We start from the raw sequence: 72,089 nt of genomic DNA, 5'->3' as shown, positions 1-72,089 counted from the left end.
ACTATATCGATATAAGAGCACTTCAACTTCTTGCATATCAAGATGAAATTGGGTGGATAGGCAGTATCATCTCCTTCTCAGTGTGATTTTAACACAACCTACACAATCACCCTTGTGAGACAGCATATCTTTCTGTCACACTGTCCTTCAGAAAGGTTTTTTTTTTTTTTAAGAAATGTTCTCAGAAATGAGACTCTGACGTCCCGCTGCAGAGTCTCCTGGTATCATTTGTCCAAGGTTAGGACTGAGAACAGGAGACTGGGGTTTTGGCAAAGACTTTCATAGGAAAATAAAACCTTCAGTTTTGCAGTTAGTGTGAAACAACCTTGTATTGTGAGCACAGGTAAAATGTGTCTGTGTATGTGAAATACATAAATATGTGAGTGTACCATGGAGTATGTGTGTGTACATGAAAAAAAGGGTCAGTTACGTTTGATTAAATGTGCTTTAAAAAGATGCAGGGCAGTTTAAATGCATTTGGATTCTCCTGTTAATGTCACATCACTACAAAACATATTTTATTTCTAGAGGGTTGTCTGTGAAAAAGGTTTTTTGGTCCATTTAATTTCGACTTGCTTGCAATAATTCTTAACATTTTGTCAAGTAATTCAAGTCTCTGTATTTCTAAAGCAATATGACAGTTTTTTGGAGGCATGAAATGTTGGAAAATAATTTTAGACGTAGACGTTCTCTCACAGACCTCTGAAACAGCGCTGCAATGAGCCAGATAGAGAACTATCAGGCCCAGGATATAGGGAAGTCTAAGTAGAAAACACATTTATTATGAACCCATGAGTAAAAGCCTATGAAACATATTTCTTAAGAAAAAAAGTATGTGTGAGTGTGTGTGTGTGTGAGAGAAGGGATTAGTTGGAAAGTCTCAAGAGTTTCTGACAAATCTTGGGTCTGTCCCAACTGATCTGAAAGGCGGAAAACTCTGAAAAAAGTGGGAGAAAAGCAGGCACACAATTGCTTCAGATGTCTGCACCCACTGTGAAAAAAGAGGGGAAAAATACAATGGAAGTATGAATAATTTAATCGTTTCTCAGCGATCAGTTATTTCAGAAGATGCCACAAAAATAATATTGAAGAATGTAACTTCCTGACCCATATAAAATGTTTTCTGTTTTTCTCCGAATTCAAAGAAATGCAAAATAAATATGTTTTCAGGATGTAATTATTTATAATGAGGTTTTTATAATGTCACTATTGCAAGCTTGGAAAACATTGACTGATGTTTTTCAGTAACTGTTTGCTTCCTTTTCTTGCAAAAGGTAAAAGACACAAGACCCCAGTGGATCTTTAACAATGAAAAAAACCCAGCTCATTAATCCAAACTATGACAACAGGAAAAAAACTGTATTTGGGCTCAATTTGTGGCATTGCAGCTCAGTCCTGCTCTGTTTTGGCCTGTGTTGTTGTTGCAGTTGTCAAGGAAGACCGTTTAACAAAAGAAACAGATGCAGCCTGAGACCAAACTCACCTCACTGGAAAGCTACCCAGGGACTATAGATCAAATAACAACCACATTTGCAACAACATAGTAACTGTTAAGCTTCAAGGAGAGGAGCTCATCTCACAAGAGATGATAAACGCACAGTAAAATATTCAATAAGTGGATGATTTACGGGAGATTAATGTGTGTGTGTGATGTATGGAGTTACATACAGTAACATTACCTGTGCTTATGCCCCAAATTGGATCAAGTGTTTGTAATCAAACCCAGATAATGCTGTAATTAACATCATATGATATCATTTAAATAAGATTTCAGTGGAAAGACTTATACACCACTTAAGACTTGAGGTGACTGTATTATACAGCCACCTAGTGGCCACATAAAGTAATGCCACTATCTGTGAAATGATATCTATACTTAAAACATATATTTAGATTGTATTTTCTGCTACTATAGCTTCAAATCTGATTTTTATTTCCACCACAAAAATACATGGATGATTAGGACCATAAATGAAATGTAATGTTTGCATTTAGTGTTTTTAAATTGTATGTTTTTTTAATGTATTGCAGTGTGTTTTTAAAAAGTGTCCTGTATACAACTTCATTATTCATTCTATTAAAGTCATTTAACATAAATGATTATTATTATTATTATTAGTTTGTTTTTATTGAGCTCTGAACGACATGCAAATACTTATGTGGTGACCACAGAGCGGCCAGCACAGCATGTGTGGAGGATGTTGAGGTGTCAGACTGTTCATCATGTTAGACTTCTGTGTGCTGCAGGACTTTGGCTTTCTTCATGTTTTTTGGCCACTGTTGAGAGAGAGAGAGGACACATATGAACAAAGAATACAGTTAAATGATATTTTGATCTATCACTAAGCCCTTCAGTGGGTATCAGGCTGTGCCATTATTAATCTGACACAATTCTTCAGCCCTGACCTGACCTGACATACCATTGAACCACCACAGAGCAGATACTCGGTGGCTCGACTCGGCCTTATATCTATATATAGGCATCTGAATGTCAAGGCTCGCTCAGTAGTCCAGCCACCATCTGCTAATCTAGTTCCACTTATCTTACTAATAGCCTCTAATTAGTAACCCTTCCGGCATGAGAACGTTTCGTGATTCCTGTCCTTTGACCTGTTTTACCCAATAAAGGAGCATAGTTTCAATATGAACTTGTGCGTGTGAGTAAGAGTGCAGGCAAATCTGCAGGGTCATCAGATGGGCTCCTCACAACGTAGAGAAGGCTCAACATTGTGTTTCAGTGTCTAATTTAAGCTAGTTAGGGGTGTTGGAACCGTATTATTTTTGCTGGATTCTTCTCTGTATCGTTATTATTATTTTCCAACAGATTTCACATCGAAGTGGTTCCACAGCGTGAACTGTTCAAATTGCAAAAGTGAAGTTAGGAAGCATAGATAGTTAGGAAGCATACATAGTGAGGGAGCTGATCTAGTTTAGTTCATTATCCTTTCTAAAAAATTCCTTTTGTGCTTGTGGCAATCAGAGAAAACTAAAATCAAGGACAAATATTTAATTTTTAACTATCTATCTCTAAACCCTGCAGTGGGTATCAGGCTGTGCAATTATAAAACTAAAACCATTCTCTACCCCTGACCTAACATACCATTGAACTACCTTAAAATCCTCTCCTGACTCAAGCAAAGAGCAGATACTCGGCAGCACAGCCCACCCTCATATCTATATATAGTCATCTGAATGTCATGGCCTGCTCAGTAGTCAAGCCACGTTAATGCAGTTCCACTTATCTTACCAATAGCCTCTAATTAGTGACCGCTTTAGCTTGAGAACTTTTCATGATTCCTGTCCTTTGACCTATCTTACCCAATAAAGGAACATGGTTTCAATATGAATTTGTGCAAGAGAGTAAGAGTGCAGGCAAATCTGCAGGTGGGCATCCTGAGTTGAGCCCAAGACTCAGAGAAGTCTGAACATTGTGTTCCAGCATCTAAGTCGAGCCAGTTAGGGGTCCGAGCATGTTGGAGTCACACTGTTTCTGATGTTTATTCTAGAGTATTTTCCATAGCACATTTTTCCACCAGATTTCACATGAAATGAGATAGACAGATAGATAGATAGATAAATAGATAGACAGACAGACAGACAGACAGACAGACAGACAGACAGACAGACAGACAGATAGATAGATAGACTTGTACTATACTATTTATTCAGCTATAGCTATCCTATTTCATTACAATGTCAATTATATCCTTAATTACTGCTATTTATCATATGTTATTTCCATGTTATCGGGTCTCTGAGCATGAGCAATCTGCAAAGGTGTCTTCATTCATATAGTACCAGCTCATATTTATCATAGATAAAACAACACAACCCTCCAATGTAAGTTGTAATCACTTCTGTCTATAACAACAACCAGCTAACAACATGTTAAGATAACTTGTATGCTCCCATCACCGTGAGTGCTGCTCATTTACCCCAACAAAAAAACATAATTGAGCAACACTATATTTTCAATTATAGTGAGTTGACAATTATAAAATCCAGGAGTTTTCATTGATCTATCAAGAATGAAAACAATTCACATTTATGTGGCCAAGAATATCACATATTGGAGCTTTGAAAGAAAAGTTTGGTTCAGTTTTCAAGACAAAATCATACTTATAGTAAAATATAATTATTGATAATAATTATCAAGATTGTTTCTGCAGTTCTGTAACCAAAACTTATCCCATCTCCCCAGCGACCCTCCTGCTCAAACCTGACACCTGGAAAAGTCTCTTGCTATCATCCATATGTCAAACCTATTGGGGGGAGAAAAAAAAAAGTTTGTCATTTCTGTCAAAATATTGTGAGTGGAAGATGAGGATTAAAACAGTAGGGGTTCAGCCTGTCTTCAGGCTGCTGACAGGTGTCTCCCTCTTTCCCTTCCTCCCCCAAACTGTCATTAGAGTGGACAGTCACTCACAATAAGCCATGTCACTGGGCTCGTAGGTGTAGGGGCGGCTGCAGTGCTTCCCTACAATGTCTGCAAACTCAGTCAGAGATGGATCTGCAGAAAGGCTCGAAACACATAAGAGCTGAACACATTGTAATTGTTACTGTGGTTTATTGTTTTAAGCTGACTGTACTTTTGTAACAGTGAAAATATGAAACAGACAGACAGACAGAGAGAGACAGAGAGAGAGAGAGAGAGAGAGAGCAGTGAAATATAAAATGAAAAAGAGAGTGAGGAGAGAAAGAGCTACAAACAAACAAATGGCAGGTGTCAGTTACAGTGAGGAATGATGCAGTGAAGTCTTACAGTCCAGTTAGAGCCTATTTAGGACTGAGTGAAACACAAAATATGCATTCATTACTTCCCTAACACTTCCCACACAGGCATTAACATAACTACAGAAGCAATAATAGCCTTTATTCTTCTGCCAGAAAAGAAAGTTCCAAACATGCAACAAAATCAGCCTCTGGGCCAAAAAGTATTTTTCAAATGCACTCTTCTTTGGGTTTGAGTTGGTTGTCAGAGAGATTGTCAGAGGATAGTTAATAAGATTTGACTGAGTCTGATTACATCTCAAAGGACTATAAAGGAATTTGAAATTTTCATATTTTAATTAGTCTTAACATTTATTAAATTATGATGGAGGGTCTAAGTATTTACCAAAGAGGATTCTAGGAAGGTGGTAACCATCCGGGGAAAGATTATTGTCTTCTAATCTCTTGATAAAGAGAAAATCATGACAACAACCACAGCAGTCAGTCAATTAAAAGTTAATGAACAATAAAGTAAAACAAAAAAAGTGATATTTTTAGGGCATGGATCACCTTTGAAGTTTATACAGTGCTAAACAAAAAAGCCTATAAAGACTAATTACCATATAAAACATATACAATTTATCCAGCTATCCTGTTTCATTACATAGCTATTCTATCCTTAATTACTACTATTTCTTCTATGTTATTTCTATAGTTTCACACTGTATTACACTGAAGGTTTCTCTTCAGTGCCGTTGAAATACTTCTGATTAGTTTCATTACTGATTTAAATATGTTTCTATGGAGCTTGCTTCATAGCAGTGTAAGTTTCACAACAATACATTATTTCTTGCTACCTAGAGGAATTAAACGAGGAGCACAAGTGCAAGCAGGGATTGTAAAGACCATTTTCTGACACAGACACAGACTTTTGGCCCCTGCACTAAACCTTTCATAGAAACAGAAGTTTGGAACAAGTTTTCTAGTTGGGACCTACATAATATCAATGTCTAGCTCTCTTTCCATTACATAATCTAATCCGATATAAATGGCTGAAATGTAACTAATTGAAATTATCCCTAAATGCATGATTGAGAGTCAAACTGACAGGGTTTAGTCATTTTTGAAATCAAATGAAGCAATACATGTTTAAGCTTTCACTTGCAGTCTATAAGATATTAGAGCTTTTGTCCTCCAACTGAACAAAAGCCAAAAGTAAAAGCCAGACTTTGCCCTGTAGGTGATCTTTATTGTTCATGTGTTGAGAAATGCCACTTGAGACTTCTATTAAACTTACTTTCAGGAAACCAGCTGAGTGATAAATGAATATAATTGTAGCCTGTCATTGCATACTTGGCAGGTACTGCAGTATGTGCCCATTGTGTCTGTGTGAGAAAGGCGATATGAGATGTGAGAGCCTATATTTTTACATTCAACATTTTTTCAGCAGGAATAATAATAAGAGTTTCTCCAGTACTTTGAGTGTACGGGCAGCCCACTTGATGATGGATGGCCATCAGAGGCTTCTGACTGTGCGAACAAAACCACAGAGAAACAGCTCAACACATTCCTCAACACAATAAGCACAGCGATGGGTGTGAATGCAGTCTTGCACAACATAATCCCTGACAGATCGAAATGCCTTCAGATATTTAAAGAGTAATGACAATAAAATGCTTTTTATTTTTGCTTTTATGGGACAGTAAAGGAGCTGTTTTCTATAAGAGGAACACACTGTTGGAACAGATATAGCTCTCTATTATACTTGAACTTGAACTAGCAAACTATATTATCAGATTATATTATCTATCTATCTATCTGTCTGTCTGTCTGTCTGTCTATCTGTCTGTCTACCTAAAATATGTAAAGTATAAAATATAAGTGCATATCAGTTTCTGTGTGTATTGTGTATTGAGCATTTGGAAGTGTTTAAAATATTAATTGCATTTGGGATTAAAGACTTATAAATATACCTGGTTGCCATTGGAACTCTGTAGTGCCACAGTATAAACTTATAAAGTTGTGCAGATTACACTTAGATAGATACATTAATTTATGGGTTTGAATTTTATTGAGGTATTTGGGATATAGGGGGAATTTAGAGGGGGAATTTATAGGGAGAATTTAGAGTGTCCAATTAGCCTAATCTGCATGTATTTGGGATGTGGGAGGAAACCTGAATTCCAGGAGAAAACCCACGCAAACACGAGGAGAACATGTAAACTCCACACAGAAACAACCAGTCACACAAGTGGAGGTGAAGATGTCTCTGTGAGGCTGTCGTGCTAATCACTGAGCCAACGTGCTGCCCTAAAGACAGAGGAAAGGTTAGGAAAGGTAGAAAGTGGCAAAGGAGAGAGGGGTGAAGGTGGTGGCAAGGAGGGAGGGTGTGGGTGGGGATGATGGAGGGAAGGTGGGCTGAAGAAAAGATGGAATGAGGGACGTGGGGCTGTGGGAAGATGGGAGGCTGGGAGTTACCAAAAAGGTTGAATGAGTCAGATTGGGGAAGATGGGGGACAGGTGGAGGGGGAAAGGAGGGAGGTTGGAGAGGTGAAGGTTGGAGGGACCTACTGCTGTCCAGCTTCCGCCAAACAACCAGCAGCTTCCTCCACCTAACTGTTGCTGTTTTATTTCTTTGTCTTAAAAATCCGCCCCCACAAACCCTTATTTTTCTTCTCCCCCTTTTCTTTCTGTTTCTTCTCAGCCGCCTCCCATTCTTTAAGTTGTTTGTCAACCTTTTCCTGCATTTCTGTAACTTCTTTCTCGATCTTTTCCTGTTGTAGTTTCAATTCTTTTTCGGCCCTCTCCCGTTTTTCTTTCTGTTTTTTCTCAATCTTTTCCTGTTTTAATTTCTGTTTTTCCTCAGCCTTCACTTCTTTTTCTTTCTGTTTTTCCTCAGCCTTCACTTCTTTTTCTTTCTGTTTTTCGTTTTTGCTGAGCAGGTGTTGCATGTGTTCATCCATCTTGGTGACTTTTATCTTCCATCTCTGCTCATTTTCGGCAAGCTCACTCTGATACATCCTCTCCAGAGCGATGCACCTGGTGTGCCAGTCATGCTCCGACTGACTAGATTTAGTTTGCTCACAGAATAACTCATTAGACACATTGTCTAATGTGACTAAGAGATAGCTCCTCTCTTTCTTCAGAGCAAGTATGTCCACATCCCTGAAGTTCATTTGCTCCTCTAGCTGGTTAATTTTCTCCAGCAACTCGTCCTGCAGGTTTAGTTGTAGAGCTGGCTCTTCTTGCTCAAAGGTGGCCCTCTCTTTCTTCAGAGCAACTATGTCCACATCCCTGAAGTAGATTTGCTCCTCCAGCTGGTTAATTTTCTCCAGCAACTCGTCCTGCAGGGCCCTCTCTTTCTTCAGAGCACGTATATCCACATCCCTGAAGTGGATTTGCTCCTCTAGCTGGTTAATTTTTTCCAGCAACTCGTCCTGCAGGGACCTCTCTTTCTTTAGAGCAAGTATGTCCACATCCCTGAAGTGGATTTGCTCCTCTAGCTGGTTAATTTTTTCCAGCAACTCGTCCTGCAGGGCCCTCTCTTTCTTCAGAGCAACTATGTCCACATCCCTGAAGTGGATTTGCTCCTCTAGCTGGTTAATTTTCTCCAGCAACTCTTCCTGCAGGTTAACTTGCAAAGCTGGCTCATCTTGCTCAGAGGTGGCCCTCTCTTCCTTCAGTGCAAGTATCTCCTCTGCCTGCTTTTCCACCTGTTTCTTCAGAGAGGAGATCTCTGTGTCCCTCTCACGAATCACATTCTCGCTCTTTCTGAGACTGCTGGAGAATTTCCATTGCTGGCTCAACAGGTCTGACTCTAGATTTATTTTGTCAGCCTTTGCAGAGTCCAACAATGGCTGAAAGTAGTGGAACCACTGGTTCCACTGATCAATGATTCCCTCAGCTTCTCTGAGAGATTTCCTCAGACTTATTGTGAGGGGCGTTTCATTGGGGGCGTAGTGTACTGTACTCATTGTTTCCGCAGAGACGACGATAATACAAGATACTGGTAGAAGATACTGGTAGAAGATACTGGTACAAGATACTGTGTGCAGTTTAAGTGAGTTGTTGTTCTGTATTCTGAGGTATAAAGTATTTACCTACAACCCAAAATATTACATTATGAGGTCATCCAGTGACATCATAATGTAACCAGTGTGACAGTGTGACATTGTTTTGTCATACTTCTAATGACATCATCAGTAGGTCGTGGCCTGTCAGCAGGCACATCCAGATTTCAGAATAAAAGCACCATATTTGGAAAAAAGTGGCATTGATGTTGAACTGATCAGTTTGGTGATGCAGTTTCCGTTTTGGAACTTTTGGAACTGTTCAGCTGAAGAAAGTTGAGCTTCATCCACGCCTGTATCTCCTCCAGGCAGGTAGTCAGTGTGGATGTTGGCAGGGGAGCGGAAGATATGGGGGTTGTCTTTAGGTAGAGCTGTGTGTCATCAGCATAACATGCCTGCTAATGACATTGCCCAGGGGATTCAGGTAGAGGGTGAAGAGGGTGGGGCCCAGCACCGAGCCCTGAGGGACACCATATATATAATATATGTATGCATATTGCACATTTATACAACTGCAGATTATTTACACAGAAATAGTTTATTTTATATAGTATTATCACTTTAACTCTTTCTCGGCTACTGTTGTACTAAGGGAAATAAATAAAGATACCTTTCCGTACCTGATTATTGCTTTGCTTGTCTGGAAATAGATTTACCAACATGAATCCATTTCACATCTTGTCATCCACTAATAAAGGAAATCACAAGTAACACTTGTTTGTGTGTGGCCCTTTTCTTAACAATGTTACAAAGTGTTAGAGAAAATAAAAAATAATAAAGACAAAGAACAATGGTATCAAAACACAAGAGACTCAAGTATTAAAATAGAGAACAGTCAGCTTTACAGCTGTTTGAATGATTAAAGCCAGTTTTTATATAAAAAGAAAATAATCTACTTCCAACAGTCTTACATCAGCAAACATTCAAATCAAAATAACACCATGAGAGATTTGCAGCTAAGGCGGTTTATTGTTTCTTAAATCAGGGAAAATTCCAGAGAAATTTAGCTTGAACTCGTGAAAGCTAATAAATTAGTCAACTTCTTTCTAAAATATGCAGTTTTAAAATTTGTTTTAAATGAGGCTCAACTGCAATATTTTTTAAACTTTTCAACTTTAAAAACCAACAAGAAAAATAAGTATAGTAATACTACACACACACACACACACACGTGTAACAAACTGTGAAATGCTTCAGTTTGTTTTCCTTTTAATCTATTGCTGATGAATATATTGATTAATCAAAACTAAAAAAGTATCAATATTTGGAGAGTTGTATGGAGCTGAATAACTCTCTACTGTCTGTGTCACCAGAGGACAGTAATTCATATATGTGCCACTTGATAGACTCAAGCTCATATCCAAACAAAGATTTGGGCTGTTATCAAGGTGTAGTTTTACCTCTTGACCATCTTTGACAGGCTCCACCTTCATATACTGCTCAAACACTAATTCACCAAACAAGCTGAACAAGTCTGGGGTCCAAATAACTAAATCTGCAGCAGCAGCAGATTCTTTCACTCCATAATCAGATGTGTCAAAAAGCAACACATGTGGTTTAATAAAAAATCTAACAAAAATTAATAAAGGTTTATCCTTAATTTAATTAAGCACATGAAGCTGCATTACTACTACTACAATCTACAGTTTGCCAGTTAGCGGAGTTAGCCGCGAAGTTAGCAGCTGAGCTCTCAGACTTAAAAGTGTAGTAAGCGATAATAATCCAATACATTTTTGGTCAAAATCACCTATCTCCTCACTATCCGCTAGCTGTCCCTTCTAAGCGTGCGCTGAAAAAAAGTCTGGTCTCAATACACAGCCTGGCCAGGGAACGTTCATGCGCGTTCATGGTAAAACAGATGGGGGAGGGGAGGTGACGTAGTGTACGCAGTCAGAGCGAGAAATGTCTGATACAAACATTGTGGGTGCAGAGAGGTGACCAAGAAACATCCAGAGAGAACAAAGTTAGAAGAACAAAACATATAAAAGAATAACTTTGACCAGACAAGGACCCGCGTACACGTCAGTGTGGTTTTCAAACGACGGAGGGACCAATGGAGACCCGGCGCAGGGCCGGAGAGTGAAGGCGGGTGCTGATCTGTCGGACAGGTGAGTAACATCAGCGCTGCTTCACATAAACTGTAACGTTACCTGCTGACATTCAGCTCACTGTCTAGTTAGTCAAGATGTTGTTGTAATTTTAGCTGTAAAGTAGCAGAGTTGTTACTTCAGCTGTTTGATGCTCTGCACGTTAGCTTCGCAGTTACCGTTAGCATCGTGCTAACGTGACCTACAATGTAGCTGCTGTGTAGTTGCTCACTGTGTATCTGGTGTTTGTTCACTGCTTTCAAACTGTTTACAGTCATGAATACATATAAACACAGGTTAGCTATCACAATAAGATTATTTGGAGTGATACGCAGGCCAACATGCTATGTTATCATTAGCTTCAACTCTTGTCACTGTAGTTGTGTAAAATCAACCTGAACAGCTAACTCCTGCTAGTTTTTACTCTGTTGTGTTAACCCTAAACAGATTGATACACAGATTAACAGATTTACTTTACTGATCCAATATTTGGAAAATCTTGATTAAGAGCAGGTTATCCAGGCATTGCAGAGAAAAAGAAAACACAGTAAATCAATACTAGACAATAGAAATGTATGTCTGTATAAAGCAACAAACTGCATGTTGTTATTTAGATGATGTTTAATTTAGCTGAAAAAATCAAGGCCTGGGTTGTGTCCGAAATCACTCACTCATACTCCCTACTCACTATATAGTGAATTCAATATAGTGGACTATATAGTGGCTCGTTCCTCGGCGCCGTTAATTACGTCACAGCTGTCGCACAAATAAAACGTGATGTAAACACAACATCAAGTGGAGGAGTTATGTGTCTGTCCCTTAACTAAGAAATCTGCCTTAACTAATAAATCTGCCTTGTATTTGATATGTGTTGTCACCAAAGCTTACATCTTTACATTACGAGCACCTTGATCTGTCTTGTTGATGTATCCTATGTAAATAAACGGGTCTCCGCCATGGTCTCTGCATTGTATTGTTTTTATTAATAACTTTTTCCCGCCGCAACTCACGAATTCGTCTCGCGCACACAAAGGAAAACAAACTGCCGTTCATCTCAAACGGAAAAAAATGCCAGCCACCGTGAATTTCGTGTTGTTCATCATAACAATTATTCAACTACTGTTGATAAGGAGGAGCAACAGACTTGCCAGGCGGACTTGAATGCGTCTAGCAATGCATGATGGGATATCTTGCTCCGGTTAGTGACCATCGGATGCTCACTACATTCCGCGGTGGATTGTGGGATAGATTCAGTGCACTATATAGTGAACATTAATAATCACTAAACATTCGGACACCACTACAAAATGGCGTGGTCACTATATAGTGCACTATATAGTGGTTAGGGGGTGATTTCGGACACAGCCCTGGTGATTTTCCAAAACCCATATTTGCTCCACACAGTTGTTACAATCCAACTGTATATGAATGAACATTGCACATTACTGTAGCCATCACATCACAGTCTCCTCAGTTATCCAGTAACAATGGCATAGGACTAATTATAGGTCTGTATTTATTCTTTTTAAAGACAACCCAGATACAGATATGATGTCAGCTCCAGAAACCTCCCAGCCTCTCATCCCGTAGCCCTGCTCAGCTCCAGCTCTGCTCCCACCACCCCAGCTCGTCTTCAGCCATTTTCTCAGTTCAACATCCCATTTGTATTCCCCTTAATAAATGTCTTTTTCTTGAGTCGTGCCTCGAGTTACAAGCTTCAACTAACAACTGAGTATTGAATTATTTAAGACTTTATACAACTTACAAATATATTTGTGTACATTTTTCTTATTTCTACTGATATCGTGATTGTTCTGTTTTATACTGATAATAATACATAGATAAAGTAATTTTACTCTGCAATGATGAATTGAAAAATTTTATTACAAACACCCAATTTTCAGCAAACAATGAGGTAAAAAAATTATTTGAAACCTACAAAGTGAATAAGAAAAACTTATAAAATTAGGAAAGTACAATAAAATTGTCTGGGTGACAGATCGGCACACACAGCAGCTTGGTTTCACTTCCAACATCATGTTGGAGAGAATCTAGCAGAAACACCAGGCTGGCTGACCCTGGACAGGGTGAGCTGTGGCTTCAAGGTGTCTACAGGTGATGAAGACTGTAGGTTGAACATCATGCTTGGGTCTCTCATCAGACAGTGCTGCAACTGATGAGGCTGCTCCAAGGTCCAGGTCCTGAAATGAGAAAATTTCATAGAAGATTTTATTATGATCAGATGCAGTTTTCATATGTAGAGCCAGTGTCAATCCAGAGGTTGCTGTATGAAGTTTTCTTCTTAGATCTTTTAAAATAATCAATAAACCGCATCACTTCACGGTAGAATAGGGGTTAGTTACTGTGAAGCTAGTAACATTAGCAACGATGCTAACGTTATTTATACATAGACTAAGTTACTTCTCTGCTTTGACTTTGGTTTTAATCATATTTGGTGTCAACACCTTGTTAAATACTGCCAGGCTGATTATCACACTAACTACTAAAACATGCTGCTGTACTGTAAGAGAAATAAATGCTGCTATCAAACTGAAGCTAACTTACCGTCCCGCAGCAGACGCTTCAGACTCCGCCATGTTGGTCAGCTTGCGCAGTGGTTACTTCCGTTACCATGACAGTGTGCGTCCATGAACTTCAGGGGTGGAGACCACAAAGGGAGGGTTAAATATCAACAACATTTCTCCTCGTTTTCTCCCACATAGTTTACTATGCCTTTAAATTGTGTCCCAATTCAGGGGCTGCATCCTCCGAAGGACGCGGCCTTTGCTGCAGTGTTGCCAGATGTCGTGAGACCGTTTTTCTTTATGTGCGGTATGAGAAAAACCATCTGTGAGACTTAAAGTAGATGTTTTGTACCATCAGCTGGTAAAAGGGGCAGCAGCATACATTTTAATAAATCGAACAGCTCATTTCACTGTTGTTAAGTTTGAACCACGGATATATTCTGAGTCAGTTAGTCTGAGACTGTTTGGATGGCTGCTTTGCCTCAGTAATGTTACCGTTAGCTTCAGTAACGTTACCGATAGCTTCAGTAATGTTACCGTTAGCTTCAGTAACGTTACCAATAGCTTCAGTAGTGTTACCGTTAGCTTCAGTAACGTTACCGATAGCTTCAGTAATGTTACCGTTAGCTGTCTCAGGATGTTAACATCACAGGTGCTTTGGTGATTAACATTTTAACCGACAGTCCATGTTTGTGTGCCTTCAAGTTGATATCATTGCAAGCTGCTCTGTATATGCTAATGAGATATGTTTCAAATAGAGAGCAGCACTGGACACGCTATTGTGTAAAATTATTGTTTAAAATACTGTGTGAAATGCTTAAAGTTCACAAAGCTGTGTATTGTACAGTACTATGAAATGATTTAAACAGTAAAAAATGAATAGTTGGCACATCTACAATAGATTATGGTTCGCTGGTGTCCATGGTCATTTTTATCCAAATCAATCCCAACCTCGATCCTAGTTCATTCAATTTATTGTCTATGTCTTCTTCCAGTTCACATGACTGTGGCCAACATGAATTTACTCTCTACAGGTTTTCACATTTAAAAATAAAGGAAATTGAAATCTATACCCTTTAAAATTGTGATGATTATCTTGCGTAATTTAAAAAAAAAAAAATGTCCAGTGATTTCTAAGATTAATTTATGGAGGTGTATTAATGATGGATATCAAAGATAATGATATGCCTGGGAAGAGTATGTCACACACACGTGTTTCATGTCTGTGTGTTAAAATTTGAAGAAGGATTAGGATTATATTTGCCTCACCAATATAGGGGAGGCTTTTGGCTTTGTCGTACTGAAGGTCCATGTCTTTTACAGACCACATCCTGTCATTTCTACATGATTAAAATGCTGATCAGACACATGAGTTCAGTGACAGGAACACAGTGAATATTTCATTCTCCACTGTAATATTAATTTTGTCTGAATGGAGCTATAATTTTGTTTTAATTATAACTTAGAAACATAATATTTGTTTCCACACTATAAAGCCATACAATTGTACAGATATATTTTTACAGTGAGAGACTGACTTGACTGATTTATTTATGGGTTTAGATAGATAGATAGACAGATAGACAGATGCAAAGATCTCTGTGAGGCGGCAGTGCTAATCACCTGAACCAATGCTCACATGCTGCCCTAAAGATGGAAGAAAGATAGGATTGGGAGAAAAGAGAGGGTAGGGGTGAAGAACGTGGAGTAAAGAATTAGCAATAAGGGGGAAAGGAGAGAGGGAGTGGGAGGGGAAGATGGAGCCAGGATGGGAAAGATGGGTGGATGGGAGTTACGAAAAAGGTGGAATGAGGCGGAAAGGAGGGAGCTTACTGCTGTCCAGCTTGCACCAAATGACCAGCACTTCCTCCATCTGACTGTTGCTGTCACATTTCTTTTTATTATAAATCCACCTCTGAAAAACCTTCTTTTTTCTCCTTCTTTTCCCTCTTATTGTTGGCTTTCTTTACCATCATCTGTCTGCACAGGCAGAGCAGGAGTTTCATCTGCTCCCCCATCTTAGTGACTCAAACCTTCCACTCTTGTTCACTTTCTCTGCCAGTTGTTCTCAGACTGGAGAGACTCAGTCTGCTCGCTGATGAGTTTGTTCGAGACCTTTGCTCCTCTCTGTCTTGATTTTTTGTCAGATTTTTTTTTCTTTGTCATTCTGTGCAGAGTCCAGAAATGGTTTTATTAACTGGAACCGCCGGTTCCACTCACTCCAACCCTAAGCTTGTTTGAGTGAATTCCTCAGATTCTTGGTGAGGGGAGTTTCATGTTAGAGTCAGAAATGGAGTTCTGGCTCTTTCTTAGACTGTTGGTATATTTCCATTTCTGGCTCAACAGGTCCGACTCTAAGTTGACTTTATCAGCCCTTGCAGAGTCCAGAAATGGCTGAATGCAGTGGAGCAGTGCAGCAACTCGTCCTGCAGGTTCACTTGGAGATCTGGCTCTTCTTCCTCAGAGGTGGCCCTCTCTTTCTTCAGAGCGAGTATCTCCTCTGCCTGCATTTCCAGAACTTTCTTCAGAGAGGAGATCTCTGTGTCCCTCTCATGAATGGCATTCTGGCTCTTTCTGAGACTGTTGGACAGTTTCCATTCCTGGCTCAACAGGTCCGACTCTAAATTGACTTTATCAGCCCTTGCAGAGTCCAGAAATGTTTGAATGCAGTGGAGCAGTGCAGCAACTCGGTGCTGCAGTTTCACTTGGAGATCTGGTTCATCTTGCTCAGAGGTGGCCCTCTCTTTCTTCAGAGCGAGTATATTCTCTGCCTGCATTTCCACATGTTCCTTCAGAGAGGAGATCTCTGTGTCCCTCTCACGAATCACATTCTCGCTCTTTCTAAGACTGCTGGAGAATTTCCATTGCTGGCTCAACAGGTCTGACTCTAGGTTTATTTTATCAGCCCTTGCAGAGTCCAGCAATGGCTGGAAGTAGTGGAACCACCGGTTCCACTCATCAATGACACCCTCAGCTTCTCTGAGGGATTTCCTCAGATTTTTTGTGAGGGGCGTTTCATTGTCAGGCAGTATATTCTCTGCCTGCATTTCCACATGTTCCTTCAGAGAGGAGATCTCTGTGTCCCTCTCATGAATGGCATTCTGGCTCTTTCTGATACTGTTGGACAGTTTCCATTCCTGGCTCAACAGGTCCGACTCTAGGTTTATTTTATCAGCCCTTGCAGAGTCCAGCAATGGCTGGAAGTAGTGGAACCACCGGTTCCACTCATCAATGACACCCTCAGCTTCTCTGAGGGATTTCCTCAGATTTTTTGTGAGGGGCGTTTCATTGTCAGGCAGTATATTCTCTGCCTGCATTTCCACATGTTCCTTCAGAGAGGAGATCTCTGTGTCCCTCTCATGAATGGCATTCTGGCTCTTTCTGATACTGTTGGACAGTTTCCATTCCTGGCTCAACAGGTCCGACTCTAGGTTTATTTTATCAGCCCTTGCAGAGTCCAGCAATGGCTGGAAGTAGTGGAACCACCGGTTCCACTCATCAATGACACCCTCAGCTTCTCTGAGGGATTTCCTCAGATTTTTTGTGAGGGGCGTTTCATTGTCAGGCCCATTATTGTTGGCAAACCTTGCCTGGTGTGGGGGGTAGTGTACTCTACTCATTGTTTCTGCAGAGACGAAGATAATAAATGTTTGTTAGTCTTGTAGTTGTCTGTTAGTAGAAAAGTAGTCTGTCCCAGACACACGTAGACTGTTTGAGGGAATTCCTCGGATGCTTGGTGAGGGGCATTTCATTTTATTAAGAGAGATCTCTGCATCCCTCTTAGCAATAATGTCCTAGCTCTTTTTGAGTTCGTATGTGAATTTCCATTCCTGGCTCAACAAATGTGACTCCAACTTGCGTATGCAAAAGCATTACTGTTTTAAATGCAGTTGTTACTGTTCACTCTTTCAGCCTGTGCAGCGTCCAAAATGGGTTTCACACTTTGAAACCACTGCCTCCACTCAGCAATCACGTCTTCTGCTTGTTGGAGGGAAGTCCTCAGATAGTTGCAGAGAGGTGTTTAAGGTCCTGGTCCATAATGATATGGACTTGGCTGAGGTGCGGTGTTTGCAAATCTTGCCTTGCGTGTTGGGTATAGTGCCCTTTATTCATGGCTCCTACAAACAGATGAATGTAGTAGTAGTTTGATGGTACTGATCAGTCTGGTGATGCAAGTTTTTATCACTATTTACATTCTTCACTATTGATCACTAAACCTGCAGATTTCACATCTCGTCACCTAACTAATAAAAAAAATCACGTTACTTGTATAGCCCTTTTTTAACAATGTTACAAAGTGCTATACAGAGAAAAGAAAAATTGATAATCTAGATGAAGAACAATGGTATCATCAAACACAGTATCAGCTTTATGCCGTTATCGATTCAGCAGAATCGATAACGGCATTGATATCAATAAAATCTTATCAATTCCCAACAAGTGAACACAGTCTTCTTCCAATCGTCAGCAAACATTCAAGTCAAAATAACACCATGAGAGATATGCAGCTAAGGAGGTTTATTGTTTCTTAAATCAGGGATAATTACAGAGAAATTGGTTTGGACTCATTAAATCTAATCGTTAAGTTACTTTCTTTCTAAACTATGCAGATTTTAAAAATGAAGGGTTCAACTGCTGTTCTTTTAAAACCCAACAGGGACAAACCAGTTAAACAGAGAGTTGAATTACCAAAAAAATTATTGTTTGCCTCTTTATGTCTAAGAAAAACAACAGAGAGTGAAATACTGTGGTAATATCTAGTCTGATATTCTGTATAGCAGTACTAGCATATTGATATATAGGCTACATGATAGTTTAACATTTAGGTCAGAGGCTAGCAAATAGCGGGCCGTGGGCCAAATTCAGCCCTTATAGCAAAAACATTTGGCCCTCTGATGAAAATTCTAACTTTCATTGTTGACGTCAAAGCTTTAACATAATATTTCACAAATCTACAAGTAAAATAATAAACGCAAGGCTCCTTTAAATCCCAATTATTGTCATATATCCTTGTTACATATAATCCTGCCCCCACACCAGCAGAGGCAGTAAAAGTGTCATACTATCTTAAGTCCAATAAAACTTACAGAAATTAAAGTTTAATACATGAAATTTAACACCTTTTGGCAGTGGAAGAGAAATGCTGTGTTAATGCAATTTTCCCTTTTAGATACAATCTTTAACTGTGTTGTAAATCTGTTTTATTCTTAAATGAATTAGAGGAAATAAACATATAAACCTGCATTTTCACTGCAATGAAAAATCCTGAAAAAACAGGCCCATCATTGAACCTAACTGCCAACCCCTGATATACGCTGTGGGATGTGTCTCAGCCACCATATTGGGCAGGGGGTCTCATCACTCTCTAGTAGAGAAAACCAATACAATACAATAAGAAAAAAATGCCAAAACCAAAAAACAAGAAATAATTTCATGGACGAGTTTTCACACACAACATTCAAGAAATAGAAATAGTAAATTATACAGTATACCCCTCCATAAATGTTGCATTACCACCATTTACTGGTAATCTCTTGATCTTCCCTGCATTTGTGGATTTTCTCTGACACACAGCATGTTAGAACAGTCTGAAAATGATCCACATGAATAGGCTGATATTCATAAATAAATTGGCAAATAAGTAGTAATTTAATGTTTATTTATTTGCACACAAATAAGTAATACATGCAGAAAACAATAACTAACAAAAGCGAAATGTGCAGAAGAAGCCAATAAATCCCATAAGGGCTTGTCGGATGGCCCTCCTATGGTGACACATACAACAGAAAAACTTAAAGAGTAAAGAAATACAGACAAATACATACAAAAGCTAAACATCACATATAAAACTAATGTATAACAAGTGTAAGAAGAAAAGTGACAATTAGAGGCACAGATACAGATTTACAGATACAAACCACTCATTAATTTGTGCATTGTGCTGTATGAGACGTGACATTTGTATGAGTCAGGTGATCCTTGCCTTTTGCTGATATTGTGTGAAACCTCACATTATTAAACAATATATATATGATAGATCATTTATAAAACCTCCACTTTTAAGAAGTTGGAACCAGTGAATATTTGTCATTTTTGCTTAACCCTCACATACTGTTAAGTCATCACATTTTTAACCAAAAATGTGTTGAGTTATTCTAATCTGTCGCAGATTTTTTAATTTAAAAAAGGAAATATTCTAATATTTTAAATTGTTTTTGTGCATTTTTGTTGAGTGTTTGACAAATTTGTATTCACAAATTCAAAAACCACCATTCAAAAATACTGTTTATTCACATTTAATGTAATTCACTTGAATGGTTATGTTCTGCTGTGTTAAGTAACATTGGACCAACATATAAAGTGTGATTGAAAAGTTTTTTCTCCATCAACAAAAAACATAAAACACTAAAGAATGAACTCTGCTCTCTGAAAGTTTCATTGAGGATTAATCACCAATTTATTAAATACTGATGATGTATTCATGAACAATTTGTAGTTCAGAAATGATGTATAGAGACTACTATGAGGGGATACTATGAACATTATGTAAGAGTTTAAAAATTACTCAAACAATAAAACAATCATTGGTGATCAATTCATTGACTTATAAATTGAAGATCTATATTAACATTGATTCATCAGTATAAGTAAAATATCAGCAAAATCCATTAATCTGGAGTGCTGGATAAGATAATGTGTTTGCGTTAAATGGGAGTGAGGAAACACATCAACAGCTACAGAGAGCAGAACCACACATGCAAAATATATATAGTAATAATATATATTAAACAAATATAAGACATGTATGGATAATGGTTTAATACTCCTGTCAGTGCCCCTTACCTCTCGCACTGGTAAAAAGAACTGGAGTTGATCCCCGGACACTGCACTGCTCTTACTGTATAAGATGAGTCAAATGCAGAGGATAAAATTAATTTCATTCTGTGCTGAGAATTGTCAATAAAGGCATTTGTTGTGCATCCATTGATCCACAGTTTAATTTGTGTAAAAGTATCTGACAGTGGAAAGGGGGGTTGTAGTAAGAGCGCCTGGTGCAGTACAATCAAGTCATATTAGCCACACACCACTAGAGGGCTCAGCAATACACAGTTGCACACATCTCTCATGCACTGCTCATCATACAGCTCCACAACCCTACCCAACCCGAAACTACTACTGGCCTCCTTAATTATAGGATTGCTGACCCAAAAACCTAGTGACAAATCAGAAATGAATTTAAAGTAGTCTTACGAAAACGCTTGCGCAAGAGAGATTAACAAACAAAGTCCACTACTAAAAACTCATATAGGGCATACATTTAACTTCTGTTCTGTATACTAAAAAAGAAAGTAGACTAGTCTTTTTTCTATCTATCTATCTATCTATCTATCTATCTATCTATCTATCTATCTATCTATCTATCTATCTGTCTATCTATCCACCTATCGTCTACATTGCAGATTGTTAGCTGTTGCTATGGACACAAGCGGTGCTTAGCAACAGTAAGTCCTCGGCGCATGCGCAGTATTCATTAACGATGCACTGTGGGGATTGCAGAGTATTGACATAGCAACCAAACGACAGAGACACCCAGTGTGGGTTTTTTCACTACGTATTAAGTTTGTTTTAATTTCTCTTCTACGTTTTAACAACTAAAACGTTATTCAAGACCGCTGCCATGAATGCGGCAGTGGTGAAAAAGACCCAGGAGACGCTGGGTAAAGTGATAAAGAAACCGCCTCTCACGGAAAAACTGCTAAGCAAGCCTCCGTTTCGATACCTGCACGACATCTTCAGTGAGGTGAGACTGATCTGCTGATGCTACGATAACATTAGCAAGCTCAGCACACTGCCATAGCCTTTCTTTGTTATTCAGATTCATGAAAAGGGCCTTAACGCCATGTCATTTTTAAAAAACACAGCCAAGTTAGCTCACTAAGCTAATACGCTAATGTTAGCTTCAATTTAGCAAAAAAAAAACCAAACAAGTAAGTTATAACTCGGCTGACATTAACAGCTTATCTCAAAGCCATTAAATGCGACAGTGAATTTTCCCCGAGCAGGTTTAACACTTCACTCAATCGTCAACCAAGCAGAAAATGGCTAAGATTCAGTAGCAATTAGATGCTGATATTGCTAAATCAGCTAACAGCAGCTACATATACGTAGCGACGTCTGGTTGCTAGGCATGACCTGAGCCAGCACAGGGATCAACAAACCACATTTTATTGAAGACATAAGAGGTTTTATTGTCATTGTACTACGGAATTAAGTTGGTGAATCCCTGAGTATAAAAAAGAATAAGTGAAAACAACAACAAAGTGCCAGTCTAACACTTTGACAACTTGGGGGGAAGAAGCTGTTTTTCAGGTGTGTGGTGCGGGTGTATACAGTCTGGTATCGCCTACCAGATAGCAGGGGCCTGAAGAGGTGGTAGGAAGGGTGGGACAGGTCGTGGATGATGGCAGTAGCTCTGTTTTTGGCATTATCTAACTATAGTGAGAAGCCTGGGACTCTGTTAGTACTGCACTGAACTATACTGACTACTACTTAGTCAGCTAAATGTGTCTGGTTCTGCAAAGCCTTGAAGCTTTAGAAGCTTAAAGATAAAATAAGATATTCCTTTTATTAGTTCCACAATGGGGAAATTTGCATTGTTACAGCAGCTGACAGCAAAATAGAATATTAGAGCAACAAGAAGAAAAGAATAAAGAACCATAAATAATTTGTAAAAGTACAAAAACAATAAGAACAATAATAGTAAAAATATGTAATATCCTTACACACAAGTTTTAACACATATAAAACTACATTGCTCGGAACAATAATGTGTTTCTGATATGGTTTTTCCCCCATGAAAAACTATAATGACCACATTAAAATCCTTATTCTCCCTCATTTAAAGTTCAAGAGTCTATTAGGACTGGACAGTATAGATAAAATCAAATATCACAATGTTTTTGATCAAATACCTTTATCGAAACGATATTGTAGGGATGTAGGGGAATATTTACATAACACAATGAGATTGATGATAGATAATCATTAGTAAATTGGATATAATGACAAAATGGGTAAAGGCAAATAATTTACTCTAAAGCAGCCTTTAAAACCAGGAAAAGACAACACTTCTGCCATATCACAATATTATGATATCCAAATTCTGAGACAATATCTAGTCTCATATCATGATATCGATATAATATTGATATGTTGTCCAGCCCTAGAGTCTATACACATATAAATATATTTCATTTCAGAAGTTCAATGTAAAGCCTATTCTCAGTGTAAGTTTACTGGAGGCATCATGCTTCCACATCAAACGTACTTAAAAAATGTTATCAGATACAGTTACTGTTTACCTGTTTAAACATTTAGTCACTAACGTAATCGAAGTACTACAATATTAATGCAACTTGATTACTTTGCAATATTTTAAGATGCCTCCTCAGTAAGATGTTTGATTGTTGCGATCTGTCAGCATCTGTAATCTCACGTGAGGAGATTTCAGGTGCAGATCAGGGTCAGCTAACACCTGCTTACTTTTTTTCTCTTAGTGCACCACATGGAGGGTATTTGTAATGTGGTAAACTTACATATATTTGATTATATATGTCTTCAGAAGGATCCAGATTGTATAGTTATTAAAATGGGCCTAAGCCAAAGTTAGCTATTTCTCAAGAGAGATTTTGGATACTTTGGGGGTTTTTTAAGTGACTTCTCCTCTGTCATTGAGTTTGTCTAAAACAACCAAACAGAGCTTGCAAATTCACACAATCACCAATTTTAGGGCTGTAACCAACAATTATTTACATTACAGATCAATGTGATGATCATTTTCTCAATTTATTGTTCATTAAAATGCCATAAAATAGTGAAAATGCTCTTTAAATGTATTGTTTAGTCCAACCAAATGGGCCAAAAACAAAATATATTCATTTTATTCTTATTTATGTTATTAAAATAGTTGATTATTAATTTCCCGATCAGCTAATCGATTCATGGACTAATCAGTGCAGCTCTAACCAACCTACAGTATTAACACAAACACCGGTAGAGTGAGTCTGACACTACAGTAGCTCAGGTAACAGGTGAAATAAATGTGCAAACAAAACCAAAACCAACAACTGACTCCTTTGTCACAAGGTGTCAAGCTCAGTAAAATCTGTCTCTGGTGCGATCTCATCCATTCTCCACCTGTTGGATAGTGTCATATTTCACAGCAGATTCATGTATATTTAATAAAGGGAAGCGTGTCGGCATGTGTGACTCTTTTCCCCTGATTAGCAGGCTATCAAACAGCCAAAGTTACTCAATAGGGTTAGGGTTTAAATTTGACTAAACCACATGGACCCAAAAAAACATTGTTGACCCTTTAATAAAAATGATTCCATTAGTCTGCATTAATAATCAACCACTGTTACAGGCGATTAAATCATACAGTGTAAATCAGGCACTTTAAACCTGTTGATGGAATATTACATAGTTAATAATACAGTTTATCTGATAATTGTGGAAAGTGTTGAGTTTTTATTTCTCTTCTTTTTCAGGTAATCAGGACCACTGGTTTTATGAAAGGACTGTATGGAGAGAACGAGATGAAATCAGATAATGTAAAGGTAAGTTGTCCACCTAGTTTAACATCTGAACACTTTTTGTATTGTTTTTGCTGCGCAAAACTGATATCACTGTTCATTGCCAAATATGTGTCTTTTAATACTCGCCTGTCTCTGTTTATGTGCTTACTTGAGTGTAGAACATTTATTTACAGTATGTCCTGAAGCAGCAGTATTGATGTAACCAGTGTGTTACATCTAGAAGTCTGTGGGTGTCTGTGTGTGCCTGTGTGTGTTTGTGTGTGTGGGGGTAATCCTACACGCTGCCGGTGTGACACAGTTTGACCGAGAGGATCTGGCGGCGCTGAAAGGGCCTTTTAAAGGTGTCAGAACTCAGGTGTGATAAGAGGTAACATCAAGTCACTGCTGGGACGGTAGCTGACCACAGATTTATGTAATGTCAAAATGTAATGCCTCACAACCTAAAGGACAGTTTCCCCTACTTAAATGATTCAATAATAATTAAACAGTGTTTTCTGTATACACTTTCACAGGTGTAAGAAAGTCACCCCACATATATATCAAAAGCTTTCTTAAATATATGGATTATTCAAGCTTTGATATTATATATATATATATTTAAATGACTAAATTCAGAGTGTGTGTGTGTGTGTGTATGGGGGGGGGGGGGGGGGGGTGTATTTAAAAACTTTGATAGATATTGTATTGGCTTTTTCAATACACAGCCACACAATAATACAAAACCAAAACAAATAATGATAATAATGACAATAAAATAAAAAAAAATAGATAAACTGAAGAAATACAAGACCCAGTTATTTCTGGCCCTGTATCTATCTCATTGAGATATTAATTAAATTGATATTAATTTTACTTTGTGTTTTCTTCAGTTTATTTAATTTAGATTTTATTATCAGAAATACTAACCTTAGAAAGTAAGAAGAAGAAATTGTTACTGGTTATGGGGTGGGCTTTTTTTATATTTGAGGAAAAGAAAAACAGAATGAAAGAATTACTGTAGCCCTATAATGGTGAATAATGGTCAGTTTTGGCGACTACAAGCCCTCTTAGACACAAGTTCATATTCTCAGCTGCAAAAATGCTGAACTATGGTCATCGGGTGTGAGCTTTTGCAGTAAACCTACATATTCTTATTGTCTTGATGCATACCAGGTAAGTCACGTAAGTTGAAAGTTTAGGTATAAAAACGTCAACACATTCAAACACTCTCAGATGCTCTGGCAAGCTGCTCCAGTGGCTCAGAGCCTAAAAGATAAAAGCTGCCTCACCAAAAGGTTTTTGTCCCGCACTTCAAACAAAACAACTAAAATGGTCGTGCCAGGAGAACTGAAGGGGCTTTCCCAGTTCATACATAAAAATATATATTTCAGATAAGTACTTAATGGTATAGAAAAGCCATGTGCAAGGGCATGTTACTGAATAGAAATGTCACAGATGAAGGGATCAACGCTCCAAAGGCCATCCGACTGCTAGTTGTTACGGGCCAGATGGTTACACCAGCTACGAGTCCTTATGTTACACAGTTGGCAGACTTCTCCAAAGCAACAAGCTGATAGACTGAAGGCACTGCTTACTCAAGTCATTTATCTAGAATAAGGTCTGTTTATTTTACATGATGACTAGAAACAGCGTCCCTGTGGATCCTTAAACAGTCTTAAAATGACTTAAATTTAGTTTTTGTCTAAAGATGTCTTAAAATGTCTGGAATCATAGGAGTTAAGACGTAAAATTTGATTTGAGCGTAATTATATTTGTTCAGTTAATGTTATTGATCATTATTATCATTATTTTCTGATTATTTTACATAACCCACTACAGCAATGAAATTCTGTTTTTGCATTATTTTATGTCACATAATATATTCTATATGAGTACCACAGTCAGATGTGGTAATGCATACTGTTATTAAAGTGACGTTAGTATTTTTTACACAGTAAAGGATCTAAATACTTCTTCCTCTACTGTTTGTTACAAATGAGATTTTGGATTTCTCTTTCTTTTCTGAAGGTAGTTTTTGTTTTGAATCCAGGTTTTCTGATTCCTCTTTTCCTACTGCGTTGCCTTACAGCCGCCATCAGGTTAGTCATTGACCCGTTTAGATTCAGGATTTTCCCTTGAATCAATAAATTTGATCCTCAGAAACCATTAACAGTAAACATTACATCACGGTCAGGGTGGTGAAGCAGCAGAAAAATTGGAATTACTTTTCTGAAATGTTCATACTTTGCAAAGTTGTCCAATGGGCCAGATTGGACCCTTTGGTGGACCAGTTCTGGCCCACAGGCTGTATGTTTGACACCCCTGAGCTGGACAGTGTCAGCTATACAATCTGCCCTCTCTGCTCCAGATGGGTGGCTGCATAGAGGATTTCAGGAAGCATTAAATGTCATTTCAGTGCATTAGGAGTGACTTGTGTTGAGCTCTTAAAGGATATTTGCATCTCAAGGGTGTAAAAACTGTTCTCTGTGTTGGAAAGTAACTCCCACTGGTATTCCATTACTTTCCACAACCGCATGCTATCTATATCTCCTCTGTGCACTCTCCTGCTCATCACAGCATCTTTGTTTGTTTTTTCTCCTTTCTAGGAAAAGGACTCTAAGATAATCTTCCTCCAGAAAGCGATAGATGTCGTGATGCTGGTTAGTGGCGAGCCCCTCGCGGCCAAACCAGCACGCATTGTGGCCGGCCATGAGCCTGAGAAAACTAATGAGCTGCTGCAGGCCATGGCCAAGTGCTGCCTCAACAAGGTTTGTGTGTTGGGGAGATTATACACACACACACACACACAAACACACAAACTGAGAAATTAAAAACACTCACACTCACTCGGCAGTGCATCAAATTCCCATTGTCTCCAATTCATTTATTGATCAGTTTCATACTGGAGACAGAAATCTAGTCTTGGCACTACTTAAAAGAAGATACAATGTTTGTTGTTTTTCACATCAAAATATTATAGCCTTGGGAAAATCATCTAGCCGCCTCAGGGAGAACTTTGAAATATTTTAATTGAACCCTGGAGATGAAGTGTGAACAGATGAATTGGTGCCTGTGGGATAGATGTTCTGTATTTTGATATGTGCTTTAGAAAATTCTTGGAAATTCAAAAGTATTTCTATCAGATCTTTCAGGATACTAATCCTCTTTTCTGAAGAAATATTTGGTTATAATTATAATAAATATGTTATTTCATTTTTTAAACTTGTATAAGACAAAAGCAATGAAAACAAAACATGAGAATGTCACTAATGTGTGTCAAATGCATGTGATAATGATTATAATGGTGATTCAGACGAGGCTACTTGTCAAATATGTGCTACATGCATGCTTATAAGTCCAATAAAAATGCCAAAATTTAAATTTGTTGCTGAGCTTTTTGGATGTTTTTTGTGCCTTTTTACATTGTTGCCTCTGTAATTTTGTGCTGCACAATTAAACCCTTTTTTGCCCATTCTACAGATAAGTTAAAGTGCTGAGTCATCTACAGAGTCACACCTTATTTACTGTCACAGTGTCTTGCTTGATGATGCTTAAGAATTGCAGATGATTGCCAACATGTATTTTAAACCCAGGCCATCTGTTCAAAGACCATTCCTCAACACACTACCCCACCTTTCATGTTAAACACTAAAAAAACAGTGAACATTACCCGCTGATTTTATTGCAGTATTAAACCTAAATGCCTCTCTTGATCTGCAGATGTCTAGTGACGATGTGGTGAAGCGAGTGCTGTCAGGAGAAAAGTTGGACCTGAAGACCAAGGCCAGCACGTCCAGGTCCCAGGACAAGGAGAATAGGGAAGGACGTGAACGTCACCAGGATAGAGAGGTTAGAGTCCTCAGCCTGTTGCGTTTGCCTTTAATCTTCACAATCTGCAAGTGTACTTTTAATACATCATGAGTTTCCCAGAATGTAGTTGAGTCTGGCATTAACTCCTCACCCTTTGTGTTGGTTTGCATGATTTTAGGAGAAGAAAAAGACTATTGAGCGCAGCGGGAGCCGAGACCAGAAGGACCCAGACCAACCCAAAGAGCAGGAGAGCCGACGCAGAGACGGGGAGAAAGAGCACCACCACGACAGGGAGCGCTCGGACAAGCACCACCGCAGCGAACAAGACCACGGCAAAGAAAAAGACAAGAGTCGGGACCGGGAGCGCGACAGGGATAAAGACAAAGGACGAGCAAAAGACAGGGACAGGGAGAAGGATAGAGAGCGGGATCGAGAAAGGGAAAAAGATAAGGAGAGAGACAAAGACAGAGAAAAAACTAGAGATAGAGATTCTCACAGAGACCGGGAAAGAGACAAGGACAAACGAAGAGAAAAAGACAAAGAGCGGGGCAAAGAGAGAGAGCGACAAAAAGAGGGAGACGAGAGGAACAGAGGTGGAAATAGCAAGGTATGCTAGTTAAACCAAAGCACAGCTGAATTTTTAGCAACAAATACCGTTATTTATATTTGATGTATTTCTTTGTACGTAGGCCAGATCAGCAGAGGAACCACAGCAAAAACCTGATCCCGAAGAGTCCAACAGAAGAGCCAAACCTGTGCCAGCGGTAAGTTTTATGACAGTACATTATATGTCTATCTTTGCAGCCATTCAGTACTTTCATCTCAATTATGGTGTGTAAATGAGTGAGTTTCCTGTATGTGAAGTCAAGAAGCATTTTTTAATGTTGAAAAATGAAACATGACCATTTTATACAATACAGTAAGAAAAAAATCTAATGTATTTTTTAATGCTGTGCCCTTTTTATTCTTGGAAGGAGCCAATATCAGATGATGAGGTATTCAACCCTGCAGAAACAATCAGTAGAAAATTAGACCTATTTAAATTCAGATGTTTTAGTGCTCAAACATAGTTACTGCTGCAAATGTCTTGGGGTGGCAGGTTGCTTGGTTTAGTGCTAATTTGGGCTGTAGTGGATAACAGACATGCAAGTGCCTGTTTCTACTTATTAACTGTGTAATTAATAATGATTTAATATATAATAATGTGACTATTTAGTGTTTGGCCTAATACTTTGTTCTTTTATACAGCCTGCAGAGGCAGTTGAGAGCCAGGTAACAATTTACACTCTTTTAATTATCATAATCACTTTCACAAAGTGATGCACAATGCAGATACAATCCAGTACCTTTTTCATCTACATGCAATTTTTTGTTTTTGGCATTGTCTTGTAAATTGAAACAAATGCAGTGCATTTAATATCTCCACTTTCAGTTTACTGCCAGACTTATCAATGACTTAAAGCATATGTTTTAGCCCTGTGAGTCAAATAACTTAGGCCACTAACTTGCTTATTAAGATCAGGGATAACCATTTAAAAGATCAAAAGTTGGTTTGGCAGTGTGTAACAAATCTTGAGTTGTTCAATTTTGAATGAAACCACCATATTTTCAAACATACAAATGTTACTCAGCACAATAATCATCAGGTTTTATATTACATTTCTGGCATTAAAGCTTCCAGTGCTGATTTTGCTTTCAACAGTCACAGGAAGCTGCTCTGAACTGTGTGATACACAATAATGCTGCTACATATAAAAATTATGTTTTAATTTATTTTAGTAAACATTTCTAAAGAAGTATTGGACCCACAACTTTACTTTTCTCTTTCCTCTGGCATACAGCTTTCATTATATTTTTCATGAAGTGATCTATGTCCTTTTGCATGGTTTAAAATATAAGTTGTTAGATTTATTTGGTACCTCAGTATGTCAGACTTACCAAAAAAATGTATGGTAAGCTTATGGTTTGTATACGTGCTTCTGCAAACTATTGAAACAATTAGTGATTGATGTCTTTTTTTTTTTAAGCTTTTTATGCTGAAGTTGTTTCTTTTTCTTGTTCGTCTTTCCTCCTCTCACAGTCCAACAGTCCAGCTAGAATACCGCGGCCTTCATCTGCCAAAGGGCAAAGGCGGAGACCAAAAATTGGAGGTCAAGGTAAAGCCCCCACCTCCTCTTTCCCACACTGTTTTCATCACGTTTACGAATGAAGCACATCTCACATAGTTAATTTATGTTTCTAATATAATGTTCTTGACTGCACTCTGAACACTTGACAGAGGGCTTTTTAGTGGATCCAAATTGATTTTAGAGTTGGCAGCTGTCTATTTGCTCTTCACTCTAATAAAATCGTTGACTGGCTCCCTTTGTGGGAGATAGGAATGAGTCATCATGGTCTCTGTTGGACAAAGTAATAAAAGCTTCATAGGACTCACAATTAAAAGGAAATCTCTATAAAAACGTCCTAAAAAATGTCACGACACATGTTCTGCTGATTCATCTGTTTTTATGGGATCATACTTCGTTTGTCACAGGGCTTCATAACCATCATCACAGTTGTGTTAGAGTTGAAACTAATTGTACCTTCTCTGTTGTCTACAGATGAGTCTGACAGTGATGGAGGTAAGTGGTCTCTGCCTCTCTTTTTAACATTTACCCAACAGTTTAGTATGTGGAAAGAAGAATATTGTACGGATTACTGCCACAAATAAATGGAATTACTCATATTCAGGAATGCTTTTAAACTTGGCTTCCTGAAAAAAGGCTCAATAAGTTCTGGAATTGCTTTACCTCAGTACTGAAAGCATGAATGTCCCTAAAAGTTTTGGGTTCAGGCTTCATATTGAGTCAGTGGGTGAGTCCAATCACTCATTAAGTGACTGACTGAGTGAGTCAGTTACTTAAAGAGACATTTCAGAGACGGCTCAGTCTGCTAGGGTTTATTTTTGTTTGTTTTTTTATTCGTGGAGACAGTGACGTGGCCTGCCTGAAACACATTAAGGAATGTACTGAATTTTAACAGGAGTACTCAAAAATCAGCCTTAGCATTGGTTGGGAATCAATACAAGAAAACTTGTAATTTAAGCCAGAGAAAAGAACACTGTTACATATTTGTTACTTGTCATTGTTATTATTGTCCTCTCAAAGATGGAGATGCTCAGTTAGCCCAGAGACCTGTCCCCCTGGAAAATGGAGAAGCTGGAGACTCCTTGGTGCCATCCGACATGGCCTCCAGGTCTGTACAGACAACACTGAATCTTCACTCACTTTGCAAACACTTTGCTGAGATACTAATGGAACATGATCCTTTACCAACATAAATACTCTTCTACTACTCTCCCTCACATTTAAGCATGCATATTACCTGTAATATTGTGACTAACAACAATCAGTTTATGGTGTGGTGCAAAATTGTACAGAATATATTTAAGAAGCTCATAATGTTTGAATGAGACTGTGTCAGAAAGTAGTTGATTCAGCTAATTACGTTTTGTTGCCTTATAGCAACAACACTCAAACACACACTCACACAATATATATATTGTTTTGCTTTAGTTATTTAAAATTGGGAGTAGTTTTGCCTTTAAAATTCGGGATTGTTCCTGAGCCCAATCCAGGATCAGTTCCACTAAATTGTATTAACTAATACAAATATAACTGAGCACATCTATGTTACTATATCCATGATTGTGCAAAAACAAAAAACAACCAAATTATAAACCATCATAAAATTACCGATTTACAGTTCATTCTGAAATTCCAAAAAATCCATTCATACAATGACTTCTTTAACTGACAAATCAGTTAATTGGTTATAGCAGTGTAAATCTTATTGTGGATGGTGATTGTTTGAAGCTGTTCTCTTCTTATCTTCTCTAATCTTATTTCTGTGACTTAATCCTTTTCTGTAGCAACAGGCGGATAGCACGGCCCAGCAGTGCTCGCCCGGCACCTCCACGAGTCAAGAGGCAGGAGAGTTACTCCGATGTGGCCCCAACTGAGAGGTGACATCATCGCACATACTCACAAATGTTTCAAGCAAATGGAGCAAATTTAACCAGACAGTGGTTACATTTGATTAAAGTGTCCACAAGATGGAATATGTCTCTCATATATGCCATATATAAGATTTCTGTTAGACATGGGTACAGATGATTGTCTGTCTTTCAGACTGTCTAGTGCCAAGCCCTCCGCACCAGTCATCATGGACGGGAAGAAGCTGTCCGAAGACGAGGAGGATGAAGATGAGCAATTTCTCGTGGAGGAGGCAGTCCCTCCACCCTCAGATGCTCCTGAGATGGAGATGGTAAGTGATTTGAACAGTGAGTTGTTCAAAAAAAAGGAGAAACCTAAGAAAGTGATAGATCATTTGTATTTTGTATTACAGGCACCTGCACAAGAACTCAACAGTGAAGAGAAACACGGTACACAGTCTTATTTCTTCTTTTCTCTCTTTTTAGTTTCACCTTATTTTAAAAGAGCAACACAATGTCTCTCCTCTCTGTATTTAAGCCACCCTGTAGTTTGAGGAAAAAAGTTTTTTTTTTAACGTTTCTTCCTCGTTTCTCTCACTGTAGGTGGCCTAGTGAAAAAGATCCTTGAGACCAAGAAAGACTATGAAGTGTCACCATCCTCCCCCAAATCTAAAGAGCAGGTATGTGCAGTTTTTGTGTTGGCTCTTTTTGTCTCCACTAGAGGGCAGTATCAGCCTAGTTCTCTTAAACTCATTTTTGATCAGTGATTCAGAGCTTTCCAGTGAAAAGAATATGCATCAGTTCCATCAGAAGTTTCTTGCCATAAAGTTTGGTCCCTACGGCAAACGTTTGGACCACATGGAAAAGCCCTGTGCAACCCTTGTTGTTATCAAAAGAAAGATAAACAAATGGAGTGGAGAGGTGTAATTGCACCGCCTTGGAACCACAAAAATGCTCCCCTTCAGTGAGGTTGAGGGGCTAATAGCCAGACAAGCATGTATGGCCTCTAACAGACCACACACAATTAATACACACATCAAGATGTCTGGAGCAAAATGAGCTTGTTTTCTGGGGTTGCTCAATATCTTAGATATGCTTAATTTTTTTAATACAGACTTCTCTGTTCTTTGTACAGTTTAGAGGTATCTACCATCTTGGGAACTTGTAGACTGTTTATAATCCTTTCCCATGAGTGAAATGCAGAAATAACTGAACATGCTTCTTAAAACAGTATGCACATAAAGGTCAGGTATTCTAGTAAAGTTTCTTCTTACTCCTCATCTCCTCTTTGTCTCAGACTTTCATTTACACAGTACACTTGCATTTTCAAGGTGAGACATTGCTGTCATTGCTCATGAATTCCCCTCTGTCAGCTTATTTATCAGCCGGAGAATGCAGTCTTTCATCATTATTTAGAGTGTGAATCAGTGTGACGTTTACAGTTTGGTCTGTACTACATGGTGTGAGATGGTGTATGCTGTCTGCTTTGGGTGGTCCTCTCCACTGAAGCATGCTCTCCCAGCATCGCTCCCCTAGCTGACCACCCTGACTCTGATGGATGCACTGTTTTGGCCTGTCACTCATGCAGAAAGGCACCCCAATCTATTCCCTCGTGACCGCCGCCTCAGACATCTTCCCTCGTAACTCACACCTGAAGTTGTCTCAGCTCAGCCACCGATGAACCGAAATAACTCAACAGATATTTGTATGGCGAGCATTTAACCAACCCGTAACTCTAACCAACCAGATATTTATGCAAAAAAAGTATGCAAGTCAAACCAAACAAACACAAACGGGAATACACCACAGGAAAAACATCCAAAATAGTGTAATTCTTTGTGTAACACAAGCATATCCTTGTTGGTTTCATCCTAATTTTCTTAATACGACCTACTCAGTTTCCAGGGGGTCCAAACCTCTCTTTCAGGGGATCCTTTACGGTCTGCAGACACAGTTTAGAGCAGGTATGTCTGCACATAGCTCACCCCTTCATTCATTATTGGCCTTGCCTCGTCAGGTGTATAAAGAGCTATAATGACTTCCTTCCTGGCATGAAAGGGAGGGGAGAGGTCAGCTTAATGGAGTCGGTGGGGTTTTTTTGCTTTCTTTTTCTTTTCTTTTTTTTTTCTTGTAATCACGCTAAAACACGCAGGCTCAAAAAATGTAAATATTGAGCTTCCTCGTTCGATGTGGTACGACAGGTTTGAAATTTCAGCTGCCACAATTCATTTCTTTTTTTAAACACTGATGTTTAAAAAACTTTGTTTGAATGAGTCACAAACTCTTCTGATTTAAGAGATCGCGTTCTGTGCAAAAATATTGACCTTTGGACCGTTTTGTATATTTTTATGAAAATCCAGGCTTTATGTTTTCCCCCCATTGTTGTTTCTGTTCTTTGTCATCCTGAAATTAATTTTGCTATTGTTAATGCCATTGCCTACCTGCTCCATTGAAGCTCTGATGTAAATAAATGGGATTCTTAAACAGTCGGATGATTGTATTTTTCCGTGTCCCACCACTTGTGTGTGACCAAAGAATTTGCTGTATATTTATGAGGATGACCTTCCTCCTCACCCCTCAGCAGCATTGTATATTATTCCAAGATACTTCTCTTTTTATTTGGACAGAATCTGCCCCTTGCAGCAGCTGCGTTTTCATAAGATTTTTTTGTGTACTCTTTCCCCCCCTACTACTTTACCCCCATCAAATTAGCCTTGATGAAGGTTTGTAATGTATAAATAAACCCTGTGGCATACAAATGGATGGCTGTTGAGTGAGAGTCACGGAGGAGAAGGGCCAGAATACTCTCTGCAGAATTGTCAAGAAAATAAATACTCCTCTCTGCAGACCCCTGTGTCTTCATAAACATCCAGGCTTTTTTGTGGAAACATAAGGAAATGACCCCCGTGGCATACCATTAGTCATATTGCTTTTGTAGAGGTCATACTGACTTGTTGGAATTTGGTCAGGTTTATGAGAGGAGTGCCTACCTCCAGCAGCCGCTCTCTCTTATCAGGCCAGACTTCAATCAATTGATATAACATTTTGTTTATGATCACGAGTCACATCTTCAAACCTTTTAAAAACTGCTAGGCCTCTCCTGGAAAGTCCTGAAAACCTGTTAAATGTTAGACTACATAAAATCAAATGTCATTTCCTATTGTCTGTTCCTCCTGTAGAGAAAGTAGTCATTCCATTGGAGGTTTCTACTCAGTTCACCCTTTAAGTCCGGGGTGGTGATCTCAGTTGTCTCCCTGAGGGGCTACAGTGACCTTGTAACAACATCCTGTAACCTCCATGGCCCTAGGCTTTCCTCCTCACTTCACTGACTCCAAGCTATTTTTATGATCTAACTCGACTTCTGAACGGTCTTTTATGAATAAAAAAAAGGTAAGGAAGCCTGTAAACAACATCCAGAGCCGGTTCACATCCCATGTAACACTCCCTGGCACACTTGTAACATCTTCTTAAGGAACACACTGTAAAAACAAAACCATCAGGGTGCGCTTCAGTGTCTCCATATGGACATTTTTTAGCCAGAAGACCTGAAGTTCTAATATTGGGTCTTCAGGGCAAGGCATCTTTATTTATATAGCACATTTCCTACACAGGGGCAACTCAAGGTGCTTTATATAAAAACAAACATTTAACAGTAAGAGTTGGAAGCATAAAAACATACAATTTAAAAAAAAAAAAAAAAAAAAAAAAAAAAACTATTTATAGTAAAAAAAATTGGAAATATTAAAACATACAATTAAAAAAGAAAAAGAACCCAATTTAATGATCAAGTTATTTTCAATTAAATCTAATTTTCCTCACATTTGTGTTAGTGGTGATTGCAGAGTAGTTCACTTGAGTTCATAAAGACTGAAGCTCCTGAGCAGCTGACATCTGAGCCAGTTGTCATAACTTTAACTTTACAGTAACTTTACTCTCTTGATCATGGACAAAGCTGCTCTAATAAGAAGTTTGTACATTTGTCTCTCTCCTTGTTCTTACCTAGCTGAAGCAGATAAATGAACAGCGAGAAGTGAACAAATGAACAAAGCTGCACTCCTTATGGTGGAAGCTGGTCTCCCACCATCAACGAGTCACACTAGAGTCTAACTTATTATTTTCCTAGTTAATGATACCACAGACGTTGCTACGCCACTGACAGATTTTATATATGCAAGCTATTTTTCTTGTCAGAGGTTACTCTGAAGAATGTTTTTCTCCCTCTGAAAATCCCTATAAGCAGTCCACAGATCATATTTTTGCACACATTTCCTAATTAAGCTGATTAGGCATGTGATGACAGAGTGAATTTGCAGTGCAGTTTTACAGTTTGCACTCCTCTGAAGAGTCAAGCATTGAGTTTGTAGTAAAAAGGACTCAAGACTGAACTCAACAGAGTTTTAAAGTCGAGCAAAAAGATAAATGCAGATGAAATTAAGATTTAAACTTCAAACGAGCACCTTCACAAGATGAATATACCTTGATCTACAAGATGAAACTGTAGGTTAATAACACCTAGACCTGACTACCTCCTCTTATTATACCACCTGTCTATTTCAACAGTCCGAGGCGGTGTCTTCCCTGTTGCTTGGGGATTGCATCACTGTCTGAGATAATGGGAAAACAGGCCCCCCCTTTCTCCTTTTTTTGAGTTTTAACCTCCCACTCCTCTACGGTCACCACATCTAAATATTGTTCTGTGATCTGGGTGAGAAAAAGGAAAACTAGGAGCACACAGGTCTCGTAGACCCTGACAGAGACCTCCATAAAGCAGTGATTTATATCCGCCTGGACAGAGTGCGCCCAAAAGCAGGGGTCATGTTTTCACGCCAAGTTTTTTATTTTCCAACAGAGAGAGGGGGGGGGTTGAGGTAGCAAAGGGACGGCAAATAGAAAGAAGCCATGGGTCCTGTAGAGGGCTACGCAGACCAAAACCGCAGCCAGGCAGGCAGGTCGAATGAGCCATACAGTGTTTGTCTAGCTGCAGGGTTCACGGCGCCCAGCGGCAAAGCCACCCACCTTGTCGGGGGACCGCTGGGCCAAAGGCGTTCTAAACCCTCACACCCTCGCAACCCACCGCAAATGGGTAACAAAGAAAGAAAAAGGTTGTCAGAAAATTTGTACTCGCTTCCCCGACGAGAAATGGTGGCAAACAATAAAGTTTGATGTCATTGCTGCGGTGTGGTCTCGTCCAGTCAAGTCGCCTTTCAAAAATTATAATTACCGAAGCTGTTAGGTTTGTTTAAAGAGATGGTTCGATAAGTCAAACGTTATACGCCGAGCATATGAAGCCCGCTAGCCGAGCCGACTGTTTGACAGACGGTGTGTTTTGAAGAGGAAGCTGTCATTTAGTTTACGAGTCACAAGTATGATTACCGATGCCTCATAAAGACAGGTGTTCTCGTCTGGGTAGCCAAAGAGCAGGAATTGGGCAAAGAGTAGAACTTGAAAGGAGGTATAAGTGTAGTAGTTGTTATTCAATACTGTAGTAAAATAACCCCACTGCCACAGCCTGTTACTAAAATAAACAAGACAAAGACCGAGAGTGCAGGTGGGGGCTGTGTGTGTGTCCACTGTATGCTTCGTCTGAACCGCTGGTTGGTGTTTGAGTGTGTGTCTTTATGTCTGCATGAGTGTGTGTGTGTGGGGCTTTAGGGTTGCAATGTCGAGTGCTTTCTTATTACACAGACCCACACACACACACACACTTCCACAGTCTAGAGGCCTTGCGAAGCCCAGCTGAGCAAACATCCTTGGGTTTGCTCCCTGCCAAGGGAGGTCCTTCCCTGATACCTTCCCCTCCTTTTTGCCATCAAGAGACTGGGTGTAATTGGGATATAGCGAACCCCCCCACCCCAACCACACACCATACAGAAGAGGCTTTCACCAGGCAGTCAGCCAGTCCCCTTACATTAACCAACACAATTCAGCCACACTTTTGATCTTTATATATACACAGCTAGGTTGGTAGGATTCCTGCCCAACATTTTTAGCCTTGAAATCCTAAACCACTAAATGCAGCCTTGCTCTGGTTCAGGGTATTTGAGACTTTGCTGGCAAAGGTAGATTTCCTAAAGAGAGTTTATTATGTTTCGGTGTAGGGACACACAAGTGATGTTTGTGTGTGTTCTCAGAGCTGTTTGATGCTTTGGTACCATTTCTGTTTCTTTATTTGCCTGCTGATGAAGTTAAAATGAGGAGTTCCTTCTAATCATTCATTAAATGCCAGTATGCTCACAGTATTTATTTGACTTTTGTCAGCTCTAATATGTTGAAGGCTTGATTGATTTCACCTCCCAAACCTTATTCTTATTCTTACTCTTACTCTTAATCGTAGTCTTATTCTTACTCTACTCTTATTCTTATTCTTAGTCTTAGTCTTAGTCTTATTCTTAGTCTTACTGCAATTTACCACTTCTGTGTCTAGAACTTGGTGTCTGAAGCAGCGCGGAAGAAAGAGCGGGACCTGGTGACGCGAGAGATAGAGCGGCTCCGTTCATCCATCCAGACGGTTTGTCGCAGCACTCTGCCTCTGGGTAAGATCATGGACTATATCCAGGAGGATATGGACGCCATGCAAGCTGAACTGCACACCTGGCGGCGGGAGAACAAGGAACACGCACAGGCCTTGCTGCAGGAGCAGAGGTGGGAGGGCCTGATACACACACACACTCTTACTCACACAAAATACCCTTAAAGTCAAATGTTAATTGTATTTAAAGTCCTACACTAGTGCACATTTTTCTTCTCTTAGAATCTCTTTCATCAAATGGGATATGTTGGTCATTTCACATATTGTGGTATTTATTGTCACATAATTTTGTCATATGGCTAAATATGGCTAATGCCATTTGTTTTAAGATAATTTGATTTCAATGGTTATCTTTTTTTTTGTCTGCTGCAGAGCGACAGACCGAGCGGTGGAGCCTCTCAAAGCAGAACTAGCTGAACTGGATCAGCTGATCAACGACCAGCAGGATAAGATTTGTGCCGTGAGGTCCAACATACTGAAGAATGAAGAAAAGATCCAGAAGATGGTAACTGGAATCAACTTCTCCTCCAGAACCTGAAGTGAGAAACAAACAAAATCTTTTCTATAAATGCACTGAAGATGAAGTGTTGAAGTTCTTGTTCAGAATAATACAGTAAGACCATTTTTCATGGTGATGATGATGTGGGCTGGAGCAGCTCTGCACTTTCAGGGGGTTTTGTGAGAACAGGAGATGGACCCAGATATATACGTTACACTACCAAACGGGGAAATAAGCATCATCAGTCAGATGTTGGAAAATAAGAGCTTCCATACGATGGTCTGGAAGTGTAGCTCTGATGAGGTGGAAAGTGCAAAGTGAAGTTAGAGATGTGTCGACTGCTGTAACCGACATAAATAGACAAATAAATAAAAATATCCTCCTGCACTGCACACTAACCAAACCCCGTCTTTTACCCCCTTTTCTATAATGGTGCCTTTATGAAATGAGTCAGTGCACAACTCATGACTTGGAAGTTGTATTTAATTACACAGTCAGTTCATCTAAAGCCTGACACATTCCTTAATGAACAATAATTAACATGAATGTTGGGACCAAGTTGTTGCTTTTTAGAGTGTGGCACACCTTTTCTCTTTCTCGTTATATTTCCTGCTTGTGAGAACTTCAAATTTTTCCGCTGCACAGAACATGCAGTTTGGAGTAGTGAGCAGGCCACTCCAATAAAACTAATAAAACATTCATAAAATATTCTTGTGGCACATTCAGCTGGTTGAACACAGGAGTGAAAGTCCAAATAAATTTTCTAGGTCTTGACTGAAGAAATAAACATGATTTTATATATAAACAGGATTTTCGGGGTCCTGGTGGCCTAGTTGACTGACATATCGATGTTATACCACTGTGGTAGGTTTGAATTTGTTTTGGGATCTTTTTCATGATCTTCCACAACTTTTTCTCTTTTAAGCTTCTTCTCCCCAACGTAACTTTTGTCTATTTTTCAGCAATACTTAAAGTTTATCTGTGTGTTTCATTCACTGTTTCCACTTTAGAAGCACCGCTGCACTTTGATAAGTGTGATTAGGAGAAGTACCTTTGCATGTAAAAAAAAAAAAAGAAAAGCTTTTTGGCAACAAGGAAGTGTTAGATTTTATTTTCTTCTTTCTCTTATACTCATAAAAACATAACATAGACAGACTAATGTACTTTCAGGGAATTCTTGTTAAGTAAGCATACAGGTTAGCCAGCATCGATATGTACTGCAGGATTTGCCAAACTGTACTTTTTTTGTAATGCATACACAATGTTTGGGCAGGTTGAAACTTTTTGTGTGACTGTGAACTTTAAATTCATTTAAAAGTAGAGTCAGTGATTCTGGAGAAAGATCATTGAATTTGAGTTTTTTTTGTGTCCATACATTTCGGGGGGTGGGGTGGAGCTCCTGAATGGACATTAAGGGAGAGTTTTTTGGGGGTGTTTAGTTCAAATATCAGCAATCTTTCTCAATGACTGACTTTACCTTTAAATGAAGAAGAAATAAGGTCATATTTTACCAGTTCCTTTTCTTGAAAGTCTGATTGAATTTAAAAAAAGAAGAATTTCTGATATTTCCCCAAAGAACTTTTTTCCCTCCTTTTAACAATAGACAATTAACAATACATTATTTTTTACTGCGAAAAAGGGATGACCAAATGTGATGTTTAGTTGGACTTTTTTTTAAAAGTGCTTTCTAAATGATAATATGAAGCAATACTGGACCAATAATTGTAGTAGAAGACTTAAGAATAGTTGAGATGTGAGACTAAACCACTGTCCCTCTGTTGTCTGAGTGAAATACTAATAACAAAAACAAAAGCAGGAGAGTCATCCATGACTTGTTCCTCAGTGGCCTACTGTTTATCGCCCTGCATTAAATGCAATTTCCATATTTTAAGAGTAATACCAATATATAACGTTACACTAAATACATGCAGTAGTTTTTACTGCATGTTTGCCTTCCAGAAACCTTCCTGTGTTTACAGAAAATCATTAAAAAAGAAAAAATAGTTACTGTGGCATCCTGATTGGATCAACAAATGTAATCCACTATTTTAAATGTGTATTATTTTTTACCAAAATGCCTCAGTAATTGCTATTTTCAGACATTAATGCAGTGACCATACGGACTGTAGAGACTGCTCCATTTTCTCCGTAGAGCACCAAAGCAGATATTTTCCATTTCAATCCTCTCTGTTATTGTCATGGATGGGGGATAAAATGCCTGAGCTGAAAAACATAAATCAGTTCTGTGATTTTTCGCTTTAGATATTTAATGGACAAGATAATTTATAAATTGGTTGTAGAAACCGAAACAAACACAGCTGGAAATTGTATAAATTTACAGCTTCTGATTGGCAGATGTTGTGTATTTCATGGCCATCAACGGCTAGAAAGAAGAAAAGTAAAGTAAATGATGCTGATTTCATCTTTTAAAAAAAGAAACACTTCATTGCTTTAGTGGGAAATAGCCACGTTTATGTTATCCATGTGAGAGCGATTCACTTAATATCATTTAGTGTGATTTTATATCAGTATTATTATCCAGTCCATAAAATATAAATGTGAACAGTAACCTATGGAAAAAAATCTACATTTAAAAGTCTTACAAGCAAAAAAAACTCCTGGAACGTGAGGACCTGAGTGTTCATGTCTTATATGACAGGATTATTTACACTGTAAACTATTTGTATCATATCCTCAGTTTCACTTTAAACTGTACATTATGTATATGTGGAGATTGTATCATAGTTCAAATAATCTATAATTTTGTAGTGGAGTGAAATAAATGGTTACATTGCAATAAATGTTTGTCTCCTTGTCTTGTTTTTTTGTTTTTTGTTTTTTTTTAAGGGTCAAAGCAGATCAGCAACTTTTAAGTGTCAATTAACCCTTACTTACTTGCAGTATGTTCCTGGTCAATTTTAAATAATTTTAAGTGTCTACACCAAATTTTGAACCACAGATCTGTTTATAATACACTGATAGCCAATATAACTGATCAGTAAATGTGTGATTAAACCTTGATTCGTGTTTCAGAGAGCAGAGAGAGTATTTTTAGGTTTTACACCACTCATTTTTGGAGAAAAAACACCTACTATCACACAATATCATGTCCTATTTTACCTAAACATGAAAATATAATTTGATTTAAATGTATTTTATTGAAACCGAAAATGACAACAACTTTATGGAGCTGTGGGGTTTGTTGTATAACCATTAGAGCCATTAGTCTTCACTGCTACATCATAAACAGAAATCCTCATAACTACTATCTTATTAAAACTAATAACTACTAATTTAACAAAAAAAGGGGGAGTTTGACAGCTGTTACATGTCAAAATGGGTAAAATGTGACCCAAACAATTATTTAATGGCAATTAAATTAGAGTTATGGATCACAGTTGTGTTACAGTATGAACAAAATGATAAATGGTTTGTGATTTTGACAAGCTTGTGTAAAGTCATTGTGTAATCTCCTCTGGCTGAGTCACACTCTCTTGTTTTATGTTGAAGCCTGACAGAAAAGAAACATTTAATATTCTTTTCAAAACCCTCAAGTAACATTAGGAGCAACTTTTCTCTGGCAAACCACAAAACAGCTGCAACACACGCACACAAAACACATTAGAAAGCCCATTTTAACTGCTATTAAGCAAGATTTTGGACAGAGCATTCATGATGCAAGTCAGAGATTTAGCTAAAAGGCCTCCTTTGCAGAAGGCGTGAACACCTGCTTCCAGCAAAGGACGCCGGCCTCTGTCTCAACAGGTGGATTAAAAAAACAAAAACGACTACAGCAGAGTGCACGGAAAGGAGGGCTCCATTGTCCATCTACATTTGAAGAATTGACTTAAAAACATGGCTGCCTCTTTACTATTTAACAAAAAAAAAGAGTTTAATTTTGTCCTTTGAGTTTCACAATGCTGCTAATGAGTGACTTCACCTTTCACTTTCACTTTCTATGGTCTGCAGTAACCCACTAATCCTCTAATCTTGAACCTGACTTTAATCTTGACATTTAAACTCCACTTTGTCTGGATATAATGCAGGTTGGAGCGGTCCGATAACCTCTCTCTCCCCTCACTCTCTTTCACTCTCTCTCAAATCTGCAGCATGGCCGTGACTTGGAGACAGATTTTACTTAAGAGTGACTGCCAATAGCTTTTTTGGCTTTTTTTTTTTTTTTTTTTTTTTAATGATGCATGTTCACTGTTTAATGTCTGTCATTAATTCTCTTTTTTCTCAGCAGGTCTGTTTTGTGTGTGTGTGTCTGTGTGTGTGTCCTTGTGGACTCTTTTAATCTCTCGCAGCATGACCGGATTAATTAAATCATCATCATTAAATTATATTGCTACATTCATTGGACTGAATTGTCTTTTTCCAACTCTTATTGGGTCTGGATCTGGCTGTATGCTTACTGTCATTTTGAGTCATACTGCAGACCTTAAAAACATGTTTTTCGAGTCACTGCTGTGCTTTATTCTTCTCTATTTATTAATTGAAGTGGCATCTGTTGTATTGACACACTGAATCTCCTTTTCCACCATGAAATAATCCTCATGTCCACAGAGCTTAAAGGCTGTAAGCAACCTGTCCACTTATAGCACATACACACTGCACTGTTGACCTGTCCGTTTATTTTTAGAGCACCAGCGAGGCTCAGGGTGTCATGGTTCATCTGTCATCAGGCAGCATGCATGCCTCTGGTGTGTGTTACACACCCGAATATTACTGGCCGCAGATAAGACACAAAGACGCTTGACACAACATTTTTAGATATTGGTTTTTGTGTTTATCCGGAGAGCCTGCGCCGCTGCCAGCAGATAAACAGAATGTCTTCTCTCGGAGTAAACATGGCTCCGCAGTATAAAGTCCAAATGTCTTTTTCTTTGGATCACAAGTCTCTTTTCACTGCTCTCTGACCTTTTATAATGACAATCCAGAATGTGGCCTCAACATTTCCACAAATAAACATAAGACTCTTTATAGTGGGGACATTTTGGACAGTTTTGAGTACAACTTGCTCCAATTTTATATAATATTCCCACACCAGAATCATGTCTAGGTTTATCAGTTTTCCACTTATAATGACCTATATTCTCCTACTGTATGTTATTATTACATAGCTACCACAATATTCTATTAAGGATTATCCAGAAGGACACTGAAATCTATATTTTTCTGGGGAATTTGGGTGTTGCAGCAGTCTAGAGGTAATTGCACTGTGCATTTGAAAAAATAGAAAATAACATGTTGGGTATTTTATAGGCTGATTCCAACATTTTTAGACACAATATATTTGAATGGGAATTATTTCAGGATAATAAATAAAAGGTACAGAAATTCCCTCTGGACTCCATTTGAGCCATGAATACTGATCATGATGATGATGATGATGATGATGATACAGAGACTGTGACAATGATGAGCAATGATATGTGTGGAATACTGATGTCTTGGGTAGTTACAGTTCATATTTTCTTACCTGTATGTTTCTGTTTCTGTAGCATTTTGTACATCATGAACTTTTCTTATGTACCTCTGTCTTTATCTCTGTACTCTGTGCTCCTCATTGCCTTACTTTTATCTCCCTTATTTGGTTTTATTTGCTCTGTAAAGCACTTTGTAACATTGTTAAGCAAAGTGCTATATAAATAAAGTTTATTATTATTATTATTTCTTGCTATTTTTATGCTTGCTACAGCACAAATTGCCAACTTTGGAACATAATAAACTTTAAATTGTGGAGACTGTTTGAAACATGTAGACCTTCATGGTCAGGAAAGACAAATTACACAATTCCACAATAAAAAAATGAAAATAAGGTAATCATTAAAAAATATCTAAGTTTTGTGACTGTTCTACATTTTCTTAAGGAGCTACTTTGGCTAAAGCTTAGTTTTACACAGTATTTTATCATAAGAAAACATTTACTTTTAACAATTAAGACTATCTTTGGCAAAAACTGTTTTATTATAATTATTATTGTTGATATTAATGGTTTATTTGCACATTTGTAAAATAAAAGGCAGATAAAAATAGTTAATTAAAAATAAAACGTGCAAATGAGATAGAAACCCACTATGGGCTTATCTTAAAAACCTCACCTTTAAGAGATAAAACACAATAACAACGCAAAGTAGAATATCAGGCCTTATTTTAAGTCATTATTTAGCTTGTTTGTTTGTTTTGCACTCATTTCTCATTTTTATAATATGTTAAAATGGTTTGTAGTCATAGAGGAAGTCGTGTTTCCTTCATTGCTGCCACAGACTTCACTGTGTCTCTTGTTATAAAAGCGACATTTCCCCTTTAAATGGGTCCAGCTGAGCAGAGCCAGGAAGTAACGCAGTGGGCTGAGCAGACACCGTCATCCACACTGTCAACTTTGTTTATTTTGATGCCTCCTGTCTGATTCAGATCGTCGTGGTGTCGGGGAGTCAGTGTCTGTGGCAACTCCACCGCTTTTAAAATCAAAGCACTTATAGTTTGAGGGTTGGTTTTTTTTTGGAGGGTGTGACATTTCAGGAGCATGGCCGAGGGTCCAGAGGCTGATGTTGACGACCCGCCTGGTAACAGTGTCCCACCGCTCATCACTGTTTCTGATCTGCCCAGTGCCACTGCTGCAGGTAACCATGTCTGAATCAGCTGTGTGCAACGATGATTCATCAGTCCTGCTCAGCAGCCTTTATCCTGCAAGACCAGTCCCTGAATGTGTGTGTGTGTGTGTGTGTGTGTGTGTGTGTGTGTGTGTGTAAGAGAGAGAGAGAGAGGGTGGGGGAGAGGGGGCATAAAACTCAAATCCAGACAGCCGTCCATCACAAATATTACAGATGTGTTGATTAGGGATGATTCCTGCGTAATAAGGTGTGGCCTGTAGCTTCATGACAACATCTGTGGCTTCATTATTACAGATGTTTACCCCTGCTAATGGATTTGATCAACATAATGACCATAAATAAGAGCTGTTTAAATAGATACGACTACAAGAGAGAGAAATTAGGGCTGCAGCCAATCAATAAGCCGTATATGTCGATTTTTAAAATGGTGATAAACTGTCAGTGAGCATTTCCTAAAGCCAAAATTGCAACATAAAATGTCTTATTTTGGTTTCCCCAACATCCACAACCCAAAGATATTCCATTTATTGTCATTGAGGACTTTAGAAACCAGGAAATATTCATATTTTAAGAAGCTGGAACCAGAGAATTTAGCGTTTTTCTTTAGAAAATGGCTCAAAATGTTTTAAAGCAATTATCGGAATAGCTGACCAACTAATTGTTTAATGGACTAAGTATTGCAGCTCTAATGGATATAATAACAGAACACATACACAATTTAACACAATTGTTTAATTTATAAGTACATTTAGGAAGCTCAATGACATTTAAGAAGCTTGTGTTAAATTTGTGAATAGACTGTGCCAGCCAGGGCTTGAATCACCTCTGTGGTAAGTTTATAGGTGATGGCTTGTACAGTAGTTTTGTATTAAATTGCATAATATTAGACAGGTGGTCTGGTTACTGTGTGCACGTCCTGTCAATCAGTAAATAAATGATGTGTCTTCCCACACTCAGAGGGGACTCTGGCACAGTTATGTAAGAAAATGGTGCAGCAAGAAAAAAAAGTGTGATCCACCAATCCTCCAATGAATTCATAATGGCCTTTTTGGTATTTTGATTATGCAGTCTATTGAAAATCTGATAAGAAGCATTAACTAGGACAGCATGTACAGTGTAAACTCCTTTTTAATGAAGTCAAATTGCTTTCTACAGCAAATTTCCTCTTTTGTTGGCAACAAATCATAAAGTAAGACCACAGAAGACCAAATTTGATAGTTCAGCCTCCTAAATCTGCATGTGTCCTCTTCAGGCCGAAACTTAAAGGAATGGCTGCAGGAGCAGTTCTGTGACAAGCCTCTGGAGCAGGATGACATGCGGCTCCACAATGCGGCCTACGTCGGAGATCTGGACACCCTGAGGAACCTGCTGCAGGAAGACAGCTTCAAACAGTAAGGGAGAGTAAAAATGAGAATATAAAGTAATAAACGGTGAAGCACTTTTGTGAACAAAGTTACAAGGTGCTTTACTGGGGAAAGAATAAAGAAGCATGGTGAAGGGTTAGAGTTGTAAGCAGAGAGTGAACACAGACAGAGAGAGAAAAGGTAGAAAATGTTTCAATGTCTTTGCTGTACATTTTCTTAGATTACTGAATGTGTCCAACAACACAACAAAAAAACAACACAAATATTTTCATACTTAATTAGATTAGTAGCAATAAATGCTAACACACAAAAACAATTCCTGCTGTCCTGCAGAGCTGTCAGCTTTTGTCCAGAGAATGTTCTCCATGTGTGGGTTTGTGGTTTTTGTGCTGTGTGTGTGTGTGTGTGTGTGTGTGTGTGTGCGCGCTGTGTGTGTGTGTGTGTGCGCTGTGTGTGTGTGTGTGTGTGTGTGTGTGTGTCATAGGCTACTTTTGGATTTCAGAAGCAGGACCAGTTAATTGGGGATGGCTTGTCCAATTGGCGACAAAAGCCGTGTCCAGCTGATTTTTGGATCTGTGGATAAGTTCAGGCTTAGGTTAGGGTTAGAGAAGTAGTGGTGATGGTTAGGGTAAGTCTCCAAGAAATGAGTGTAAGCCTATGGAATGTCCCCAAAATTGACCATAGTCTCGTGTGTGTCCGTGAGTGACAGCTTGAGAGAGACAGAAATATGTCCTTAAAAATCTCTACCGCAAAACATTCTTACACTTCATATCAGAGGCCATATGCTGGGTGTTCTCTTCATCACCTTACAGGATCAGTGGGTGCTTCTGGACTATAAATCAGTGGCCAGAGCAGAAATCATGCTCACAAACTCTTCACACTGGAGTTATGTTGCATGCTGTTTCCATAGAAATACTGGTAGAGTGAGTCTGGAGCAACCCATGAGAGACACACAAAGGACCACCTCACAGTGGTCATCTTACATGTAACCCCAATCCCGCAGTGGTTGTATGCGGCAGTCATACTTACTCCCAGTGTCCACACCCAGCAAACCCATTATTACTGGCTTAAACCAGTTCATCTCCACTCCACATGGTTTACAACATGCTGTTATTTCAATAAAATAGCTTTTACCCTGTTGGGTTTGCTCCGTCCCTGCCAACTTGGCTGAGGCAGTAGTGTTGAAGGCAGTATAATTTAGCAGGTAATTGTGGTAAATATTTAGTTTCTGTTGACCGCACAGTGATGATATTTTTAAGGCTTTGATTAAGATTATTGTTTTTTCAGGCATTTGTGTGGCTACAAATCTTTTTTCCAGTGAAAATGGACTGTACATACATGTAAACATCCTTCAAGCATCGCTAAGTCTTCAACTTATAACCACTCCTTTCTCTCCTTTGGTGTCAGGCGTATCAATGAGAAGTCTGTGTGGTGCTGCGGCTGTCTGCCCTGCACCCCTCTGCGGATTGCAGCCACAGCAGGGCACGCTCCCTGCGTTGCCTATCTGATCGCCCAGGGAGCCGAGGTGGACCTAGTTGATGTAAAAGGCCAAACGGCTCTCTACGTAGCTGTGGTTAACGGTCACCTGGAATGTGTCCGGATCCTCCTTGAAGCCGGAGCTGACCCCAATGGAAGCCGCCACCACCGTAGTACCCCGCTGTACCACGCTGCACGGGTGGGACGGCTGGACGTACTGCAGGAGCTCATTAGGTAAGGTTAGGAGAAGACCAGAATAATACCTGCCTGTGTTGGGCTGGTGATCTGTAGCTGTATAAGCATCATATATGTGTCAGTGTGCACTGAGTGGATAAGAGCTGCAATGATTAGTTGATAAGTGAACTAGTCAACTGATAGAAGATTAAGCAGCAAGAAACCATTTTGATTATTGATTAATTGTCTCAGTCATTTTTCAAGTTTCTGGTTTCAGGGTCTTAAATGTAAGAATTTGATCTTTTCTTTGTCATGTATCACAGTTAACTGAGTATAAAAACAGGCACACTGAAGACATCGCTGTGGGCTTCGAGAAATTGTACATGGCATTTTTTTCCACTATATCTTTCACCAAACTATTATTGAGAAAATAATCAACAGATGAATCGATAATGAAAATAACCATTAGTGGCAGCCACAGTATGAACACAAAAACAAATGTGGTCACATGTAAATGTCAGTAAGTCTTAAAAATCAGATTTTTATAACTTTTTCCTACTCTTTTGTTTGTAAGATATTTGCTGTATATTGTAACAGACTATGATTTGTTTTTCTTTTGGCCATTGACCTATGAGTATTAGCTTTAAAAGGCATATCAGTAATTGAGGATTACATTTCTGCTAATTGAAGTGGAACTGTAATTCTCTCAATGATAAACAAAAAGAAATCTTTGGCAGTGACCTCATTTAGGATCCAAGTGGCCTGAGAGTAGAAGCTCTTTTTTCTGAGCCTCTCGGTGCTGGCCTGCTCTTGTGGATCATGATGGTTTTTATCAATGATTGAATGTTTGGACTGTAATACACCTCTAAGATAAAAAATACTAACTGATGATACTGGAGGGTAAAAGGTTGGTATGAGATCAAGCCTGTCTAGTTTTTCTTGTTTCCATCTGCCTCTCTGTCTCCTCCCACACATCTTCAGCTTCCACACTTTTTTAGTTTAGAGAAATTTTTATTTTATGTCAATGCAGTTTGTTTTGATTGAGGGGTCAGCATTTTGGTTTACTGCTAGATGTGTGTGGTAATGTTTTCCACTGCTTCAGGCTGCAGTTTAAAAAAAAAGAAGCTTCTTTTATCTTTTTGCAAAAAACAAATCTTTCCAGTCTCATCAGTCAGCAACAGCTGCCCACATGGGACAGTAAACAAAAACAATCTGAAAAGACAGTAATACTAAAAACTGTCATGAGCATATCATCTTGAATTATATTTTTATATGAGCTTACCACATTTTTCTAAATCACAATTTATAGACTCCGGATTTTTTGTTGCACACTGTGTCATCATCCTTAAAATGCCCTCTGATGTATTATTACACTAAGATAATTTTTTCTGCTATCAACCTCTACAATTTCCTTTAATGTCTCCATAATTAAAATAAAGTTTAATGGTAACTGTGGTTGCCTCTGTCCAGGTTCAAAGCTGATGTTGACATGGACCACCAGCTGGGTCCCCGGCTCCTCTTAAGTGCCCGCACTCTCAACACATTAGTGGTGTGTCCTCTCTACATCAGTGCTGCCTATCACCACCTCCACTGCTTTCGGGTGCTGCTCCAGGCTGGTGCTCAGCCTGACTTCAACTACACGGGACCAGTTTGCCACGAAGCTCTGACCCGCGGCCTGGCCTCCTGCCTGCTGGATGCAGTTCTGCGACATGGATGTGAGGTGGGATTCATCCGCCTGCTGCTGGACCACGGGGCTAACCCGGCCCTCGTGCCCTGGGAATCAGAGCTTGAGGCTCCTAACCGGAGGAAGGTGGATCCAGAGGCACTCAGGGTCTTCCTGGAGGCGAGGAGTGAGTAAATATACAGGAGGGGAAAAATCTGTGAATGTGTCGATGCCAGTGAGGACTGATATGTTTCTAACCAGTGATTGTTGAAGGAAGGCTTTTATACAGAGCCAGAGGCATTTGGTGGTTATTCAGGAGAAATCCCAGCAGGCACTAGGAAAAATTGTATTGCAGTAAAGAATTCTAAATAGATATGTGCAATCTTTTTAAATATAGAGTAGTAAAAAGTTTGAGCATGGGAGGCACTGTAGACAAGTTACCTTGTTTTTCAATGTAATTGGTTGGTCCCTATGAGTCCTGGTGTCTAAATTCTGGGTGTAAATTTATTCAGTGGACTGAAAAAAGTAGTGTCCATGTTTTGGACTTTCTGCCATGTGTTGCATTTTATAGATGTTTTCAAACACACAGAATGCAATGTTAAAATCTAAAGTGCCACCTCTTAAACTCCCATCCTCCTAGTATTGATGGAAGGTTTAAGCACTGACCTGCACTACTCCAGTCCAATGCTGAAAAAGTCTGGGCAGACATGTCATTGGGGTTGTCAGGTGGGCTCCTACTGTCACCAACGTTTTGCTTACTGGGTGATGACTCCACAATGTCTACAGTATGCTTAGTTGTGCATTCTGGTGTCCCATAACCACCCCTGCATCTACCTCTCTGGTTTATTCGGGAGACCAGCTGGAATCTTTCCTCTTCAACCAGAGCCACTGGCTACAGCGCTCTGCCTCCACTGATGTTTCCTTCATGGCCTGGGTTAGGGCTTGTCCACTGATCCCCAGGTCCCTCATTAATCTTATAGTTGATGTCACCACGAAGCCCCATAGCCAACTTGTACAAGGCAGATGTTTGCTTTCCAGCCCTGCTGTTCTTCCTCCAATGAAGGCTTGCTATGTTGCAGTTTCTTTCGTTTGAAGGCTTCCTGCAAAGCGTCCTCCCGAAGGACTGTGAGCGCCACAAAGTAGACAGTGTGCTGAGAGTTGACCTACCCCTTCCTGAATAAAGGCAATTGGAGTAACTGGGTTGGTTCTTGTGGGCATCGTTGGTTGTCCTCCTGCTTTCCAGAGTTGCTGCTAGGCACTTGAGTACCTGGAGTGATTTTGTCTCCAGGTATACCAACATTAGGAGAAGCTCACTTTACAGCTGGTGAAGATGTGTCAAAGTGAAGCTGGTGTTAATTGCAGGGGGCATGATGGATCTTCGCCCATTCATTAAGATTTTCAGAGGTAGGAAGGACGTCGTATTTTGTTTGAATGAGGAAACTTATCCTGCTTGACTCCATCTTCCACACGTCCTTCCAGCTGATCTCCCATTTTTCTACATTCTCCCATCTCATCTGTTGGCTCTGTTTAGCTTGCAACACAGCCTTGGCACTCCTTCTGTCGGCGGACTTCGGCCATGATCAACTTCCGAAGCTCTAGTGCTGCTCTTGTTCCAGCAAGGTTGTTTTCCGCCAAGCCCTAAGCCACTTCTTCCATGTTGGACTTGGCCTACGAGGTCACCATGGTGGAGTGCAGATTTTGCCTACTGTTCTAAGCCATCCATTTCTTTCCTGTTGCCAGGGACGGGATCGGCTCAGCGTCCCTTAATTCTGCCAGGGTTAGGGTTTCTAGCCTCACTGTAGTGCATTTGTGAAACTACAGTTTGCCTTTATACCTGTCAATGATGACAGGTGTATAAAATAGAATAAACAGAGTGTACAGGGAATAGTGAGTGAGTGGTTAGGGTTCACAGTCACACAGATTGCCCACTGGGTCGCTTGAATAGAACAGAGACATTATTGATATTATTAGTAACATTTGTCCTTTTCTTACTATAACAAGTCAAAATATCTCTGTGAAAAAAAGGCCTATGGCACATCTGCAGTAATTGTTCAAAGAAAGACAGCATTGCTTACAGCATTGTTTTTTCCCGTTTATAGTTTGGTTTCAGGGAATTTGTTAATAATAAATCTGTCTCTCAGCTGTTTAAACTTATTATAGAGACATTTAGAATTACACAATCATTATTTCTCATTGTTTTTGACAGCTGAGACTAAAAAAAGCTAAAGATCTGACATGACTCACAGCATAAATGTCAAAGAAATTATTTTTTAAAAGTCCATATTTAATTGAGTGAAATAGTACTGTTCATTTTAACCATCTTCATTTATCTGTAGCTTGTTGTGCTGTTGCAGCTGCTGAGGAGATCTCCCCTTTTTCTCCTTTCAGGAATCCCTCGTAGGCTGACGCACCTGTGTCGGATCAGGATCCGTAGAGCAATGGGCAAAAGCCGTCTAAACAACATACCATCATTACCACTGCCACAACCCATCAAGAACTTCCTGCTTCACGAAAACTGACATGCCCCTCCTCTTCTTCAAAGCTATTCCAACCCAAACCTTAAAAAAACACCATTGTCAATCTCAAAGACAAGCCATAGGATACAGATCCCAGTTCACTAAATGCTTATTATTTTCTAATTATACACAGTTAATAACGTTTTTTTTTCCAAATATTTTGAAGATCACAGATATGTAACACTCTACCTATTACTATAATAATATTGAACTTATCAGAGCAAGCTTAATATGTCCTGACTTGTGGTAACTGTAGGTGTATTGTACATGTTAGTAATCCCCTCACTCTGGCTTAACAAGTGGCAAAATGTGCAGCAGCCAACTCAGTATGTTTAATACTGTAGATCACCTACATTACAAGTGATCAATAATATTAAAAAGAAAAGTGAAAGAATGAAAAGCAAAATCAATTCAAGGTCCTGGATCCTAACTGAAAATTGTGTAGATGGAGAAAAGTTCACATGTTTAATGTCTAATCAGTGATTTATGTGTCTGTGTCATAAAATGATGAGGGAGATATGTAACACGTAAATTTAGCACTGAATAAGCACATTTTACTAAACTTCAGATGACAGTGATATCGGTTTATTTATTATGCAGAAAGCTGCTGTGAGTCTATGGAGTTAATGTCTACTGTGCCTGTGTGCTCCTCAGCTTCTTCTTTTTTTCTCTCTATCTCTCTCTCATACATTTTTACTGTTCAATGCATTATGTCATTGTACTTTGCTTTGTATATCTCTTTATTTGCATACAGTAAATGTGCAATAATCCTATATTCTCTCCTGTGTGTGTGTGTGTGTGTTTTTTTTAAATAACCTACATGGGAGAGCTTCCACACCACCAGAAAGCAGAGAGATTCTTCAAAAGTAAGATCACTTTCCCCATGCTTCCTGTTCTGTTAGCCATCTCCTTGAGTGAACATGAGAGAATTACTCCTTCTCTTTTCTTCACAACCCTTTCCAAGATCTGTTATAGCACAAACATATCCAAACCAGTGTCACGGACCAAAATCTCTGGAGTTTAGTTAAATCCAGCAAGAGAAAATCACCTCTCTGTCAATATAAGGGCAACACAATCCGCAGATGGTGCATGCTTTTGATCCAGTAAGCGTATTATTAGTTAATCAGCTGTTGGGGAAAATCTCCCTCATATACTGTTTATTATGTATCCATTTTTACAGGCTTATACCCAAGATAGGTGTTTAGGTTTCCTGCCACTGGTGTCTAGTGGCCTAGAATTGAATCCCACCAGACAGTTTCCAAAAGTGTGTTTTTACTCTCCGAATATCTAAATGAAACAAAAATAAAAGGCGAGCAGACTGCCTCTCTGTTAATATTTAAGAAGTTTACTATTCAAGCCTGGGATGTTAAGATCAAAACAGTTAAAGATAAGCCATGACAGAAGACAGTTTCCACTCAATGACATAATTTTTAAATCATTATAAATAGTGTTTTTTAATCCAGCTTCTCCCTGTTGTTCCATAACTTGTGATTACTTCTAGAGGAAGTAATAAAATTGAATGCAAGCTCGATACAGCTCTAGATGGGGACATTTGTTTTTGTTATGAAACTGATAAATGGCCCAGGATGTCATAATGGTTGAGAAAACCACATTTTGGTGAAAACCCAACTGGCCCCATGGAAAATGCAGAGCCTGGGAACACCGAATGGAAGCAGCGGGGAGCACAACAGCAGAGGGAGATGAGGGTCCTCTATCCAAAAACTTCCTGGCAAAGGTTTGATTTGCTGTCTAAATAAGCAATGGGTGGAATTAAAGGAGACGTATCATGCTTATTTCAGGTCTATATTTATAATGTGGGGCTCTACTGAAACATCTTCACTACTCAAAACGTCTTATTTATGTTACACTGGTGCTTTATGCAGCCCCTCGGTTCAGCCTCTGTCTGAAACAGGTTGTTTTAGCTCCCGTCTCTTTAGCCCACTCTGTAGTGATCGGCCAGTTTCCGGAAGCTGTGTCTCCACCAAAGGCTTCGTAAACAAACCAGTATAGTAGAATTTAACTTCTGTGACTCGTTCTTTGTTCAAAATGGAAACGTACATGTTAGAGTCTGAGTCTGATCTAGGGTATGCGAGTGGACAATGCAAACAACCCATGGAGCAACCTTAGCAACAAAGGCTACGGCCATTTGTTGGTATGTAGTAACAATAACAATAACAATAATAACATCATAACATTTCTTACATATTCAACTCAAAGTTGGGAACTTTGACCATGTTTATCAAGGATATTCGACAACAGTATAAAAATGACATAAAATGACAAAAAGCAAGATAATATCCCCTTTATTCAAACATGTTTCATGCAGTAGTGTGTATGTGTGTGTGTGTGTGTGTGCGTGTGTGTGTGTGTGTGTGTGTGTGTGTGTGTGAGGATTTAAACAAAAGCTTGTGACTCAGACCAAAATCATTAAGCATTCATTATTCAGGAGACATTTTGTGCTTCTTCAAAAATGATAATCTTGTCAGAGTATAGCAGCCTCTGAAACAACAAAATTAAAATTCACTATCAGAAACTACAAATCAGTGAGACTTAATATAATAAATCCAATTAAATAACAAAAAAAATATTAAAATATCCACCATTAACCTGTCAGGGGTGGACAACACTGTGCATGTGAGTCTAAATAACCCTGTGTGCATGTTTATCATGGCTGAAACTGGTCAACTGTTACCATGAGGTCTCTAGATGGCACTGTCTTCCTTTCAAGCATGGCAGATATCTCTGTATCTCACACCAACCTCTCTTCTTCCCTCACTCTCTTTCCTCACCAGTGTTTCTCTTTTATTCTCATCTTCTGCCTTTGTCTTTCCTCTTTCTTTTTACCCTTTCTTTCCATCTCTCTCCATCAGCCTTTCCTTTTTCCTGAGCTTGCAACAGAAGATTCAGCATCTGTCTTCATCAGCCTCATCCTTTCAGAAGTCATTTAAGCTACTCTTTCATTAACAGACAAACAAGACACAGAATGAGCCCATTTGCACCAGCGCAGAGTGAAACAGAGACAGGACAGTTGGTAAACCACTATCTTCCTGTGGGGAGTTTCCATTGCGAGAGGCTTCTCTTTCAAGTCAAACTTATTTTTTACGTTGCCGTTCATTTAGGAAGGAGCGCTGTCTATCGTGTGTCCATTGTGAATAAATTCAGTTATTAGAGTTATTAGAGAGTGTTTGATGTGAAAGATATAGCTACAAGAAGTAAAACCAACTCTTTAACTTTCACAGTTTCGCTCCTCTTTTGAAGGCTTAATGCTAAAATGTCAGGAAGTTATTTCTTTATTTTTTATTGGTGACTTATTTGTACAAAACAACTTCAAGTCATGATTAGCATTAACAGTATTTTAACACTAAAGAGATTTTCTTTGGTCATGCCTTTGAAAAGAAAGAGAAACAGAGATGGTAAATGGTTTATTTCCTCCAAAAATCACTGGGAGCCTGGAAAAGCTGAATGGTGTTGTTCATTCCACAGTTTATTTGCACCACAAACTGCAATCAAAATCTCAACAGCCTCTTCTAATACCACCACAGTGTTCCGCTTCAACTGGGGACCAGCCTGCAAAGTGATGTTAAAGTGGTGCAGTTCGCGTTTTTTAGGAGGCTGATCTCTTCATGGGGCGACCACAGCTTTTAGACGTGGATTAAAGGTTTTTTCCATGGATCTGGTGTTTTCATATAAAAATCTATCGGTGCGTGCGTACGAGTGTCGTGAATATGTTGGCGGTGTTTGTTTAACAACTAAAGGCGATGTGTGCATGACTGAAAAACTCACCTGTATATTGTTAAGAAGTCCCACCACGTTCACTTTGTATCTACTTTATCAGGCTGCTTGCTTGCTCTCCTGCACTTGCATTACCATTTGGTAATTGCCACGTGCTTTAATTTGAATGATCTCATTCCTCAGGCGCTCCGGATCTCTTAGTTTCCTCCAATGATCACATTACTGCGTGTTTACCGCTGCCACACACACACACACACACGCACACACACAGGTACTCTGAGTCTGACCCAGTGCAATTAGAGCTTGAGGGGTCGAAGCTCCTTTAGTTGCCACACAGCATGAGGAGTGGACTTGGTCTAAACATAAAGCAGCTTGATGTGACTCACATTTGAAAAAAGAAAAAAAAAGAAGAGGAAGAAAAAAAAAAGGAGGGAGATGACATGAAACTGAGTTTGTCGTTAAGGGGTCCAAGAAAAACAGACTCTTTCCGTTTAAGCTCGTGTCAGATCAGTTGAACAGGAAAGCTTGGGTGTGGAGGAATGAGCCTGAAAATATTGATCATTTTTCATTTTTGTGTCATACTGTAACCCTTCACATGTGGATTACAACTGCACGCCCGGAAGCACTTTTCTTCTATTAAGGGCGGTCTTGCTCTATAAACCTCTCAATCAGTGCTCTGGTGCAACACACACAGGGAATTCCTTCATCTTTATTGATATAATTAAGGAGTATATGGTTGGAAATATTGAAAGAATCTTTACTTATAAAAGTGCATTTTAATTAAAAAAAACCCAGAGTGGCTTAATGAGTCTTAATTTGACTGTTTTCCAAAGGAGCTGGTAGTCTTGAAATGTGGCAAGGGCAGGAAGGATGTGAAGTGATTGCTTCTGTAATTACTGTCGCAGTCTGTAACTTGGCTCTTATATACTTAATTAGTTCCCTCTCATTTAAAGGATATTTTGTTATTGCGTGTGTAATACAGCTTGTCTGGTATGGTCTGCCTTTCAATAACAATGAAGCTGTAGAAACTGAGGAGGAAAAACGATTCAACACAGCTGCTGTTGGTGTAAAGTCTTAAAAAAGTGAAATATTGTATTAGATCAATATTATCCATAGCCACTACATTAGCAGTGATGATAGGAAATGAGTAATGGTGTGGAAAAAAAGACTTTGTTTGACTGGCTGGTTTCTCTCTTCTTGACCTTTTACAGTATAATACTTTGCTAATTAGGCATTATATAACATCATCACTTCATTATGATCCAAGCTATGGTCACAGGAGAGAGAGCATGATGAAAAATGTGCTGAATAAACATCAAACCAAGAAGCTTTACAGGTAACGTGAAGCCATGATGTTCAGCTATGATGTGATGATTTTAAAAGTAGTGTATATTTAAGCTCCTACAGTTCATGTCATTTTGAGCCATTGCTGTAAAGATGTTAGTGTTGTTCCTTTGATTGGTTGTCCGGACGTCCACTTTGGTCCAGACTGAAATATCTTAAAAACAGATAAATTTGCATGTAATGTTGTACATTCATGTTCCCCAGAGGATGAGTCATGATGAGTGTTTTTGTGAAAATATGAAGCACCATTGTTTGTTAGGTCATTCCGATACTAATCAAAGCAAGGGTAAGGGTTAGCCTTAGCTGAACTTTGTAATTAGTAAATGTTACCTTTAATGCTAAAACACTAAACCAGGGGTGTCAAACGTACGGCCCGCGTACCAGAACTGGATAACTTTGCAAAGTATGATGCCAGGGTTCAGGAGCAAGTGCAAAATGCTGCTTTAGAGGGTTTTTTCCACCCACAGCAACAACACAGTGAATACATACTGTGGTCATATTTAAACCATCCATATATTCATCAATCAGCAGCTTCTGTGCAAAATAATCTGTAAAAAACTGAGACATAACATTGTTGAAACTGCACTGATGGTTTATTATAGTACAGTTATAGTGCATTTGTTATTTATAGGTTATTATGAGATCAAACTTGAGACCAAATTGGACTATATGTGGCCCTTGAACTTAAATGAGTTTGACATCTCTGCACTAAACTTAGCTGAACATGGTTAACGTTATACCTGTTTAGCATCATGCATCGTCACTGTGAGCATGTTAATATGTTGATGTTAGCATTCAGCTCTGAACCTTTCTGTGCCTATGTGAAGTATCACAGAGCTGCTGGACTGACTAAAGACTAGTCTGGTGAATGTGTTAGAAAAATAAACTGTAAGTTCAATGTTGGGAGTCTTTGTCAGTGAAGAGCCTGAGTCATTCAGGTCATGGATAATATCCAAAAGTACTGAGTCAAGAGAAAATGGATTGTAGGTTCTTGAATATGTTTCTATCTTTTGAATGAGACTTTTTAGTTAGGAATCTTTCTATTCTATCATTGTATCAATCTTCACAGTTTTATTTGAACATATAACATATACACATTTAAATATACAGATGTTATGAACCTGTAGGCATCTAATATAAATGCTGTCCTCCCATGAAAAATCAACTGATTGTTGCTCTGCTGTATGTCAAAACACAAAGCTTAGGAACAAACTTTTTTTGTTTGTTTTTTTGGCTGTGTATCTGTGTTGGTGAGCCTGGGGACCAGTTAATGGCAGCATGACAATGTCCATTACACCAAACTACCCATGTTTAATTACTTCCGCAGGGCCTGGTTGCTCATGGGAAGGATTTTCCGCCACTGAGAAGATCCAGTGGTTAGGAGTCTGAAGGGATGTCTTGGATGGGGAACAAAGCTGTGGAGCTGTCGTGGACGGCAGGGTTAGGGGGACTGTGGTTTGGGGTGGGGGTGGGGGTGGGTGGATTGTGGGGTCCAGTCCTCCTCCTCTTTCTCCTCCTCCTCCTTCTCCATGTCCCCCCCTCACAAAAAGAACCAGGAACCATTGGGCAGCTACCCAAACCACTGGCTGACAACAACATGGGCAAGAAGAGAGGAGAAGAGGAAGAAAGTCATTCAGTGGCCACCACTGTGGGAATGTTGTAAACTGTGCTTTCCTGAGGCCTTGGGAATCCCACACCAGAGCTGGAACCTGCGGGCATGGAAAACGGGGCCTGCCTCCCTCGAGAGAGGAAATGTCAGTTACAGAACAACATCACTTGATAACTTGGCGTGGGGGAACTGGCAGTGACGCACTCTCTTTACTGTAGCATCAGAAGGGCAGAATGATACGATACAAAGTGTAAACATCAAAACACTAACACACGAGGTCTGTTTAGAAATTGAAATGAAGAAGACTGTCTCTAAATCTGTTGCTGCACTGTGCATTTTCAGCTGGAACTCTTTGGAAGAAACTAAAACTGCTGACACTTACAAAAAAACCCCACAAATTCTGGGATTATAATGGACTAACTTACTCCTAATTACTCCTAACATTTATCTTACATCATAAACTGCTAGACTTGATTATCAGCCAGGCAAATTGGGCAGTTTGGTAACTACAGCATTCAAACAAAAGTGATTAGGGCTCTTACATGTAAATGCCGCCCCCCACATTTTTTGCAAGTCAGAGGGGGCCCTGTGTGAAATTGACTACATTTACAGTTTAAGCTGATTATATGGGTCCCATGGTAAATATTCTGTATTCTGTGTATTTTTGCATTTAATAGAACTACCACAAATATTTAGGCTCGAGGCACTAAATGACACATCTGCCATGTGTATTCTACTGTGGGCTCTCCACCTCCAACAGCCTACATTCACAACACATAGATACAAGTAGTGGGAGGAACCGGGCTGTCATAGTCCTTTCTAGCTGCTTCCCACAGTCTTCTCCGATCTCTCCAAGAACTCTGTGTTTTTTTGCATATATTTAGAAGTAGTCTTGAAGCAGTTAAGTGTACAAATGGGGGTAATAAAAAGAAGACACTTTGCACTGTCCCTCATAAAAAATACATACATGGTGTTGTACATTTTCTATGTGATGATTTTAAGTGATAAAAGGTGGCTACAGGCTACAGAAAGAAATTCAAACTCTACTTTTTACACCTGGACAATCACTGTTAAAAGCTGTATTATCAGATCTTCGGTCAATAATAATAACAATAATAATAATAACAATAATGATTTTTATGTAAAGGCACCTTTCAAAGCACTCAATGACACATTACAAGACACACATAAAGTAGCAACAACTGTACAATATAGCATACATTACATACAGCTAACATTAATGTGGAAGTTAGTATACAAGATAAATAAATAAATATGAATGTGACTACATAGCACAATTGTACAATGGATAAACAAGAATGTGATTACTCTGTTCAGAAATGTTTTAAAGTCCAACTGAGATTAAACTGCCTTTTTTTGGCCTACTAGAGTATATATATCTGCTCTGTAAATCACTTGACCATTTAAGCAATACAAACCAACAACTATGAAACAAAAAGGGAGACCAAAGGGCGTTATTTCGATAAAATACAACTCCATCGTCCAACTACACAGCTGGAAACATGGCACAGCAAATCAAATCTTGTATAAAGCGATCACATGGTGTTTCGATCATATAGATAGATGGTCACACTGAGCCTGATAGCATCCTGCTACACAACACAAGAGCGATGGACTCTGAACAACAACACACTTTAGCTTTCCTTCTCTTCTAATTTACACATATCTTCACAAATCTTGTCCTGCAGCCCAGTTGTTGAAGGAACCAGCAAAAAAGCATCGGCTAACGTCAATCAAACAAGCCTCCGATAAGCTCCTCCAGCTGGCTGAGGCACAAAAAAGGAGCATTTCTGATGTTTTTTTCCAAATTCCTATTTTCTTGTATGTTAATAATACAAAAACTATTAACAATACATTTACAGAATGAAAACATGTTGACATTATTTTTAAGTACAAAGATGGATATTTAAATTGATTTCAGTTGTACTTTAAAGACTATGCAGCCTAAGTCATATGCAGCCTTAGCCAGTTTCTTACAAGCACTTGTTTAAAAGTATACAGAGGCCTTTACTCCGCTGGCCTGGAATAAAATCTCTACTGAGTATGTCAGCGCCTCGACTCCCTCCTTTCATCTCATTTCTCCTTTTTCTCTCTCGCCCTCTCATCACCTTCAGAGTTGCTGCCACTAGTTCTTCTTTACCTATATTATCTCATTGTAAAGTACTTCAGACTAGACTGAGCCAAGATATGATGAAGGCTACTACATCATCGTCAATACATTTCTGAATGTTACGAATTGACTTTGATGATTGATGATTGTTTTCTGAAATAGCTGTATGTTAATTTGATAAAAGTAGCAAGCAATGATAATTTTATATAATAGATTGCAGCCCACAATTTACAGCATGGTTCTTCTGATGTTACTATTTAATTTTTTTTGCTGAAGCTGCCACCACTAAGTAAGTAATAATTAAAATAATTAGCAGATAAAATTGATTTATCTGTGTCTGACTTTAAAATGAAAAGCCTCTAGAGAATTTGTTTCTTTTTGTGACTGAGTGATCAATGAATACTTGACAGATCTGAACTATTTGAATCAAAACTTAAAAAAAATCTGTATAAAGTTACAGTATTTGATGGCACACACTGATGCTTTAAAAGAAGGCTGCATAAAGTACAGTATGTGCATGCATGTTTGTGTGACTGTACAGGTTCAGCTGCAAGGCCACAGCGGAACACCACATCAAATCGACCATTTCCTCCACTGATAAGCGGCTTCCCAGATCTGCTAGAAAAAGCAAGAAAACTTTAAAAAGACATTTAGGGAAATGGTTTTGGCAATAGGGGGGAAAAAAAGCTCTACACACTTACAAAAGTAAGCCGTTCACTCTGTGACTGAAACATAAAAAATCTGGTTTTACTTAAATAGGTGAAACATTCTTCATATGGTGTGAGGTATTTTCACTTTGCAGCACGCACAATTTCTGTTTTGGGAACTTTCTTGAAGCAAATGACAATTCATTCAAAGCAGAAGGATTATTTAGATTCTTTCTTTTTTAACTGTTTTAGGAAATATAAGATTCAGACCGATACTAATAAATGATTTGCCCCCCTCTTTTTCTTTTGCTGTTCCATTCAAATAACAGATTGTAATTCTCCCAATATTCATTTCAGTGCCAGAAAATCTGTAAATCTAAACTCCAGAAACTATAGTCTGCTATATTGATCCTACACTCTGAATGTGATGTTGTCTGTTGTTGCATTTCATAAAAATAATTACTTGTTTTTGTGTAATTTATTACATTTCTTAATGCTTATTCTGCAGCTCTGTTATCTTTTTTTCAAAATACAACCTTTGAAATAAGACTGATACTTTGTTAAAGGAGTGGAACAGTTATTTTGTTAATGTGCCTAGTATGACTGCTGTGTGTTTGTGTGCCTGTGTGTGTGTGTGTGTGTGTACTGTCATCCCAAAAACGATAAATCAGGGTTTTCTTTAAGCTGAGGCTATTCTCAGTGTAGAGTAAAACATACTAGTACAAACTCCATTCAACATCTCAAGAGTTTCTAAATCTATCCATAAACCTGTGAAAATACTTTGAAATGTGTATATTTTAACAGTAATGTATAATCAGATTTTTTAAATGCTATTTCAGATGCATGAATAAATAAATGGGTTGATATTTCTTGCACAGCGTAGATAACAGTTACTGTAAACTGAATGATGATTATTATATTTGAAGTATCGTATCTAATAGATTATAATTCTGTAGACCTGTACACGGCTACACGGCAAACACATTGTTTTATTACTTTAACATCAATGCAGCACACAATAACATTGTCTTGACCCATTCAGTGTACAGCACTTGATGCAGACACATGATGATATAATGTGTAATGGGAATAAAGAGTGTAGGCTGGGATAAGTGCAGCATTGCGTGACCGTGAAGCCAACATCCTGTCCTCAGTGAATTCCATGGAGGAGTGTGCGGCTCCTTTGGTTTCCGATGCTTTTTCTAGAGCCCCGGCAAACAAAGAGTGTGTGTATATGTGTGTCTATATGTGTATATGTGTGTGTATATGTGTATATGTGTGTGTATGTGTGTGTGTGTGTGCGTTTGTGGGGAGATGACTGACTTGATTTACATTTCTAGAAGTCATCTCTTGCACTGTGATGTTCCTCTGAGACTGAAGTGAGAGAATCTGGCAGTGTTAAAAAGGAGTCAGGGGTAATGTTTTTACTGATGCAGGAACTGATGTAACTATCCCCGCTGCTATTAAACTACAGTTTCTCTGCCAGTGATGTTTGGTTTGGATGTTACAGTAAAGGTGGACCGGTAAAAGTAAGGCGTTGAGATTTACAAGATAGCCCTTGCTCAACATAGGTATTTGAATTATTCCCAAAAACGCCTCCAGAAAAACAGAAGTACATTTCAGTGACATGTTTTACAATCACTTAAGACATATTTCAAATAAACCTCGATGCTTGTTGAAATTTGTACGGAAAATGACAGTGGATCACAAATCTACAATACAGACAGGAATTTATAGTGTAGTTTCCAGCACTTATAAACAGAGCCATCATTAATATTAATAACACCTGTGTTTTTCCTCCTAAGTCAAAATGTCTAATGTGAAAAAAGGCCTATGCCAATCAATGTGTGTAATTAAATATAAGCCTGGGAAATTATATTTATGGTATAATATTCTTAAAATGTAAAGCATGTTTTCATAGTGAACCTCTATAAATGTTGTAGTAATGTATGCTCGTCTGGACATTTTTTATTTCATTATAAGCACGGCAGATATTCAAGTGATAATTTAACAATTCACTTAATATGTTAGGAGTTCATTTATTATTGAGCCAACAGATTCTGACCAGAGTTTTTCACAGTTTTCAAGTGAGATTGCCTCCCTGTCTGGATATTTAATCCTACTGTATTATCTCTTTTTGTTATTCTTAAGGAATACACTAAAAACGTGAAAAAGCTGCACACTCTTAACTTCGATTTATTTATTCAACAAATGAAGATTTCTTCTGGCACACTGCCTTCTTCAGGGAATGAGGAATACACTGGTTTGTGGATGGGTTTGGATATAGAGGATTTTTGGCATACTGGTATAAAACTGTGTCTTTTTTTGCACTCTGTTACCACTGTATGTCATTATGCTGGAAAATCCAATTTAAAAGAGTTGGGGGGGGGGGGGGGGAGGAATACACCAAAACCTTTGTCAAAAAATGTTATCTTCACTGTAAGAATGCTGTACTGTCTTTTAAAAAATGATGTGATCATCTCTTTACAATGTCATATATGTGAAATTATTATTATTTTTCTAGATAATGATCATCAGAGTAATAATTTAGAATTTACATACATTTAGCATAATGGCCATCGAACTGGTAAAACATACAGTGTCCAAACTTTTCATTGGTACAGTAATTCAGACTTTATTTGATCAGTTGTCACATGGTTGCAAAATCAAAATGTAAACTGAATCATGACAAAGGTTTTAATATATTTGATGGGATAAAAGGACATAGTACATAAACATTTTTTTTAAAGCACCAACCTCTAGAATTGATTATAAAGTGTATTTTATCTGATCTGGAGTGATCACCAAGCTCAAAACAAGTCATCCTCTCTGGGATGAGTTATCTGTAATGTGTCCCCTCCTGTGGTCTTAGAGCCAGGCAGCCATTAGCACAGCCCATCTCTTTAATCAGCCCACTGGAGGAGGTACAGAAGGACGCTCTGTTGACCGCAGTATGCCTCCTCTCTTATTTTCTCACCCACTGGCACGCCCGCTCTGTGGGAGACTCCTGAGGTTTGTTAAATCCTCAGTGAGTCAGTGACAGGTGGACAGGTGGTAGTTGAAGAGCACACGTGGGAGCCTTGAGGACTCGTAGCAACGATGCAACTAAAAATATGTGTGTGGCCAACACCAATGCAAACAAAAAAGCATTTTTTAAAGCTACCAGTCATAGGATTTAAAAGTAAATATGTGCCCCAGTCATGTATTTATGATCTTTACCATGCAACAATGTTTATGTTTGAATGTTTACTCTCTCTTTTTGTTCACATTTCTGGTGTCAGCCTTCTTTGGAAACTTTGGTTATGGAAACAATCACTTGTCAATCACTAAAATGTGAGAACTTGAAAGTGCTTTTCAGGCTTTTTGCAGCATATAACAGCATATCTGAAAAAATAGCAAAAAGAAAAACACACAAAAACAAAATCTTTAAGTTTATTACAAGAGTCTGTACACAACATATAGATGGATGAATGGTCCACCAAATACACAAAAGCATGTGCAACATGTGTTACATACAAAGTCTATAAAATAACACACCATGGGACAGTAAACTCAACTTCAAACAACCAAACATACAGCTGAGTATTTCATGTTTCTCAGTCAATCACAATAAAAATATCATAAAACAGTCAGAGTTCAATAAGAGGCAGCAAAACCTCAATATGTGAAACTTCCTTTTTTTTTGAGAGGACGACGTGTCCTTATGAGCCTGGTGACCCTTTCACTTTATTTCTAGCACCATCAACAGTTTGACATTTGCGGTTGTTATTGAAAAATCTCCACAACTATTGGATTGATTACCATGAAATTTAGTAAAGACGTTTGTGGTCCCCAGAGGATGAATTGTAATAACTTTGGTGATCCTCTGACTTTTCATCTAATGCCATCATCTGGTCAAAATTATAAGTTGTCCAATACTGTGGTTTACAACTCAAAAACCTGCAAAACTGATGGCATTCCCATCAGCTTCAGCTGTGCTTTGTGTTTAATGCTAAAATGTTCGATTGCTCACATGCTGGGTTGAACATGGTCAACATTACTTGCACATCAGCATGTTTGCATTGTCACTGTGAGTGCTTTAGATTTGCTGACATGAGCATTAAAATCCAAGCTGTTTCTAAGTAAGCCTTACAGAGCCTCCAGCATGGAGTTGTAGTCTAGTTTTTAGCATTAAAGTCACAAAATTTCCAGCACGAAATTTCAAAGAAGTGCAAATGGTTTATAAAATCAAACATGAAACAAATGCATATCAGGTGTGGAGCACAGCTGATTTTCTGAGGGAATATGTGAAGCATGTGTGCCCATTTAACAACGTTATCCACAGAACACGATCAATAAAAGAATCAAAAGTGCTTCACTATTAACTTTGTCTTATCTTTGCCTATTAAATAAAGACATCAGTGTCAAATTAATCAGATGTTGACTGCTCTCTGAGCTATAAGGCAACAGTTTCAAGAGAAAAATTAAAGCTCCATATGTACTGTGATGAAGAGCAGCTGGAGAAATCTGCGCAGGATGCTTTTCATTTTTGACAATCATAACTGGTAGCAAACAGATTCTTTTGAAGGTACACGAACGAGCTCTGATCTGATCAGATACCAGCAGGACTAATGTGGGGACAGGGGGACAACAGGGACAAACTTTGATTAACAAGGAAACCATATAAAAATGCTGACTAATGGATTTAACTGAAAACCTTGAAATTTACATTTTATCTGTTGTACATTTTATTTGAAACATTTAAGATAAGATTAACCTAAAGCTAAAAGTAACTTCATTTAATACCAAAGTACAACATGTTAAGTTTGGTTGTGCTGCAGGTGTGTGCGTGCACGATAATCAACCTTTCATACTACGGGCCGCTGCTGATTTTTTGTGTATTTGATTTGGTCTTTGTTGGCGAAACGGAGGGAGGAAACAGGCCTGCTCTGGTTTCTTTTTTTTTTTATAACGCCTCACATAAACATTTCAGATTTTGATCCCGTTTTATTTATCACGGCTCACATCCACATCCTATGGTAATGGCCGCCACATTTTTAGGATGAAAGGGTGAATATGTGTGTTTGGATGTGCCAGGAAGTTTTTGATGATGTGTTTAAGTGTGTGTGTGTGTGTGTGTGTGTGTGTGTGTGTGTGTGTGTGCATGTGCGTGTCGGTATCAGTTTGGGTGGGTGTATGTGTCTGCACAGATTGTTTGTATGAGCTTGAGCGTGCTGTATGTGTTTTGGGCTGTGCGTGAGTGTAAGTGTGTGGGTGTTTCACATGCAACGTGGCAAGCTCTTTTTTTTTTCTACTAAGGTTTGATAGACAGTAGTCCTGCCAAGCTTTCATATGTGTGTATGCACGCGTGTACTCGTGTTTTTACTCTGTCAAATGTCTCCCACATGTGGGTGCAGGTCTAAGCCCACCACCACACCAGTTAAATAGTGTTTGTCCAACACATTTGTATGACATTTTAAAATTACAGAGTTTCCAGATGGATGGCATGTTGGATGGCAGATTTAATTAAATGCCAAAAAAATTACAATAAGTTTACAAAAGATTACAAATAGTTTTCTTTGTTCTGACATGGAAAGTGATAATCCATACTTCTTAAAAATGCTTACAACATGCTTCCCCCCCAAAGTAATATTATACTATCAAAACACAGATGACTTATTAAACTTTTAGACGTTACAGGCCTACAAAATGGATAGCGTTTGGTTTGAATGTTTCAAGTGTCATAATATGTTGCCTGTGTTATCTGAATACATAACAAACTTCAAATGCTGATTGACTTTTGTAAACTTTTTAAAAAGTCTTCTCTTTAATGCATTTGTCATACCAATCAAACATCGCCTTCCTCTGTAGTTAATAGTGGTGTACCACAAGGCAGTATGCTAGGTCATTTGCTTTTCATGCTGGGCCTCCTTTCTGTATACACATAATCAAGCTGTGTAATTTATGCTGATGATACATAAATGTTTGGTTCCGCACTTTCTTCTCCAGACTCCATGACAACAATACTAAAAGTGAAATTTCTAAATTAAAGTCATAGTTCTGCTAGCTTTGTAAATTTTCCATGTGTGGATATTTATATTAAGAATACATTAACTAAGACAAACAAACCATTAAATATAGAACATACACACAAGTCATCTACAAAAAAAAAAAAAAAAAAAAGAAACAACAGAAAACAACTTTTGTAATTCTATATGACACACATGCTATGTGGGTATTTATTTTACTGTTTGTATAAAATACATTAACATCGACAAACAAGTCATTAAATACTGAACATACACAGAACTTCTCTACAAATAAAATAAAACCCCAACAGAAAACAACTTCTTCAGAGTACTTGCAACAGGCGACTATAGACATAAAAAGAAAAGGCTTCACCACATTACATGGCAAAACACTTCTGCAGATCTGCATACTGTAATATGAGTTTGCAGCATCATGCTGCTATTTTAATACAACCTTGTAGTCATAAATCTCATATTTTTACCTCTAGACCAGATCAGACACATATTAGCCCAAGTCTATCTAAATCATTTTGGTTGAACTCAGGCATTTGGAAGGTCCAGTGCTCTTGAAAGTGTCGTAAAGCCTTGTGAAATGCTCAGTGCTCAGCAGGTGAGTTTAAAAGGAGATGCACTGTCCTGTAAATGTTCCACTCAATATTGGCACACCAAAACCTTTTCCCAGACATTCTTTTCTGAGGTTGTCTACAAAGCATATTTAATCCAAGAACAGAAAATCAGGTGAGAGAGCCCAACAACATGAGGTCCTTGCAGAAATACAGTACATGAAATATAACAACAGCAGAGGACTGTATCTTTTCCTACACATAGGAAAGATTAAAAGTATCTTAATGAGTAGGATGCACATAAATATACACTCTGCAAACCCAGTAAGTGGCATTGCATAACAATACAGCATTAATACACACAAACAGTGTATAGTTATAATAATAACTCTTAAGATTTACATCATATTAAAACCAATTTTTGAATAAATGTATGACCGGCATTTACTCTTCTACAGTCACAAAACGGTATATTAACTCTCACATTTACCTTTCTATATTGTAGTCCGCATTGCCAATGGCCAGACTCCCACTCTGGATTCAAATTACATGCATATTCATATCAGATTCATGCACGTACTGGACTAAATTCAGAAAATGAGACCTCATATTGCACATAATTTCTCCATATGCCCATGTGGAATGACCAAATCAGGAAGAAGGACATCTGAAGAGGAAACAAATTTGTATTCTTTGAAGTTTAGCTACATGGATTTATGTAGGGGTATACAGTTTTCATCATGTTCTTCTGTTGTATTTCTGAAAAAGAAGCAGCTGAATATACATTTCCTACATCCAAACTCTTGATGTTGTATTAACAAGACAGTCTTTTTTACCATCAGTGACCACAAGAGCGGCAATAAACCAGAACTAAATCCTAAATAATTGGAACTACGTATATCATAATAACACATAGACATGCACACACAACAAAGTTGCAGTCTCATCCCTCTTCGACAGATCTAACAGAAGGGAAGGCCGGTATCATCGAAGGAGTGACCACAGAGGAGGAAAATACAGAGCGCCCTGCTAAACGAATGGATACTGTGCGTGCCACGTAAACGAAACATCCCTAAATCGATTCCTAGCCAGTGACCCTTGTTGCATGTACTGTACTGCCCATCTCTCTCTCCCCTTGTTTCCTGTCTGCCACTCTAAAGGCAAACATTACATTTAAAAAAGAAGAGGAAAATACCAACAAAATACCACAAAAAAACCTGTTTTACTTCCCTGAGTTAAACCTCTTGGTTCAGAAACAGTGCAATGGCTGAATCCCATAAGCATGTTATTTCTCTTTGCTGATTTACTGATGTAGACAGTAAATCCAGCTGTTTTGACAGGATTCCCACCCTTTGGATGTCCAAATCGGCTAAGGTAGAAAGGTTTTAAATCAAATAAAGACTGAAAGCACATACTACATGAGAGGATCAGTACATACTCACAATTCTAACATTGTAAGTATCCAACAGTAAGTATAAAAGTCACAGTAATCAGGCAGTAATACTCGTATAATTAGGTATAATGGCGAAAACCTCAGGAAGACAATGAGACAAAGAAAGAGGAGGCGTTCCTCTATGTCGACTCACTCACCTCTCCATCCCAGGTCTCACTAAAGGACCACCAGGCCCCCTCCTCAGGACTCGATGTGAGCATCACTCACCCCTCGCTCTCCTCCCTGCCTCCTCTTCTCCCCTACCATCCCATCCTCTGGCCTAATTCAAAGCATCTTGTGGGGCGACTGCAGCAGAAAGAAGGATGTGGCTGAGGCAAATAAAAGAATCATAACAACAGGATCAAAGCAGTCCTGCAAATCTATTCCTTCTGGACATGGCGGCTTTTGCATGAAACAAAGAAAGTCAAAGACAAGACAGACAGGGCAAGGCACAGAAAGGGAAGGAAGGGATAAAAGGAAAGAAAAAGAGAGGAGGGAAAGAAAGTCCTGAACTCTGTATCTCATGGATAGGGTCATCGGCAGCGCGTGCTGCTGTTTGATTGATGCGCTGCTCCGCCATTCCAGCTTCTTTGTGTGTCTTTTTACTCTTGCGTGTGTTGATCACACCCACCATCTTTCTGCTCCATCTGTTCAAACAGCTGGGTGACGACGTATCTGTCAGACTGACTTTACATTCCAATATACAGTAAAACTTCTGTTTGCTGGGTTGCAAAACTGAGCACAAAATAAACCCAAAATTAAAAAAAATAAGAAAGCATGTTACTGCACCATTTCTTTGGCATTTAATGTTAGCAGGTGAGTTTATTTCCATGTTCATATTCTGTAAATCAGCAGGCAAAATCTAACAATTATACATTTCGAAGTTTTTGTCGTTAACGTTAAATTCAGATTTTTTAAACTGTGTGTACATTTGCTGTATGTGTCATGTTCACATGTGTGAGGTGAGTGTTTACTGTATCTGAATACATACCTATGAAGTTAGAAGTTTAATGGAAACCTTTCTTTCACAAATGGAGTTCCAGTGTGTATAAAAATATAATATTTTTTCAATTTTGAGTTGTTTTCCCGTGGTAACTTTTCACAACACCTGTTATGTTCTTATTCATCAAACTCCACACATCTGGCCGTGAAGTAAGCGTAACTAAACCATGATAAAATATTTGCCAAGTCTGGTAAGAAGACAAGATGACGAAGACAGGAAGTTTTTGTTTACCATTTATTGTTGCCCTTTTTTGATTTTATCTGCTTTCTTTGTGTTTGGTTTATGCTGTTTCATTTTGAAACTGAAAGCACTTGGATTGCTCCAAAGCATCATTGCCTGGCCTAACTCAATGCAAGAGAGAGAGAGAGAGAGAGAAAAAGTAACATACGTTTTTTAGAATCAGGGGCTCATCCACAACATATCCCTACATTGAATTAATTTAATATGAGCTCTCTGATCGTGTACTCTATTACTGCGCAGCTCAAACAATCTGGTAAATAGTCCAGTGCTGCTATTCATTCTCTGCGCTCCGCCCTTCTTCATCTGTGTTAAACTGGAACAGAGATATCGGTGTTAAAAAAGAAAAAGAAAAAAACGCAAGCCAAATCTACACCCTGCACAAGCTGCATATTTAGATCATGATGCATCAATCCTCATAATTCACATGATTTTGTCATTTTACACTCAATTTATAATATGTTACACTTTGGGAATCCACAACACATTTTCTCAGACATAAAAGAGGAAAGGAAATTATGGACAGACAAATCCAACGAGGGGCAAAATCAAACCAGCAGAGCTGCTCAGACCAGGCACTGTCATTTGGACTGTGCAGCCTGTTTCGAAACACTTCAAAGAAAATCAGGACTTTGCATAAAAAACCACAACACGACTAGTATCTCCCCCCCACTTGCCCAGCAATGCAGTTCCCAAAAGGAAAGGAAAATGTGGATTCTCAAAAATATTATTCCAAAAAAGCAAACACACTACGATCAAGCAGCTCAAGAGTGAGAAATACATATTCCAGATC

The 72,089-nt window shown here is 38.6% G+C and overlaps 2 protein-coding genes across 2 annotated transcripts; both read left to right on the top strand.

Annotated features, from left to right (window-relative positions):
• The first annotated feature begins 20,953 nt into the window (after nt 1-20,953).
• On the top strand, nt 20,954-40,109 carry traf3ip1 (TNF receptor-associated factor 3 interacting protein 1). The gene is made up of 16 exons (XM_053329012.1): nt 20,954-21,193; nt 23,943-24,011; nt 26,576-26,737; nt 27,690-27,818; nt 27,958-28,386; nt 28,469-28,543; nt 29,028-29,051; nt 29,860-29,935; nt 30,380-30,400; nt 30,926-31,013; nt 31,690-31,782; nt 31,949-32,084; nt 32,166-32,202; nt 32,356-32,432; nt 38,177-38,394; nt 38,654-40,109. The coding sequence occupies exons 1-16, from the start codon at nt 21,071-21,073 to the stop codon at nt 38,817-38,819; spliced, it is 1,923 nt and encodes a 640-aa protein (XP_053184987.1). The 5' UTR covers nt 20,954-21,070; the 3' UTR covers nt 38,820-40,109.
• Nucleotides 40,110-45,150: 5,041 nt separating this feature from the next.
• Nucleotides 45,151-53,362, top strand: asb1 (ankyrin repeat and SOCS box containing 1). Its single transcript, XM_053329013.1, has 5 exons — nt 45,151-45,406; nt 46,650-46,788; nt 48,169-48,471; nt 49,882-50,261; nt 52,463-53,362. Exons 1-5 carry the CDS (start codon nt 45,310-45,312, stop codon nt 52,591-52,593), a joined length of 1,050 nt encoding a protein of 349 aa, XP_053184988.1. The 5' UTR covers nt 45,151-45,309; the 3' UTR covers nt 52,594-53,362.
• Nucleotides 53,363-72,089: the final 18,727 nt, after the last annotated feature.

Source organism: Scomber japonicus, chromosome 11 (genome assembly GCF_027409825.1).
Source record: "Scomber japonicus isolate fScoJap1 chromosome 11, fScoJap1.pri, whole genome shotgun sequence".
Classification (NCBI taxonomy): Eukaryota; Metazoa; Chordata; class Actinopteri; order Scombriformes; family Scombridae; genus Scomber; species Scomber japonicus.
The sequence above is the reverse complement of the archived record's forward strand: the minus strand, read 5'-3'. Positions and strand labels throughout refer to the sequence as shown.

Coding starts and splice junctions, on each gene's coding strand:
- traf3ip1 (XM_053329012.1), top strand. CDS start 21,071: ATGAATGCGGCAGTGGTGAAAAAGACCCAGGAGACGCTGGGTAAAGTG. Junction 24,012..26,575: donor TGAAATCAGATAATGTAAAG/GTAAGTTGTCCA, acceptor TCTCCTTTCTAG/GAAAAGGACTCTAAGATAAT. Junction 29,052..29,859: donor CAGAGGCAGTTGAGAGCCAG/GTAACAATTTAC, acceptor CTCCTCTCACAG/TCCAACAGTCCAGCTAGAAT.
- asb1 (XM_053329013.1), top strand. CDS start 45,310: ATGGCCGAGGGTCCAGAGGCTGATGTTGACGACCCGCCTGGTAACAGT. Junction 45,407..46,649: donor GCCCAGTGCCACTGCTGCAG/GTAACCATGTCT, acceptor TGTCCTCTTCAG/GCCGAAACTTAAAGGAATGG. Junction 48,472..49,881: donor GTACTGCAGGAGCTCATTAG/GTAAGGTTAGGA, acceptor GCCTCTGTCCAG/GTTCAAAGCTGATGTTGACA.